Consider the following 72,089-nt stretch of genomic DNA (forward strand, 5'->3'; position numbering starts at 1 on the left):
CTCTTTGGCTCCGGAGTTACCAAGTACGGAACCAACCGGGACATCGTGTTGAAGCTCGTGAGGTAAGCTTGACAGTCAAGGTTCGTCATAACCAATGACAGGAAATCAGTCTCTATCTTTTCAACCTCATGTTGAGGGCAGTAATTCTCCTTGATGAGAGAAATGAATTCCTCCCATGTCATGCTGTATAGAACAGCCTTTCCCGAGGCCTGAACCAAAGACCTCCACCAAGCCAGGGCCTCGCCCTTGAATGATTGTGAAACAAACTTTACCACATCTTTCTCTGCGCACCCACTGATGTCCACCACGGTGTCCATATCGTCTACCCACGTCATACAATCGACCGCGCCCTTCTCCCCGGTGAAATCTCGGGGTTTACAAGATACAAAATACTTGTAGGTACAGCCCCTGGCGCGAGACGCGTCAGTATACACTCTTTCTGGACGGACACTGTTTTCATTGGATGAGTGATTGTCATCGTCCTTTTTGGGCTTAGATGGTGGTTTGCTGTGAGATTTTGAGTGGGTTTTCGGCTTTGAGTGTGGTTTGGATATGGTCCTGCTCCGGGATTCAGTATACTCCTCGTATTGTCGGTCCAGGGCTGCCTTAACAGCATTGTCGACAAGAGTTTTTAATTCAGCGCCCGTCAAATGAACCTGGGCGTTATCGTATTCGTCTTCTTTCGAATGACTATTCTCCCCACTAGGATCAGCCATGGTAACTTGAATCTGTTACAGAAGATAATGAAAAATTTTTATTTAGGAGATTATTATGGAATTGTCTTTTATGGCAATTCATTAACCATGGTAAACAGAGACCATATCTGGTTAATTTGTTACTCACTTTTATTTAGGATTTGAACATACTTATCCTAATTACACACAATATTGTTAGTGGCATAAAAGCCTAGTCACGAGGACGTTTTATAATATAAGTCGGGATTACAGAGAATCAAGGTATGAAGGTTTGAACCATAGTCCTTTCACCTTTTCTGACAGGGAGTCATAGACTACCACTGCCTTTTGTCTTATATGACAATAATTATGGCCCGTAGGCACTACATCACTAATGGATGTTTAATAAGTTTGGCCCGTAGGCACTACATCACTAATGGATGTTTAATAAGTTTGGCCTGTAGGCACTACATCGCTAATGGATGTTTAATAAGTTTGGCCTGTAGGCATTACATCACTAATGGATGTTTAATAATTGATCATCTTCATTGACGATTTAACCCATGATTTATAAATCATTAATTTGGGCTTTGGAATCCTTTAAAGGGTTCTTATATAAGAATGACGCATGCGATTTTAACGAATCACATCTACCATGAACGTTAACATGATTACAGAGGTTAACTTGGAATCTGAATCTTTTAATCAGGTCTTACCATCTTGGCCGGATCTTATAAAGACACCTGGCTAGGTTTCACTCTTAAGATTCTTTATCTAGGCAGATTTAAATTTAAAAGGAATGATTTTTGATTTATTTCATATATAATAATAACAAAAATGAAATTTATAACATAACATTCCATAAATTTTAAATATGATTACACGCTGCCCTAAACGGGACTTTTTAAATACATAAATACCTACGCAGAGGTTTATAGAAAAAACAAGTCCACGCAGGGACCAATACAAGATAGATGTCCGCGCAGGGACTAAAAGATAAGTCCACGTAGGGACTGAAATACGATAAATGTCCACGCAGGGACTAAATTGTAAATACAACAATACATAAGGAGACTAATGATCTCGTTTCTTCCTCCCTTTTAGCAGGTTTGCTAGGCCTTTGAGAAATCCGCGATTACTCTTACGTTCTTGTTCGAAGTCTCGTTCCACACGGTTTAAATGGTGGAGTATTTCTTCTTGCTCCAGTGGAGAAAAACGTGGCTGCTGCGACGGTTGCTGAACCGGAGGTCTAGGAGGTATTGGATACCCATGAGCTGAGTAATCTGGTCTCCAAGAGGTTCCATGGAGGGCATTATAATTTGCCGCTACCACATACGGATCGGCATCATAGTTATAGTTGTAGTGCGTGTGAGTCGGCTGCTCAAACGGATTGTACGCGGTGGAACCGCCGTACGCTGGTATTGGATTGTCATATCCGAAAGGTGGCGGAGGTGGTGCAACCAGTGCAGAATTCACCTCTGCAGGGTGACCAAAAGGTTCCCCTAATTGTGGTTCTTCTTCAGGCACCGACGGAAAGTGACTCGCACTCGAGTGGCGAGGGGTGCTGAAATGGAATTCCCCTCCTCGGGTAGACATCCGTGCGCCTAATCTTCTACGCCTTGGCGGATCTGGAATTACTGGTTGAACCGGTGGCGGTGGTGGTGGCGTAACTACCACGAACCACGAATCCTCAGAAGGATCCTGTTGTTGCTGTTGGTCGTGAGGCGAGAAATGATGTGAAGGTGTAAAGTACCAATTACATTTGTTAAACCTCGCCTGGTAACTGTCGGGACCTTGATAGGGTGTTCCATGAAAGGATGACCCATCTGAGATCTCGATTGGATGGTTGGGAGTACCCCTTGCAGGCTCGACGAGATCTGTATCCTCGTCCATATCCACTGCATTATCTTCAGAAAAGTGATCCTCTGGTCCTAAAGGGTTATACCCTATTGGCTCTTGGACATAATCCGCCGGGTTAAACTGTCCCACGAAGAAAGGTGAAGGATCGCCATAAGAACGGTGCGAAGCAGATCGCTGAAGAGGTATAAAGGATGGTTGAGGGTTATTGGGATTGTTTTCCGAATCTGGTCCAAATGAATGACGGTATGAGGGTGTTGAGCTATGCGAGGTAGAATGTCTCGCAGGTTCAAAGAGATTTCTTCTTCGTCTCTGTGGTTCTTCACTCCTTGTACTAGAAGGAGCTCGCATGTTCGAAGGTCCAGCCTCGTGATCATTGTGAGTAATGATCGTTCCTCTGCCTCTTCCTCCTCTTCCTCGTCTGATTGCAGGTGGCATATTCCTGCTTTCAAAACTTTAAATAACAATAAACAATAAAAAGACAATTGGAATAACAATTCGAATTTAACCTATGTTCTTGTCTAGACTCAAGTATGTGCAATTGTGTAACTGAGATGAAACACAAAGGCTAGTGTTTAATTCACTCAGTGTTGGCTCTGATACCAACCTATCACACCCCGATTTCCACGTGTCTCACCGGTGGGCCCGGTGGGGGATTATCGTGACGTAGTTGGCAACAATATAGTCAAACCGCACAATATATGAATGCACAGCGGAAGCATAAAGGTAAATATATTTCAACTTTATTTGTAATATCAAAGTATCACCATTGTTGAAATAAAATCCACAGGGGATCAGTAATAATAATAAAAGTATTGTTCAACAGACGAAGGCATCCTTAAGCTTGCGAGACTCTTTAAGATGCTAAGGAGACATAGCCAGCCAATTACGTTTAGTACCTGCATTTAATCTTTTTGGGAAAATACGTCAGTTTACACTGGTAAATACATTCAACCGACACTTTGGTAAAATGTTTAATAAAATTGATTTGAATGCACAAGGCACAAACTCTTTATATCTTGGGATAATTTATAATTAAATCTTGTAAAGAATTACATGTTTACTATGCGTTTGGTCGCCCGGGTCGTGCCGAGTTAAAGTTTAATAGACACACCACATAGTATAAAACCGTGGCGGGAAAACCAACGGCTATACCTTTATAGTCATGGACATAATGCCGGGTGTACGCCTACACCCGGATGTCAGGGTCGTGGCCATTTCGTAAAATGCTGCCAAGGATATCCGGGACATGGTCATTAAGCCCCCAAAGCCGTAAAGCCAACAAAACAAATTTTTAAACGGGTCACATTGATAATACCCAACTACTAACGAGTTGGGGTCAATTGTCCGACCAAGCGGTATTTTAAATACCGTAACCCAAGCCCGTATAACGGAAAATAAGTTAAAAGTATTTACCTTTGCAAGTATAAATCCTTAATCGAAATAAATTGTAGATAGCTTTTACTGGTCTCCTAATCTGGAACGAAGGTTTAAATTAACCTATTAGAATCCTAACGGGTCTTTAATTAAGCTTAAGCTTAGACCGGCTAGTTTCAAAGATACGGTTCGTACGCACGATTAAGCGAAGACCGGATAGAATGTGATTTAGACCCGACAAGTTTGAAGACTTGTTCAATACGGGTTTATTATTCACATTCTGGATTTTGAGATAAAACCGTTAAAGTTTGACCCGTCTCGGCTAATTTATGTAAACTTGTTACATAACCCGAATCGTACGCGTAATAAGCGTGACGGGTATTCATGAGAGCTATAGACAGGTCTCCTAAGTTAATTATGCCTCAAATTTGTTGTGCCATCAATAAGATGCCTTTCATTATGCCCGAAACGTGTTTAAACACCAACTAGGCCCCGTAGGGGTATTTTGGTAATTTCACATAAGTCGAAAAGCTCAAAACTGGAGTCTGAGTTTATCAACCTTTGCTTACTGTTAAAATATTATAATTTGCTTCTTATATCAGTAGGTATCAACCCGGGTATGTCCAATATAATTTTGTCACATACTTTGCGTTAAAAACGCTTAATAAGGCGATTAAAGGCCATTTCCGGGTTCTATACTTAAATCTTATATTTTTATATTTCCAGAAGGCTTAAAATAATCTATTTATCATATGTGATTAGTAGCAAAAGGTTTGAAGTTGTTTAGATATGTAAAACTCATTTTATGGTCCGTAAGGGCAAAACCGACAATTACCGGATTAAGCCTACGACTACTAGTTATGCTCAGTCTAAAATTAATTAAAAATATTTAAAAATCCCAAAATAATATATTACATCAGTGGGTATTAAGTTTGATACCAAAAAGTAGGCTTAACTAGGCTATACGCTAATTACGCCATTTTATTAACATAAAGCATTCATTTTGCGATAATGAGCATAACTCTTAATCTACAATTCAAATTGATGTCAAACTTTGCATACACATTTATATATCAGTAATTAAAGTTTCTACTCTTTTATATTTCCAAAAATCACGTTTTAAGGCAATAAGGGCATAATGGTCAACATATGGGTAATTAACGGAATCATGCATATTAATTGGATAACTAATGATCCGAGGTGTATAATCACGGAGGGTTATACTAGCATGTAACCTGGTCCAAATAAGGCTCTACGGTATTTTTGAAACATACCATAACGGGTCAGAACTGAAAGTCCAAGTGAAAGTCAAACTATGTGACTTTCGGTTCCGAACCGGGTCCTTATAGTAAATTGTCGAGCTGAACATGTTTAGACATGTCCTTATACTAATTACCAAGTTATATTAATGATAAAATAGGTTATAAGTGTTCTACATTGTTAATCTTACATAAATCGCATTTTAAACTTTCTGTTGACTTTTTAAGTACACGTTTGACTCGACTTTTAACCTAGTTAGAGTGGTGATCAGGGGGAACCCTTTTAAGGGTTTATTACCCACATAAATACCAACTTATAACTACTTTAGTTCGAGATATGACTGAGCCATTGTTGACTAATCTCGAAGTCAAACCGTAATTACGACGGTTTGATTTTTAGCTAAATAACTAAGCTAAACTCAATTTAGAAAGGATTAGAACACTTACTGAAGTCCTAAGCTTGATTAGGGAACACTTGAGAGGAAGTTGAGCTCCAGAAGTGGTCCTCAAATGTAGATGAAGGTGTGAGGAAACTTGTTGCACAATGTGGCCTTTTATAGGCAATGAAGATCATTAAGATCATCACAACGAGGTCTACAAGGGCTCCTTGATGATCAACAACTGTCCCTTAGAGCTAGGAGATGATTAGGGGTCGCCCATATCTTTGGAAAATCTTTACATTAATGTTTTACCGCTTAAAACAGCCAACAGCCAACTTTCTGTCGCTGGGCGTCGCTTACGGACCGTATGGCATGGCCCTTGCGGTCCGTAAGCCTATGGCGGAAACATTTTTACCCCTTCACCACCTTACGGTCCGTAAAGCTGAATCCTTACGGTCCGTAAGCCATTGTCAGAGGCAAAAAAATAACGTTTCATGATTTGAATGGACAACTTGCATTGCATGATTTCTGGTTAAAATTCTCAGCACAATGCCTTTAACCCATGCTTGTACAGTTATCACAATGTATCATGGGTTTGCACAAGGATGGGGTTTATGAACAATCATTTGAATTGTATTATTTTTTTTCTTAGGATTTAGATTAGTGACTTGGATCCTTTTGATTATTAGTAATTACCGGATTAAGATATATTAGATGCTTATTAATTATGCTTAGGGTCTTGGGATTTATAATGAAGAAGTCGCTCAGAGGTAAAAATTAACATGTCGACATGTTCAAAAATCCTACCGTACATTTTAATTACACCCGGGTTTACAATACTTTTGTCGTATGCGACATGTGTCATTTATTTATTGGACACAAAATTTCGAGGTGTTACAGTTCTTCTCTTGGATCTTGAGCTGACGAGATGCGTAGGCTATAACCTTGTCTAGCTGCATGAGGACACAGCCGAGACCAAGGTTAGAAGCATCACAGTAGACAATGAAGTTGTCGCTTCCGTCGGGCAGCGTAAGAATCGGAGCGTTGCACAGCATATACTTGAGGGTTTGAAAAGCGGTCTCTTGTGCGTTTCCCCACACAAAAGGCTTGTCTTTATGAGTAAGAGCGGTAAGTGGCACCGCGATCTTGGAGAATCCTTCAATGAATCGTCGATAATAGCCCGCTAGTCCGAGAAAAGAACGAACTTCTGACGGGTTCTTAGGCGTAATCCAGCTTTTGACGGCTTCAATCTTCGCGGGGTCGACATGGATGCCCTGACTATTCACGATGTGACCCAGAAACTGAACCTCCTCCAACCAGAATTCGCACTTGGAGAATTTAGCGTAGAGTCGGTTCCCCTGGAGTAACTCGAGAACCAAACGTAGATGTTGCGCGTGTTCGGCTTTCGTTCTGGAATATATCAAGACATCGTCGATGAACACGATGACGAAACGGTCAAGATAAGGCTTACACGCGCGATTCATCAGGTCCATAAAAACCGCGGGTGCGTTGGTTAGACCAAAGGGCATAACAACAAATTCGTAATGGCCATAACGGGTTCGAAAAGCGGTTTTGGGGATGTCTTCCTCTTGAATCCGCAATTGATGGTATCTTGAACGCAGATCGATCTTAGAGAAACATGATGCACCTTGTAGCTGATCAAACAAATCGTCGATTCAGGGCAAGGGGTATCGGTTCTTGATGGTTAGCTTATTCAATTCCCGATAGTCGATGCATATCTAGAACGATCCATCCTTCTTTTTGACGAAGAGGACTGGCGCGCCCTAAGGAGAGGTGCTTGGGCGAATAAAGCCTTTTTCGAGTAATTCCTGGAGTTGATTCGAGAGTTCCCTCATTTCGGATGGTGCGAGTCGGTAAGGGGCTTTGGCAACGGGGTTAGCTCCAGGAACGAGGTCGATGCGGAAGTCGATATCACGACTTGGTGGTAGTCTGGGAAGATCATCAGGGAACACCTGAGGAAATTCACGAACCACTGGGACGTCTTTGACTTCAACTTTCTTTTTCTTTTCCTTCTCCGCTACTACAATGTTGGCCAAGAAGGCTCGGTATTCCTTGCGGAGATACTTGTTGGCTTGGACGCATAACATAAGCTTGAGACCTTTCGACGCTGTTTCACCGTACACACACAATAGATCACCATTCGCGAGCGAGAATCGAATCATCTTTTCAAAGCACACAACTTCAGCATGGTTTTCGCGAAGAAAGTCCATGCCTATTATGACATCAAAGCTTCCGAGTTGCATTGGAATAAGGTCGATTGGAAAGATGTGATTGTTGAGTTCGAGAGTACAATCACGGAGTATAGAATTAACGGCAATAGTCCTTCCCGTAGCGACTTCGACTTCGAATGACGAGGACAGATAAGAGCGCTTACGACTAAGGAGCTTCTCGAATTCAAACGACACAAAGCAGTTATCGGCTCCAGTATCAAACAAACATGATGCATAAATACCACTCACAAGGAATGTACCATTAACCACGTTGTTATCCGCCTGAGCCTGACGGGCATTGATGTTGAAGGTTCGGGCATGGGCTGCTTGCTGCTGTTGCTGAGGCTGCTGTTGTTGCTGTTGGGGCTCTTGCTTAACCACCCTGTTCGGGCACCTGTTTCCAAAGTGGTTTGGGTCACCACATGCAAAGCAGACTCGAGCATTGGCTGCTGGTGCTTGAGCTGCTTGTTGGCGTTGGGGGGCAGGGAGTAGAGCTTGGTTGGCAATGGCTTGAACTAGGGCTTGACGGGGACCATAGCGACAGTTCGCAGTGAAATGACTGTATAGGTTGCAGTGAGCACAAAAACGACAGGCTAGACCCACTGGGTGATGATACGAACACGTTGGGCAGAGTGGGTGAGGGCCTGTGTATGCACGCTTTGCTGGCGGTGCATTGATCACTGGAGCTGAGCGGTGCTGTTGCTGCTGTTGAGCTGGTACAACTTGTAGAGGAGCAGCAGTGGTCGTCACAGCACAGTTCTTGTTGCTGGAGCTGTTGTTGTTGTTGTTGTTGTTGTGCTTCTTCTTCCTTCTCGATGACTTGGAGGATTTACCAGATGAGTCGGTGGGTGTTGCGGTGGCTTGGTGCAGAGACTTGGTTTGCTTATCCCAAAAACCAGACTTTACTCGCTTGTCATTGATCTCAGTGGCGAGTAGGTAGGTTTCCTCGATCGTTGCTAGCTTGGCGACGTGAACAAAGTCGGCTACACAGTCGGGCAGGGCTCGAATGTACTTCTTGATAGCTTGATCTGAGGTCTTGACTTGATCGGGACATATGATACTAAGCTGCTTGAAGCGAGCAGTGAGAGCAACGTTGTCTCCGTCCTTCTGCTTGATGGTCCAAAACTCGTCCTCCAGCTTTTGGCGCTCATGAGGAGGGCAGAATTCGTCGATCATAATTGCCTTCATCTCCTCCCATGTTAGCTCGTAAGCTGCATCATTTCTGCGCTTGTTTCGTTCGGCCGTCCACCAGTCTAGAGCACGGGACTGGAAGACGCCTGTAGCATTGAGAGTGCGGAGATGTTTAGGACATCCGCTCTGGCACAGAGTGACTTCGACTGAGTCGAACCAGTGAAACATGGCTGTAGGACCATCTTCGCCAGTGAACTCATTTGGTCCGCATGCTTTGAACTGCTTGAAGCTGAAAGCAGCCTTGCTTGAATCCTTAGGGTTTTCAGCTCGGGATTCCTCAGACGTTTTGCTGGCATTTTCATACACCTCACTCACGGCCTTCGCCACTTGCTTGGAGATGATAGCAGCGAGGCATCGGTCTCTCTTTTCTTGACGGGTCAGGTGGTGTCGGGATCCAGACGACGACATGGTCTGCATTAGACATCGTCACAGGACTCAACACAACGTAGTCGAATCTCACCTCACACGTCTAGACTATTAAAGCTTAGAATCACGTCGAATCACGTAACATATAAACACAGATTCACAGATATACCTAATCATGGAGCACAGAAGCACAAAGAGCACATAGGTCACAAAAGCACATAAGCACATAGAGCACAAAACACAGAAGCATATAGGTACCTAGATATTTAATCACAGAAGCAGTCAGAAAATAGAAACCTATCCTTCAAAGCTCGCGTGTCGTTCGAATAGCATATCGAATAGCATCGTATTAGCCTAACTTAGTCGTATAGCATAACATAGTATGATATCGTCTAGATTTGCGACAACTGGATGTTGAATTGAGATAGAACAGCAAATGCGAGTCGTGTGTGTCGATTGAAATGGTAGCAAAATCGAATAATGTCCAAAATATAAACACGTAAACAGATAAAGCACACAGAACACATAAAATCAACGAGTCATCAGAGTACACGGCTGCGGTTCTCAGAATCGAAACTCATAAAAATCGAGAGGTAGATTGTCTGCGGCTACTAGACATCGACTACCCAAAGCGATTCGACTATTCGCAACGGACTTGTTGTCACTTTCAACGTTCGGGCTCGTGTCCTTGCCTCGATTCCTGGGCATTGAACACGTATTCCCTAGGTCATACTTCGTGAGTTCAGGTCGTTGGAGTCCATCGAGGCCTTGGTGAGATAAATAAAGTCCAGAACAAACTGCCAAGGTTAGGGTTTCACCCCTTGGCTTAGCAATTTCTTCCTTGTTTTAAGAAAATTTAAGGAGAATTTTCATCAAAATGGGGATTTCACTCCTGATTTGGTATAATTCTCCTCGTATGTTATTGAAAACATCAGGATAAGCATGAGTAATGGATAAAATCATCATAAGTCAGTCAATTTAGTCGGGAGTTTGCGGTTTTCACACCTATTCCTGACTGAATCGCCTGACTTTAATTGAAAATTTCGAGTGTAGTGATAGTGAAGAATTGCAGAATAAGGCACATAAACTGGGTCTGTTGGTTCCTAACTATAGTCTAGGTCTCTAAGACAGCAACCCGGACTAGGTCGTGTCTAACCTAATTCCCTATAGTTATGGCTCTGATACCAATCTGTCACACCCCAACCGATGGCGGAATCATCGGGGCGCGGCACTGAGCGAAACAGATTGTTCAGAAGTTTCCATAACAACTATTTATATAATCCAGTTAAAGATACGTCCCATACCGTATCCCGAATAAACAAACATGTCATTACAGATAATCATCCAAACAAGAAATTCCGTTCCGACAACTCAGATTCAAATATTATTACAGCAATTGTTTATCTGCTTCTAGACCCCTATTCTGTTGACTTTCTGGCTGTAATGCCAGAGGACAAGATCTACAGACAACTATGCCCCAGACACTTGTTCTTGGCAGATAACCATTTGTTGGGGGCTTCTAGAAACTTATTCTAGCCTCGCTTTCCTAGCAAATAAGCATCTTAAATACCTGTCACATACGTTAAAATAAAGTCAATACATATAATGTAAAGGTGAGCATACAAGTTTGATAATAGCATATAGAGTTTGAATAGTTTACGCATAACCAGCACGTACACAGAGGAAAACGAAGCATGTTAATTATCGACATGGACCTATCGATACCAATGACTGCGGGTTGACCGTCCGAGACGGTTCGCAATACATGATTACCACCGTAATCCACGCAAGTAATTGTCCTTAACAACCCCCGTGTGAACGGTGCTGAGTCCAAACTATAGTACTATGTCGTTAAGGCAGGTAGACAGGATTCCACGTGTAAACACAATCAACAAGCATTCATTAAGTCACGTAATACATGCATATTGGTTAGCGTTCAAATAGTTTGAGTAGTGTGATCGTTTGTGTTTTGATATAAGCAACGTATGTATCACCCAAAAGTGCTAAAAGCAAGAAGGGATCGAGTATACTCACAGTGATTGATTATGGATTGAAGGGAGCGTTGAGAGTAGGGTTAGCCTGAATAGTTCGATAGCACAACAATGAGTAACGTGGAAAAACAGACAAGTGTGAATGGATCAAATAGGCTGGTCGATCGAACGCGAGGTTCGATCGAACGGGCTGTTTGATCGGCTGGTAGGTCCGTTTGGACAGCCCTGTTCGATCGGCCGGTAGGCTCGATCGGCTAGGCCATTCGAGTGGATTGTTTCTTCCTCTGGTGTGTTTGTGTTTGAGGATTTGAACTTTTGAAGTTTTCGTTGTAGTATATGAGAACACTAAGGTGTTCTTACCTTTCAGGTCGATCGATCGAACGGTCCGTTCGATCGGCCGGATTAACCGATCGGCTGGGAACTTTTGAAGTGGTTCTCAACAGGATGTCGCTCGATCGAACAGACTGTTCGATCGGCTGGCATTCTTTACTACGAACGAGTTGTAAAATCAATCAAGTGTTAAAGCATAGTATCTCATGATCCGAAGAGTAATGTTTACCAATCGAGTAGCATACTCGATCGAACATCACTTCGTCAATACCATACCTCAGGAAGTTTGAAAAGTGAGACGCCATGTGCTAGCCGATCGGCTGGCCCGGTTGATCGGCTGGCATGTCCGATCGGCTGGGCTGTTCGAACAGCCTAGCCGTTCGGCCAGCAAGTCTGACCTGGTCGGCCTTTCGTCTAACTCTTGGCTGTTTAATTACTTGTTGTCATATCGAGGTAGTTTGATAACGAGTTGAACTATGATATCCTCTGTTCCTACTCGTTTCTTCGGCTCGGACAGGAATCACCCAAGTCCGGCCGGTGAACGGTTCGGAACGTCGGTTTAGAGTTTAACCCATCGTCGGTGAACCTTGTATATAGAATCCGAATCTTGAACCTCTTAACTGTTAGAATGATTAGTTAGCCGGTTCAAGCTCCGTTTCTACCGGTTTTAAGGTTTTGAGTGTAAAAGGTTGAAGAAAGTTGGAAATTATTCATAAAAATGTTAAGATTCTTACAAATCTTAGTTTGTTTATGTGGAAACCGGTCAGATCTAAGCTATTCACGGTTGAATGAGGCCAAAGTTTGGTGTTCTTCAAGAACACCATGATGACATCACCCAAGAACACTTAGATCTTTGTGATTTCATGGTTAGAAATCAAGTTTTGAAAGATAGAGAGGTGTAGAATCATGCAATGATCAAAATCGTACAAGAATTTGAGTGAAAACTTACCGGAGTTGAGAGAAATCTGAGAAAAGGTGGAGAAGAAGGCTGGTTCGGTCAGAGCTTTCCAAAAATAGAAAGTGTGACAATGACAGCCCTATTTATAGGCTCCAAAAGAGGAAAGTGGCAGCCGATCGGCCAGGAGCTCCGATCGAATGGGCTGCTCGATCGGCTAGGAAGATGCTAGCCGATCGGCTGGCCTGTTCGACCAGGATGCCTCCTGTTCGATCCGCGACCCACTTTGAGCGTTTCGCGACGATTTTCGATGTTTCGATTTTGATGGACGATGATATGAATACGATAGAGTTCCTAGTCAAATTACTTTCAGTCCCAATCACTATATCTACATACAAGCATCTACATTTCATGTTTCGATGTCGGTTTCGATTGAGTTTGATTGCTTTTCGAGTTTCGATTCGATTTTCGATTGATTTGCTTGAATACCACACCAAACATATAAGTAAACACGCACAAGTAACACATAAGGCACACACACACGTATAACACTACCAGAGTTCACATAATTCGAGTCTCGAGCTTGATTGATGAATCGATTAGCTTGTTTATTGATTGATTAACTTTATCGCATTGTTACTTCCTACTATTCACAGTCGTAAATCGGTCGCATTGATTAAACATTCGATTACTTCGATTCTTTCTGATTACAACACTTACTCCACAGAATACAACCAAAACATAATATAGACTATCTATAGTCAAAGAAAGTCAAAGTTGTCTTGGACTTTGACTTTGACTTTGACATTCGAAAACACGGGGTGTTACACTAAGCACCCAATTGTTGAAGATAGTTTGCCAAAACCAGGCGGTTGTTGAAAGCTTAATTTCACTCACCATGGTGTTCATCACACACTAAACTTTAGTTAACGATAGGATCATGTTGAGTCCAACCTTGAAACAGAGAATCATGGACTGAATTGTGCATAAATATATCATATGTGATTTTTTATTTCATTGTTAAGTTATTATGTTTCCGCAATCCATTAAAGTTTTGCGTCGGAAGTCATTTGAATTTTTTTGCTAATCTGAAGTGTAAATACTGAATGTAGTTTTATTGTTAATTTACTTGACTATAGTTAAAATTGTTCATGATTCTTGATTCATGTTGTGAATGTGCATAAGTATGTTATGGGGTTTGATCTTTTAATTTCTTAATTGTGTTTGTTGACCAAATTGGTTATAAGTTGACTTTTAGGTCAAAAGTCAAAAACAAATTGTTTTTTTATAGGATTAAACTTAGGTGAGACTTATTTTTAATTAATTATATTTGTTATATATTCTTCTGGTGCACTACTGTAGTGAACCAAGGTAAGTTAGTTTTTTTCTAAATTTTTTTCCCATTATTATTTACTTTTGACATGTTACATTAGATGGTTGTTAACAACGAGCAAGGGGGCAAGTCTAACCACTTTACTATAGAGGTAAACGATGTTGATACAAGTACACCTAGCCCATGATGCGCAAGTGATGCAGCATGTGAACAACATGGATCAAGCTATAAGTCAAGACTTAGAAGGAATGTGAAAAAAAGTCCAAACGAGATATTACATTCGTGTTTGTTATTGTGAATCAACAATCTGTGTTGACATTTGTTAATTTTCATGTTATTTATATTTCTTATGTGAATCAACAAAAACTTCATTTTATCATTTATTTATATTTTTGTTTTACTTATATCCATAGCATGTGCTTTGTTTATATCAATAGTAAGTTGGTTGTTTTATTTACTTTATGAACCCAAGAGTTCCATAATAATATCTTTCAAAGAATTTTGTTATGATCGTAAACGCATAATGTTCTTTGTCAATACCTCGAACACATATTATTTGATAAAACCGTGAAGTTCGATGGTATAGCACTAGTATACAGTGGGTGTTTGGGGTTCCTTATTTTGCACCAACTTTTAACTTATTGACTTCTTAAAAGTTAAAAGGAATCACAAACACTCCAACATATTAATAACAAAACGAAATGAACAGTACTGAACAGTAGAAGAGTTTTTTTTTTTTTTTTTTTTTTTTTTGTAAATTACATACATATTTGTGCCCACCATATAAAACCCTCAACCCTGCCCTACACCCACCATTGAGAGACAGATGCCGTGAGGTGGTTACCGGCGGTCACACATGTCGTCGCCCTAGGTATACAAAGAGCCGTAGAAAAGGTAACTCCGGGGAAGTTCCGCCGACTGTGTTGGCGATTCAACCCTTTCAATCGAAAGCCTAGATCACTGCGAAGCTCATGGTGACGAACGTTTATCTGATTACAAGGCGGTGGTGGTTCAATTGAGACCTCAGATAGTCGGCGGCTAGGGGTCATGACTCGAAGGTGATGATGGAGACGATGTAGGTTAAGTTTCAGGCGATCAATGGTGTCAAACGATGGTCGTTCAGAACAAATGGATGGTCGGCGACGGTCAAAACAACGGAACACAATGACGATTAGGAAGGCGATATGTTTGGTAAGATTTAATCCTTCAATTTTGTTTTGCATGTTTGCTTTAATCCTTTGATTTCGTTTTTGCAATTGAGTCCTGAGTTTTTCTGTTTGGGATGATGTTTTACATCCAGATCGAAGGATATGGGAATGATTATGTAAATTGATATGTGGTTTGTATGACTAATAAAGATTGTTCAACAAATATGCCAGTTCTTAAGATACATTTTTGGTAAAGTATCTATGTCTTTTGAATTACATGTGATTGTTGAAAGTAGTGGTGGTGATTTAGAAGTACCATTGTAACTGAAAAGTTCATTGATGTGTTAAACAATTTAAGTGCATCGTTGTTATTTTAGACCTACTACTTATAATCATAGTGTCTTGATATATAGGTGACATCTTATATGGGTTTTTTTTAAAGTTGAATGGAACACATCTTATAAAAATACTGAAATGTTCAATGCAGCAAACACCAAAAATCCTAAATGAAAGGGGGAGAAGAGATCGAGGTGGTTGTCACGTTGCCAGAAGAACGATGAGGAAGACGATGGCATTTGCAGCCAATGAGTTCATCTAGGGATCCGACGAAGTTCTGGTCAAGCCCCGGTAAGTCGATCCGTCGTAAATTAAAATGCTTTTGTTTGTATTTCTGCAGTTTTCATACAATTTCTTTTTTTTAACTTTGGTTACGGACAGGGTTTTAATTCTGAGTATGTTGGTGTCTCTGAAAAGTTTCATGTTCTCTGCTTGCCACGCATGTCCTCTGCTCCGTCCTCCAAATCTCCACATCCTACCTCCACTGCCACTTTGGTTGGTTTAGGTGGTGCACAACTGATTCCACTTACTTCTTCATTTTGTTTCGCCATCACAGAGATCGACCGGTTGTGACGGCTTCACACATCAGTCCACACTGAATGATAGCGGCTAGGAGGTGTTCCGGTTACCGGAACGTCTACGGGAGGCGGAGGTGTTCCGGCAGAGGGGATTTCGTTCAACACGGTGACGATGACAGCGAGATTTAGGATTCCGACAACCCCTTGATACTCTGATGAAAAGCTCCAGCCTTGAATGTCACTTTTTCAGTTAGAACGGAGTCAACCTGAGATCCGGCTTGAATGTCACTTTTCCAGTTAGTGAGCCTGGGTTTCGACTTTAGGTGACGGTCACCCTTTCGACGAAGAACCAGCGAAGTTTAGGTAAGCACTTTTTACCTGCAAAATGTGATGATAATGAAGATGGTCGATTCCTGGTTTAATTTTTCTTTCGTTAAGCATCCGAAACGTATTCTTTGAAATCTTTGCTTCAAAATTGGAATATTCTTGATACAAGTTGATTTAGATCTCAAACTTGGAATTTATTGTGAGTTAGATGAAATTTATTGCACTTATTTATTGAATTTTGATTTAATCTCATGGTGTCTGTTTCTTTTAAATTGTAAATTTCATTGGTAATATAATTGGGATTATAGGGGTTGATGATTTATGCTGTGAATCGAGTTAAATCAATCACTTGTTTGCTTAGGGTGAGAGGGCACTCCCCTCTTAGACCATCCGTAGTGAGGCGTTATTTTTAAAAAAAAAATTGAAAAAAAAAACGCCCAGAAACGCCCCCACTACCATTACATGGGGCGTTATTTAAAAAAAATCAAAAAAATGAACTTTGGCGTTTTAATAATAACGCTGATATGAACTTTGGCACATGTTTGTTTAACCAATCAATTTTGAGCATTTGTCCGACAACTTTGGAGAACCCCATGCAAGTTTGACTAGCCAATCACCATCCATCTGTTTGCTTTTTTTTTTTTGTTTAATGATTGGAAGGGGCATTATCAGACATTATTCCCACTACGCCACTTTTGCAATAACGCCCCATGTTGACCGGGATGACACGTGTCGGATAATGCCCCATGGTGGGGGCATTATTTTTCTAAACCACTACGGGTGGTCTTAGGGAAGTCCCCTCTCTTACACACACCCAATCAGGTTATGCCACGTCAACTCCCCTCTTAAACTCCCCCCACACCCTCAATTTGATGGCGGCACTCTACTCACACACTTATTTTTTTATAAAAAAAAAGAAGAAAAAAATATGATTGGTGAAAAAAGAGTGGACCCACATTAACAACCAATCACCCCCTCTCTCTCTCTCTCCTCTCTCTCATGCGGTAACTACACCCCGATCTTGGTCACCGAATTCACTCACCGCGGGGATGGCGGCGGTGTTCCCGCTCAGGGAATGGGGTCACCGCTTGCCTCCCCGCATGGTGCCCCGTACCCCCTTACATTTATTATTTATTTGTCACTTGGCTACTTGGAATGTGATTATCTGTTTAAAACATAAAAAGTTAAAATGGTCCTTTGGCTACGACAAGAGCATTTTCACCGTGTATGTATGTGTATTTTGGTTGTTTTGAAAGGGGTGAGCAAAAGTCGGGTCAACCCGAAAAAACCCGATAACCAGACCGAGAATTTCCTGAAACCAAACCGATATTATATATAATACATGGTCCTCGGTTCTTAATTTAACAAGAAATCAGGTTCGGTTCGGTCTCGGTTTTTGACCGAAGGTAACCGAATTGTCTAAAAGTGGAACAATATAGAATGCATTTTAGTTGGGACGCCTACCAATTTTGACTACTTCTACACATTCAGTAACCGACTTAAAATTACAATAATGACTTATCTAATAAAGCAATTAATTAGTCCAATATTGAATCATGATCAGCACATCTACCCAAAAAACATATAACCGACATGTTGACGTAAAATAATACAAGCAGCGATTAATCAATACCATCACTTTATAAACATTCGAAATATGCCATATAATCAATTAATCGATGAAAGTAGGAGCAAAATGGGAAGAATTGGGTATAGTTAACATGCCTTGAAATCTGGATGATGATAGCAATAACAGGGAATTCTCTGGAACAAATTTTGAAGTAATATGGAATGTATTTGCAGGTTTAACATACCTTGAAAGTCGGTCTCGGGTATTAGACGACCCGATTGAGTAAAGGACCGATACCATAGGGTCCAATCTTCGGTTCTTCATATTTAATAAAATCGGTTATCGGATCGGGTCGGGTATTGTGCGGGTCGGGTATTATGCGGGTCGGGTCGGGTATTGTGCGGGTCAGGTCGGTTAGTGTAGTATGCTCACCCTTAACCACCTTAAGATTTCATATGTTGCTTTGCATTTTTTATTCAAAAACCCAAAGTGCTATTTTTTAACAGGTGGAAATGGATTGAAAAAAGAGTGAGAAATTAAAGGCGCGGGTCGAATGGGTCATAACTGGCATGGGAAATCTTGCCCTACCCATTACAACTCATATCCCAAAAACCATTGGAAGGTTATTAGGCCATGGGGTATGGGGCGGGGGTTTGGGCGTGGGTTCGGGGAAAACGCCCAAGGCACCACCCCGGGTGGGCTTGGGTTGGGGCGTGGCCCTTGGGGCTTGGCTTTCAAGCCGGGCGGGGGGACATGCTAGCTGGCTTGCTCTTTTTGTATTATTTTTTTTAACAATCTGCCACACCCAACCCACGCCCCGCCATACCCCGGGGACACGTAACCGGGCGGTGGGGGACCTCTCATTCCACATGTCAACAAATGCCCCAACCCAAACCCAAACCCAAACCTAAACCCAACCCAAGCCCCACCATACCCCATGGTCTTAAAGCAATTTCATTATGTAGTTTCATTGATTTTCCTCAAATGGCCAAATGAGAAGGTAGAGTTAAATGCTTGGTTGGTCCCTGTGGTTTTCAAAAATTTCACACTTGGTCCTAGTGGTTTACTAATTACACTCGTGGTCCCAAAACTTGTCAAAAGTGCACTCTCTTGGTCCCCAACCCTAACTTCAGTTAACTTTCTCTGTTAAGTCCATGTTAAATGACCTGAATACCCTTGCTTATTAATCCCAACCATCTCACCCACCCTGATTCCCTCGGCTCTTCTTCGATGACAGCCACACACCCATCTTCAGGTCTCTCTCTTCTCAAACAAGAAGCATAGCCGCCACCATCTCACCTCCGCCACCATCTCACCCACCACCACCATCTCACCTTCGCCACTTCTCACCTCCATCCCCACATTGTCAGACTCTGCACCGGAAATCCGCCACCACCTCACCTCCGCCGTGCACAAAAATGATGCCTCAAAGCCTAGGTATCGGTTTCTGTTTACGAATAGTCAGCGTTTCTTCGTTTTTGTTGAATTTACGGTTCGGAATTGCTAGTTTTTGGTCGATTTATGTGAGTTTTTATGAAAAATGTTGCAAAAAGAACGCATAACCGGTGAAATTTGACGTTTCTGAGCTAGATTTAGATCGAAGTTGCAGATTGTTGCTTTTTGTTAGATCTTAATTGCTAATTTCAGCTCGATTTTGTGTATTTGCAATGTATATTTTCTGTATTTATGAAAAATGTTACAAAAATGAGCTCAAATCTTGTGAAATTTGACATTTCAGAGCTGAGATGGTGGTGGTGGGTGAGATGGTACCTTGAAGAAGGTTAGCTGCATTTTTTTAGGGATTTAAGGGACCGATTGACACCCAAACAGGGCAGATGGTCCGATCGACGCTGTGAATCCGACAAGCACACACCCATCTCCTCTCTCTCGATCTCTCCTGGGTCCGATCGACGCTGGTCGTCTTTCTGGCGACCCGCCGCTGACGAAATGACGATGATGATGATTAACGCGATGAGGAAGATGATGGACACTGATTTTGATGTTTTTGTTGTTGATTAACGCGGTGACGAAATGGTGGCGGAGGTGGGTGAGATGGTGATGGGTTAAACATAGCAGTAAGAAGATGAAGATGATGATGGTGATGAAGATAATTATAAAATATAAAGTCAGAAAGGTGTTGAAATCCTTTTGTTAATGAGAAGGGTATTTTGGTCATTTAACATGGACTTAACTGAGATATTTAACTGATGTTAGGGCTGGGGACCAACCGAGTGCATTTTTGACAACTTTTGGGACCAAGCGTGTAATTAGTAAACCACTAGGACGAAGTCTACAATTTTTGAAAACCACAGGGACCAACCAAGCATTTAACTCTGAGAAGGTATTTTGATATGTAATAAAAAAATGGTCAATCGAGAGCATTTTGGTGTTTTTTCAATTGCAAGTCTTGCTGAGTAATCTTGATAGTGGAAAGTTGATGAATATTAATTTACTTTTTCAAATAAAAAAAAACCTTTTTAAGCCAACTCAAGGCATAAGTCGTTGCGACCCGGACCCGCTTTGACTTGAACTCATTCTGACCCAAACTTGAAAGTTGTGATTTAAGGTATTGCATGGTGGATTCGAGACTATGGTGGTGTTTGGTAATGGTAGTTCTTTGTCATCGTTTAAACTTTAAAGCTTCGTCATTGAAAGATCTTGTATTCAAGAGTTGAGTAGCTTTAGTAATAATTCCTCCCCGGGTGAGTGGATTCTTTGTTGAGCAAGATCAAACCCCAACAGTACATTTTACTTAACTTATCTACATCATATGGACTCTTCATGGCATCATTCAGTAACTCTGCATTGAAGGTGTATATATTTCTTTGACGTTTTGATAAACGCCTTCATCACTGAATCGTGTGTGAGTTTGTATATATATTGTTTGCAATAACATGAACTCGAGGTTACATCGCCTCGGTCATTTAGGTTTTAGTTATTTCCTGCTATATTAGCTTTATTGATGTGTATATTTTCCCAGTGATGGGGTTGTTCGTGTAGAGGTGATAGAGGGTGTCACGCCGCTGAATCCTTTTGAATGTTACCCATCTTTACTTGCTCAAATGTCTTTTCTCAAACGTCTCGTATATGAAGTAGGCAGGACAGGTTTCCTACTTTATAAAGTGCTAAGGAACTTGTCTAGGTATTGTTCTACCAGATGAAGGTGTGAACACCTATAGATTATTTTTGGAGGGATGGTGATCTTCAACTTGGCCCGCAGAGTCCACCAGGATTTCCATGCACTACAAGTCGTTATTACGTGGGCCCCCGTAATAATAAATTGTCTTGCACAGTTACCCCAATTTCCTTTCGTCCAAGCAGATGATCATTCAAGGAGGGGACACTACTGCCCTTATACCTCTGTCAGGGAATGGACCATTGCGGTGGTCCACGCGCTAACACTCGTTATCGTTACGCGCGAATATGCACGATGATTAAATGAAGTAGGAATAAAGAGAATTCCTGATAGTTGGAGGGGCACCTTCAAGATGAATACTTTATCTCCCCTGTCTAGTCAAGTATGTCGTCATTCTTGCTTTACATAAGCCACAGGGATCTCGTCCCGTTGATTAAGAATTCATTCAAGGTTGCCACCTCGGCCTCGTCATCATCACCGTAGTCAGGCACCTTCACAATCGAGAGGGAAGAGCAGCCATCTTCTACGGAAGCAAGCTCAGAATCTTCTTTGGTAATCACTCCAGCCATGAGCTTTGTAATGAACGCGAGGTCGACAGCTTCATCGTGCGAGTCAAGTATAGTAATAGGAGTCGGAGTCGAAAGTATCTTGTTCACGTCAATAATTACTCTGTACGCTTATTAGTGTGTATTCACGTCAATATTTATTCCGTAGACCTATTCGTATGTATATATTGATAAACAAATATATTACTTAGTATAAACAGGCATTTTGATTATATCACGTATAACTCTCGTTTTGGGGGAGGGGACATTTCTCTAGTTGTCGATTCACGACAGAATTCACGACAGAAACACTACTTGGTACTCGTTCTCACCAAGAGTGTATTTTAATTTTGGCAAGTCTAACTCGTGTAGACTATGCCTTAGTTGGCACCCTATTCTTGAGGGTATTCCCTACTAATGTCCTTGCCTTGTCTCTTTTTGAAAAATGTTTGACTCGTGGATCTTGACGCTTACGTGAATGCAATGAAAACCTTTTTGTAAAACGTTTTCGTGAGAGAACTCTAGTGATTGTAGTCTAGACTCGAGAAGGAATCCTAGTTCACTACAATCGAAGCTCTGATACCAAACTGTCACACCCTGTCTTTTGCGGAAGCGTATGATGTGTGACTGGTTTAATATCATTGCATTCAATCGTAATAAACAACTACATGATCAAAACGATGTTCATCCATTCATAAAATTTATGTATTACGAACATTGTTCATTCAAGTTTTTAAAACACAACCTTCGACTAGGTTACAAACCAACAAAAGTGGATGACATCTAAACTTCTAGTTACGACACCTGCGTCCAAGATCCATCCTGGTACCTGAAATACATGTAATTTTGGAAAACATCAACAAAAAGTTGAGCGAGTTCATGCGTCTAGTTTGAGTGCCGTAATTGTTGTAAATCTTTGAGAGACTCTTTTGTAAACAGATATGAAAAACGTGTATGAACATGAATGTTTTACAAGAATTTTAAGGCATGTGAGGACATGGGGAGTACTTGTTATGACTCCTTGTCGGAATACTTGTTCTGATTCCTTGTCGGAGTACTCGTTCTGACTCCTTGACTGTGTCTATTACCCTCGACTGTGTCGATTTCCCTCGACTGTGTCGATTAACCTCGACTGGGACTCCGAAGCACTACTAGGTACTAGTTTTGACCATGAGTGGGGTTCGGCCGTACCCGTTAGATCTAACCCTCGTCCCTAATTAATGAATGTTTTTAATGGCTTGGTACTAGTTTTCACCAAGACTTTATGGCATTTTTAGTATTTAGTCTATGCTCACATGATCTAGTATTTCATAGGCATTTCATACCGTTTAAGTATTTGTACATGTATTTTACCCCCGAGAGTTATAAAACCAAAAACAGTTAGAGAAAAGGGGGAGCATGAACTCACAGTTTTGCGTCTTCAGTACTCGTAACTCAAATCTCGTCAGCAAATGCGACTACCTACAATGTGCTAGGGTCTATTAGACGAGCGGGTCGTGCCTTGCCTTAGTATTCATCTTTTGAGTTACGTTTTCTTTATGTCTTTACGTCATCCGGAGTTATAATACTTTTCAAGTATTTGTTTTCGTGTTTTCTTCCCATGGATGGGAGTTTTTAATACATGTATTCTTGTATTCTTGTATTTGTAATTTCCAAAATAATATATTTTCACTTAGAAAATATACGTAGATTTGTTTTGTCCAAAATAATGTATCGTCAAGAAAATATATATGTTTCTTCAAAAATCATACATCTTCTAAATATTCTAAGAAAATATATTTTTACTTCCAAAAGTAATATATTTCCTCTTTGTCGAAAATATGATATACTTTGTAATAATAAAAGTCATACTTTCGTTTCTTTTGTCTTCAAAATAATATTTACCAAAAATATGTTGTAGCGGTACTTCTCGGAATATTTTGTAAGTTACGTTATTGCGTATGGTTTTACAATATCAAGTGTGTAACTTATATATTTCATTCCATGTAATTTTTGGTATTATTTTGGTGTTGTAAATTCTTGGTATTTGTAAGTTATATTATTTTCCCTTAAATAATATAACTATTTCACATAATCACACACAATGTCTTTAATGTAAATACATATTCTAAATACATATTTACCCATTTTTATTTCTAAAAACCAACCTCCAATGTTTGTATTTTTGTTACAAAAGTCCATGGCAAAGTTTATATGGAAAATCATAGTTAAAAATACACTTGTAAACACTTGTTTTAGAAAATATTTTTCTAAGTGTTGGTATTTTTAGAAAATTTTGTCATAGTTTCCCCTAAAAATGGAGGTTTCCATGCTTTCAAGCATATCATTTTCTTTTGTAAAATCATCACCAATCAACAACAAATTATTCAACACTTACCATATGTCAAAAATATGAAATTTACTCTATGTCATGAACTTGAAACTTTGTAAAAATTTGTAGTAACTTACTAGTGTACTTAGTAAGTTTAGTTACCCCCTTTAAAGTGTGATTGATTCCTTAAAAACATCGTTTTTAAAGAAAACAGATCTTCACAACTTGTAGTCACATTTTCTAAAAATATTTCTTTTGAATTTTTCTTGTTACACCCATGTTTCTACACCTTATTAATCACCAAAAATAAGGTTCATTCATTTAAAATCCAAGATTAAGTAAAACTTGTATTTTTAACTTGGTTTCTTGGTAAATCACTCTTGAAGTTTTAGGTCTACAAGACTTTAAACTTACTTTGTTCATCACTTATCAAGAAAACAATTTATTCATTCAAGTTCATGACTTTTGTGAGGATGATTCATTAATCTTTAACACTTTCATCCCCTCATCTTGCTAGATTATGTTTTTAATCATGATCTAGCAAGATCATATGATGATCAGCATCAAATACATGAGTAAACAACAATCAACAAGTATAACAACACCTAAACATTAAGATTTCTTATGTATCCAAGCTTATGTTCATGTTTCAAGTTCAAGTTTCTTAGTGTTCTTTAAGATTATCTTTATGTATCTTCTTTTAACCACTTGAAATAGATGCAAAATAGAGAGATTAGTGTTCTTACTACTAGCTCAAGGCTAGGGATGATCAAGAGAAGAAATGAGGTGGATAAAAGCAAATGGCGAAGGTCCTTCAAGTTCCGTTGCTTGAAACCTTCCTAGATAGGCTCCATACATCTTAGAATATGCTTAGAATGGATGGAGATGGATTGAAAATGGAGAGTGTATGGTGGTGGTGTTGGGCCGTAGCCATGGAGGAAAGAAGAGGGAGTGTTGGGTGTTGGAAGATGATGAAGATGTAATGCTATAATCTTGTGGGTTTTTATAAAAATTCTCTAATCTTTAGGATGGAATATTGGCATATTGTTAAGCATATTCCAAACACAATCTAATAAAATATAGAAATCAAATCTTGTGTGGGACCCATGTCCCCTAACCGGCCATCAAGAATGGGGGGGGGGGTAAAGTGTAACTTTTAATGGTTAGTTACTTGATTTAGTTGGAAAGTAATGGTGCTAGTTAGGTATTTTATGTATTTAATGTTTATTAGATGTAATATGATGTTCGGTGACCGTAACTAGCTTTGTAACACTAAAACAATGCTTCTAGTAATATTTTAGTGTTCCGGGTAATCTTCGGTTGGTTACCGGTTCGTTAATGTGCTAAATAGCGCAGTTTAGTGTGCTTTATGTTATATTTTATGATAGTTTCGATTCCCGACACTTAGGAAAGTATTCTGGACCATTAAACCATCTTTCTGCATTATAATTAGATGTTTAAATGCTGAAGATAGCTGAATTTTAGTTATTTTCTGCAGAATTCTGCACTTTTAGTGTGTTTTAGGCACTTTCCGGCACTTTGTCTGTCACTTAGGCATGCAGTTTTGTGGTCCTTATTTCTCTACACACTATACTAGTGTAATACACCGTCTCTGGCTCAGACTGGGCCTCAAAATATTGTCTGCCTATGTACTGAACGTCGTCAGTATTTTTTTTGTTTGTCTAATAATGGTGCAAATTCTGTTCTGTGCATTATTAGCACTATATCGTGTTGCATGTTGCAACGAATAAATTCTTGTATCATGAAATGCCATTATATGTATATATGACAGTAATCAAAATTTCTTTTGTCTTGTAAACTAGATCATGCACAATTATTTAAGCACAGATTATTGTTCAATTAGTGTACGGAATGTACGGAAAAGTGACGGTTGTCACATTTTTAACAGAAAATTCTGATAGTTTAGTGGTTTTTCTTAGTAGCTATAAACAGAAAGTGTTTGTGCTGATTTTGTATAAAAAAGCTAAACAAATTTGGAGTTGAAAAAGTCATATGTTGACCTAAAAGTCAAACTTAATGTTGGGATTTACTGGTTTTTAATCTTTCAGGACCTGAACACGAAAGGGGCCATATATGCTGACATTTGATGAACCACCTAGCAACATTGATGTAAGTACGATGCTCTACTTTCAATTAAGGGTGTGAATTTTACCTCAATGGGTTAGTCTAAATGGTCCGGGTCCATGGACACATTTACCCAAAAGGGAAGTGTTCATGTCAACTTGATAGGTTCACTAGTAGACCCGCTGAAGCCGTCTATTATTTTTCTAGACTGTGTTTATGTAATAAATTAAACTATTGAGGTATTTTATATACCAATTCCCAAGTTTAATAGTTTCAAGGGGGAAATGGATTTTATCACCCTAAACTAAACAAAATTGGCCAATGCCACTCCCAACTTTCATTTTGACTCCCACCACCCTCTACTTAACATTTAGGTGGCAGTGTCACCCCTTGGTTAAATAATCACTAACTCAATTAGGTTTTTAATCCTACGTGGCAAGGGACTTGTGAGGTGGACAACCTACATGGACTCACCCTTTATCATCTCTGTAAACATAATAAAAACCCTAATTCAACATAATAAACAGCTTAATCGGTTAAATTCAGTTTGGTTAAACACAATTTAATTCGGTACGGCTCGGTTTTTAGTCAAGGCCAAAAGAAATTCAAAAACCGAATCGAATAAAGCGATTAACACCCAATGTTTGTATGTTTGAGAAGAGAATTTAGAAACTTACTTCATGAAATACTCTGATCACCGAATCGAATAAAGCAATACAAACAATATCCAAAAATCAACCGTCTTCAACGCCTCAACCACCGTATGTTCTTCTCCGATCACTGGCGGCACCTTCTCCACCACATCCTCCGTCACAATAACCGCCTCAGTTACCGTATCTTCCGCAACAAGCAACGGTTCCATCACTTCCGTAACGGTTTTCGCGGTTGCTTCAACATCCAGGGTTTTCAGATCTGACCGAATTAGGTTTTAGACGGCGATATAAGCCGGAAAAGCGATCGGAGAAGCTAATAACATGAGTAATACGATGCAGAAGATTCGAGAAAGTGTGGTGCCGTGTTCGCCGGTGATGTCAAAGATTAAGAGGTAAACGAAGATGACGATGGCGACGGCGCTGAAAATGTTGAAATATCGAGATTCGGTTTTTTCTTCGGCGGCGGTGGAGAACGAAGGAACTTCACAGAGGAAGACGATGGCGGTGAGGCAGACGATGAACGGGACGATGGTTAGCATGAGGAGGAAAAGTGTTGGATCGTTGTTGAATAGTGTTGTGCAGATGGCGGAGCTTAAGCCGAGATAGCCTTTGAGGATTCCGGTAACCGGTCCTCTACAATTTGGAGAATATGTGTTTGTGTTGAATTAGGGTTTTTATTATGTTTAGGGTGAGTCCGCTGTCCACCTCACAAGTCCCTTGCCACGTAGGATTAGAAACCTCAGTGAGTTAGTGATTATTTAATGAAGGGGTGACACTACCACCTAAATGTTAAGTAGAGGGTGGTGAGAGCCAAAATTAAGTTGGGGGTGACATTGGCCAATTTTGCTTACTTTAGGGTGATAAAATCCATTTCCCCTAGTTTCAAACTAATTGGCATATCTTAAATTAAAGATAATCGCCTCAAAAAGATGAAATTAACATGTAATTTTAGAATTTTAAAGTATTCACATGCAAAAAAACAGCATGTGTCTGTGGCAACTTGAAAATATATGTGCGCGGCATGACGTTCGGGTTTGTGTCAGGTCCAGGGGCGGTTCTTAGTAGGCATATGGCAGGGTCACGGCCCGGACAAGTTTTTCGGCCGTAGTGCTAATTTTCCGCATTTCGATCGAAATTTTTTATATATACTATGTTTGGCCCGGGCTTGCCCGGGCTTTTTTAGTGCCCGTGTCTTTCGGCCCTGGTACGTGCAACGGGCAAGATCCGCCACTGGTCAGGTCCACCATCTTAACCCTCGATTATGACCCATTTTGCAGTGCTATTCAATCATCGACAGAATGATTAAGCTTCTGAGCAAATATTTATGTTGTGCAGATTAATTTGAAGAAAAAAGCCGCAAGGATGAACTAAAACCGTGGGGTATGGTGGGGCTTAGGTTGGGCATTGGTTGACACGTGGAATGGGAAAAAAAACCCACGCCCATGGGGTATGGTGGGGCTTGGGTTAGGGGCATGAGTTGACACATGGCCATTGAGAGCCCACCATGTCACCTTGCTAGCCCGCCCCACGCCCGGCTTCAAACCCACGCCAAAGGGGGCCACACCCAAACTCAAGCCCCAACCCAAGCCCCTGGGGTGGTGGCTTGGGCGTTTTCCCCCAACCCAAGCCCCATACCCCATGGCCTAAATTTCTAAATTGAAAACACGCACTGTTGATACTCGCGACGAATACTGCTAGTTTCTTTTTAAATTTCAATTGAGAGCCCTTTTTTCATTTTCGTTCTCTCTCCCTCAAACCAAGATCCAAATGAAATTTTCGTTCTCTCTCTCTAGGCGATTTTATAGATCTAGGGTTTTTGGCAATCTTCAAGGTGGGTTTATGGCATCTTCAGGGTGTAAGGGGTGCTCACCTAAGAGGTGAGTCCCCTCTCTTACGCCCAACCAATCCTCGTGTGCCACGTCAACTCCCCTCTTAAACTCCCCTAACACCCTAAATTGATGGCGGCACTCCCCTCTTAGGTGAATTGGTTTTTTTTTTTTTTTTTTTTTTTTAAAAAAAAAAAGGAAAATCATTGATTGGACCGCCCCTCTCTCTCTCCTCCCTCTCTCTTCGGTGAGCCGCCACCGGTTTCACCTCCCCTCTCTTGGTCACCGCAGTGATGGCGGTGTCTTACCGATCGGGATTTTGGGTCACCGATGGGGGTTGCCGAAGGCACCCCGTATACCCTCAGGTGGGTTTCATGCTTTGATTTTAAGAAATCTGGTCACCAATAGTCTCTTTTGTGCGTTTTCTTTTTCTGTAGTGGATCCATCGGAGGTTGCATACCTAGACCCCAACATGAGCTGGTTGATGCTCTCTTTTTCGTGATGTTTTACGAAACCCTAGGAGCGCCTTTCAGGTTTGTGCTGTTCTTTATGTTGTTTTTTAGGATTATATACTTTTATTAGGTTTTTCTGATTTGTATATATGTTAGATATTTTGGTGATTGTTTTAGATAGGGATAGATTGAATTAGGGCTTATAAAAGGAGAAGAATGACATGATTTTGAGGTGTTAGGGTCTAAAGATTGTTCTAAATGCTCCACTCACGCGGTGTTTGTAATTTGATGTGTTTTTAAAAGTTTGTTGTCATTTATGTTGCATTATAGTATCATATGACTATATTTACAATATGCTGGATTATGAATGGTTCATCATTAAAATACCAAGAACTACACTTTTATGTTGAAGTTTTAAGAAGCATTATTTTTGTAGCAGTCGGGAACCTTAGGCTAGTGGGTATGGTGATGGTCTATCCTTGAAGGATGATCCGTCACGTAGGTGCCACGTCATAGTCCTCCCAAAGATGATCCATCCTCCAAAACTAGAGGGCATGGGAGGATGGTCCTAGTCATAGTCCTCCACCACTTTTATGTTTTTTTTTATTTTTTTTAGTCTTCTATTTTTTTTTTAACATTTAACAAATATACTAACAAAATATTTTCATTAATATTAAAACCACATTACATAAACATAAAAAAAACATAAACTTAATAAAAAAAACATAAACTTAACAAAAAAAACCAAACACTTAAAAAAACATAGACTTAAATAATATTATGCTTCTTCATGATGTCGGTTTGAAGCTTTTTCAACATCGAACATTTCGGCTCGGGATATTGATCGACATCCATCGTTATCATTTCCCATTCCTTTAGCCGAATTTTTTCATCCGAAATTCTTATTTTCTCATTCGACAATCGGACCTTCTCGCGTAACTTTTCTTCCGCTACACGAGTGTAAGGTTTATAAAAGTGGAAGAAGATTTATAAAAATTATGTGAGAGAGAGATTAAATTTTAGGGTTAATTTTGTGAATGAAAGTGAAAATGGAATGGAAATATATATATTTTATAAATATGACCTTTTGTTTGTTTGTAAAAAATGGATTTTTTTTTATAAAGGTAACTTTCTGGATTGGGCCCCACACTTTTGGACCGTCGCAATCGGCGAGAAAGGGACGTTGAGGACGGGACCGGGGGGGGGGCACGGTGTATACACCGGCGACGGACCACGACGGTATAGGGACGACCCCATACCGTGTAGCCTTATAGTTTGGTAGCAATCAAGAACCCTGCAGTTTCACCATTCAGATTCTAGAAATAGTCAAAACCTTTAAGTTTGACAACATGTTAGAGGTTTTGGTTCTTGTTTTTGATTTGATTAGAGAAAAAAAATTATAATTTTGAGATAACTACATGTTTCAATAGGACTCAATGATATTGTGTAATAATGTTTTGTAGAGGTTCTAAATCAACATGTCTTGTTAGTGTGCTTTTTATTCCCAGATGTTAGGGTGCCCTTTGGGTTGTTTAATCGGGTTTCTTGGGTCAGGTTTTTGGATGGGAAATATTAAACTCATATATAATCCTTTTTAAATTCGGGTTAACCGATTTTGCATATTGATTTGTTTTCAATCAGGTGTGAGAAATACTGCACATGAAGTTTTTAGATGGGCTCGACATCTCTACTGAAGATGTTTTGTTGATCAGTTTACTTCTTTGGGTCGCATGCTCTACAAGGCTCCATCTAATGGAAAGTGGGGAGGACATCATGGTAATTATCTTTCTTACCAATAAGTCAAATAGATCTTTATATATTTGTTTACTACTTTTGTATGTGCCAAACTACGGGTTGCCCGACCACCCATCTAATTATTGTGTCAAAGAACATCAACATTAACCTGTGTACATTTAAAACTGAGTAACCCGAATACGATCTGTTTAGACCAGTTATCTAAACAAGTCAAAGGTGTTGTAATCAAGTCTATACTCGTTTAGATATTACTCACATTGCAACACACTAGATATGTCTAGATTAATGTGAAGTATTTAATAAAGTATTATAATATCTTTAAAAAAAACGAGAGGCTATGCTTTGAAGAAGAAGTGAGAACTCAAACCGGTTTATTACTTTAACTTTGTAATGTTCAAAGATGACAAAATGTTATTTCGGGTATATCTTGATGTCAACAGACAAAACCTATCTCATGTAGGAGTCATAATGGACTGATATCAACAACCTAAGTTATAACTAAATGTTGTTGGAAATTTATCAGTGAACTCATAAGTTTATTAACTCCATATAATTAATTTTTTGAAGACTTAGTGTGATAAAGTCAGCTACCATGACTCCTTAAAGAGTAACAGTTCGAGAGGTGCTGCATTAAATTTCGATACACAATTAATTATTGTTTATGAAGGAATTGAGGAAACTAAGTCTTTGTATCGAAAACATTCATGATATGCTTAAGGATCCTATAACTAAAGGGATATTACCCATAAGTCTTATCAAGAGAGCTCATAGACGGGTATTAATTAATGGCAGTGCGCAATTGCATATCGTACTTTGAATGACTAACTATTAGTTAATTTTCCTCATCAGTTTGATTTTGTATGTCTCTAAGAATATGTCAAGCCGGCATAATGGCATATAGACAAATAAAGTTACAAATCAAACAAAGGGCTTATGCGTATTTTGATCATAACGATTAGGTTTTTAATTAAGGCTATAGTATGACTAATGGGGGTCCTGAGTCGCATAATGATTCAACGGCTGTATTTCTCTGCTATAGTTCTTGTTTAAGGCTAAAATGAGTCTTAACACCTGAGTTGCCTTATCTAATATTCATAGTAAATGATTACTCAGCTAAGTGGAAGAATGTAAGATTAAATATATTACGATTTAATATTTAATCTAGTAGCCATTATAATCATTTACGTAATATACATCAAAATAGATAACAACCTATTAAATAATTAGTTGGTAATTGTTGATGGGCCTTATTACCCTTATTAACTAATTAAGGTTTCCTCTTGGGTGCATATATAAGGAGACTTATGTAGAGATTCTAAGGTTAGACACATAACCTAATTACTCTCATAACATCAATCGACCTCATCTCCTCAACCGATTACCCTTAGTCAGTTTTCTCATCACCATCATTAGATTGCACCCTAAGGAGGAACCAGATCACTCTGACAATCATGTCAAACTCTATTGTTGCGGCTCCATCTGGATTCACTGCTGGCCTGTGTTTTGCAATCAGGTATGTTTTCATGTTTTCCATTATGTCTAAAACAGAACTGATCAACATGTGGTATCAAAACATATGTTGATTAATCGGTTCTGTTTTCATATCCATTAATTCTGGGATAGAAATCTGGAAAACGGAATTTTGAAAGCCTAATAAAATTAACAGCCATGTTTCGGGTCATTGTTCTCGAAATTACTGCTTCGAGAAAAAGAAAAGAAAAGAATGGTTTATCATGTGACTCGAAATCAAAACGGGTAAAATTATGTCCGAAATCTGTTTAGAAAAGCCTTAAAATTCAGGTTTCGGGTTCCAGAATTATGTTTTATTTTTTTAGGGTTCATCATGTGTTCTTAGGAAAATTCGAAATTCCTTTATGTTTTGGAATATGATTTGGATTATTGAGTGTTTTTGCATGTTTTGATCTGTTTTAACTCTTAGAAATTTTTGAAAAACTGTTATTCGATCAACAAATAAAATTTTCGAAATATTTGATGAAATTAGATCATCACTAAAACAGGAAACCATATTTCAAAATCCCTAAGAATTCGAATTTTCAGTTACGCTTTTACATTAACAGCTGTTAATAGGAGTTTCGAGATCACTTTTAATGACACGAGACCAAGATCTCGACTCGAGACCACAAGGTCTCGATTCGAAATCATAAGGGTTCTCAAATCTTTACAACTCGAGACAACGATCTTGACTCGAGACCATAAGGTTTCGCCTCGAGACCACTGAGGTTTCGACTAAGGGCTTCAATCTTCACAACTCGAGACCGTGGTTGCGACTCGAGACCTCATCAAGGAGTCGGGATCTCATAAAACACAGTAGTCGAGACCATGATTACGACTCGAGACACTGAGCAGACCATGATTACGGCTCGAGACCTTAATGAGTCGAGACCTCATAATATTACAAGATGAGTCGAGACTTGACTCGACTCGAGATCTCACTCGAGACCTCATAACTGAGTTGCTGGTGCATCCGTCTGTCGCCTACGTCTTGTATCGAGTCTTTCGTTGTATAGGATAGAACAGGGCACGAAATTCAAGAAACTGGATTAGCATGTGATTTCGCCCGACTGTGCTTAAGACCTGATTTCGCTCATAGGTGTAGGTGTGATTCCACTCTTAATGTTTGTGTGTCTTTGGAGCGAAATCAAAAGCACTATAAATAGGATTCATTTGGGGCGAAATCAGGGGTAGTGTTCTAGGTGTTTTCTTCCGGTAAGCCACGAAGTGCTGCCGAAGTGTTTTCAGAGCTTGTAATTGTTGCAGTAATCAATAATGCAACAGTTTATAGTGAATATGGCTGAGATTGCACCAAAGCATTAGTTTCCGCCTCTTGTTTTGGATAGGAATTCTTCTGATCGACTCATTCAGGGCCGAGTACGATCCTACAAGTGCTATCAGAGCTGAGGAGGAAGAGTTCTTGCCATTTCAGCTGTGTTTCATCTGATTTTCTACACCTTCTTCAATTTTGAAAAATTTTTATTGGTAAAATCGGCTCAATTTCACACACAGCACTCGTAATCATGTATTAATAAATCCTTGAAAGTTTCAAAGCTAAAATCAAAGTAAAACCTAGGATTTTGAGGTTTTCGCTTGAAACTGTTCGTGCAAATAGTGACGCCATGGTAATTTCGCTCATAATTGACACTTGATTTCGCTCAGAACGTGATTCCGCTCCATGGCTCAGGATTAATTCACTCCTACAGTCATCTAGTTTAATTTCGCTCCAAGCATTAGTCTGATTTCGCTCCAGCTGATAAGAACTTAATTTCGCTCGATTGGGTTATTGGGATTTCGCTTCAAAAGCTGATCTCGCCTGAAACTGCATTATTGCTATTCCGCTCCAAGAACCTTAATATTGCTTGAAAATTGAAATTTCGTGAATTTTTGGACAATTAAACATGGACAACAAATTTTACAATGCCTTTGCTAGTCCGATTACGATCACTCAGAATGCATTACTTGAAAATGAAACCGGGACATCTCAGAAACCGCCTAAGCTCATGGATATTGATGATTACAATGCATGGTCCGAACGGTTTGGAAATTGGGTTGAAGCTTATCATTTGGACGCGTGGGAACACACTGAAGAACCATATGTTAGACCCACAGCAAATGGTGTGCAGCAAGCAATTAGAGAAATGAGTACTAAAGAGAAAAAGAAATATAGAGATGAAAAATTGATGGTGAGTCTGCTTCAGCAAGCAATCAAGGAGGACATTTGATATTGCTTCAACATGACGGAACTGATTTTTCGATCTGGACGGAATTGGAAGCAAAGTTTGTAGGAAGTGATGATATGCTTAAAAACAAAATGTCACTCATGAAGAAAGAATTTGATTTATTCCGTGGTTTGAAATCTGAAAACACCAAGCAAATAATTGAAAGATATTGTAACTTGGAGAGAAATATGTCAAAACTTGGAATTAAAAAGGATACTGATGAATTAATTGAAAAACTTGTAGATGCGCTACCACATGAAACTTGGGGAACTTTTTTGATGATGCTGAGATCCAACAGAAAAGATTATAAAAAGATGACACTGGGAGATTTCATTAAACACCTGGAAGCTCAAGAGATGGATCAGAGGAAGATCGCCAGGATGAAGAATTATGATGGAGAACAGGACATCAGTTTGTATTACAAGAGTGGTGTTACTGGAACGACAAATCTTTCTCCAAAAGTTGAAACCGCTTTCAGTACGAAAGACTCTTCTGAAAAGAAATCCCAGGGATCAAGCAGCACAAGATTTTCATCATTTGATCCAAATATTTCTGCAACAAAGAATGGAAGAAAACTTCAATGCAATATTGTATTAAATCTTGAGAATGATTTATTCTGAGGAAGTTGCTAAAAATCAAATGTCATTGTTGGGAATGGTGTTGGAATCCTATAGTAGTTTTGTGGCCGGAAAGATCGGTAATCCAATGCTCACGAAAGAGGATTACAATCAAATCGATGCCGAGGAAATGGAATTGATGGATATTAAATGGTGCATGGCTAGTGTGTTGTCATGGCCCTCGGCCCCGGTTTGACCCGGTCTAGAGCCGTGAGGCAGGAAATCCCGTGGTATTTAATTTAGGCGACAGCGGAAGTATTTAATACAGGATCTTTTAATATTAAAAATGCCCGTTTACATAATTTAGGGATAAAACCCCGTAATTTACATTAACATGATTTCACTGGGAAATCTTTGTTTCTCAAAACATGTTTCTCTTATTTATCTATATTGAGCCACTCCTTTAAGCTGGTAGTGCTTCACGGCACTTTTTCTGGTTTATAACAGATCACCTGAAACATGTTTGAAAAAGGTTTGTCAGCGGGAAATACTGAGTGAATCATTCATTTTACTGAAAATGACACATTTGTTATAATTCACAGTATTAAGGGTGATTACAATGTTTCTGATATCAACCAACTATCCACAGTATTTGTCACTCGACTACCCATTAGCTATCTCGTTGTCCAAATGGTGTCTGTAACTGTGGTCAGATCACCCCTTGGCTAACACGTTGTCCAATGGTGACAGGAAATAAGTAATGTATACAAAACCCCACATACTGGCTGTAATTTGGTGATTAGATAGACTTAATCCCTGTAATTATAACTTTGGAAAATAACTTGAAGTTTTGTAAAACAGTTGATAAAAAGAGAATGACTCACATTGCAGATTTAACGAGCAGTGTATAAGCCTACTGATTAGCCTTGATTAACCTAATTTAATTAACAATGCACACAAACGGGGTTAGTAACTAATACAGCATTTACGACAATTCACGTGATTAAACCCTCACAATGATTGACAAAGTGCAATACTTAAATATTCAGCGGATTCACAACGAATGACAGAGTATAGCCCGAGTTTGGACAACACTCAAACATTCAAGTCGAAATCACGATGAATAACAAAGTATAAACCCAATTTGAGCAGCACTCAAACAATCGTTGGATAGTTTAAATCGATCGGACGTTAATTCGTAATGGCGATCGAGTTATTACCCTGTTTGTTGCAGCAGCGTTCCGTGCAGTGTGTGTTTAGGACTGTTTCTGCTATAACTCAACGTACGCTTGGAATTTTTACGTCGAATCAGTGTCAGAATTCAAGTCCCAAGGCCCCCTATTTATACCCAAAATTTGTCCCCCCCGCGTGTCGCGACAGGGACACATGCGCCTGTCGCGTGGCGCGAGAGATGCCAATCTGCCCTAGGGTAGCCTTGTGTCCCAGTAGGCTTGCTGAGTTGAAAGTTCGTGCAATTTCAATTCAGACAACGAATTATAGTGATAATTATCATTTAGGGTTTAACCCCCCTTGAGTTTTAAGGGCCCTGATCCTAATTCCGATTGTTTTGAAAATTATAGGGTTTATGCAGAATTACTTGGGTTTCTCAATTAGGTTTCCTTAATAGATAATTAACATACTAAGTATTAATTTTTGTGAGAGTTGTTACATGTGTTGAGACGGGCTGAAAAGTTCAAACAAATTACAGGCAGAGATGATTTTCGCGAGGCTCATGTGTCAACTTTAGGTTTTGATAAGTCTAAAGTTACGTGTTTTCATTGCAGGGAAAAGGGACATTTCAAGAGAGAGTGCACAAATCGAGAAGCAAGTGGAGCTCAGAACCCTTTTGGAAACAACGATTATCACAAAAAGGCGATTTATCATCAAATCACACCACAAGCACAGCATCAGGCACAAACTGCACATGGGAGAGGTGTGATTGAAGATTCAAAAAGAGCGTGTCTAGTTAATCAGGGCAAGTATGATAAGTGTAGCTGGGATAAATATCTTCCAACAAACAGCAAAGTGTGTTTGGCAGAACAAGATGATGAAAAATTGGCTGAAGGTTTCTGTTGGGACAATTTTTGCCCAGATCAAGAATACATGACCAAAGAGATGTCCAAAGACACTTCAAATGTTAAAGCTTTCATTGCAAATGCCTACGATCTGAAATGGGCAGAAAAGTGCATAAAATTCATGGAAGCTGTAGAAGAAAGACAGAGACAGATTGAAGAAGAGGAAGAAGAAGAGGAAAGGTTAAAAGCTGAAGCAGAAGCCGAGAGAAAGAGAAGAAATGAGTTTTTTCAATCAAACAGAACAGTCAAAGATGTTCCAGAGTTTAAAATTAAAGTTGATACTGAAGCAATTAAAGTTCCTGAAAAGTGTCAGAATTATGATTCTTTGATCAAGCAAAACAATGAGTTGTTGCACAACATAAACAGATTGAAAGAATCATATGATACAATGAACAGAGAGATCAACAAGTACACTGATTCAAACTGCGAACAAGCTGTAGCAATGAATACACTCAAAGGAGCATATATCAGACAGCTTGATAATGTCAATTTTTACACAAAGAAGTGTGCTGATCTAGAGTTGAAGCTTGCAACACAAAGAATAGAAACTGAGAGAATTAAAAATTTATTGGAGAGTTACTCATGTTCTACTTTTGTTGTTGACAGGATTTATCCGATTGTGGAGGAATTGAAGACATTTGAAGAAGTAAAGACTTCAGAAGAAAAGAAATCTGTGGCAGAAGACAAAGATGAAGTAAAAATTTCTGGTAAGAAACCAAGTGTGGTCTACAATAGATGTCCGCCCCCGGTCGAAAATGAATATTCACCTCGAAATCCAAATTCCGAAAGAGTAAAAAAGGCAATTAACTTGCAATGGGAGTCTGGGCCATCAGATAACTTGCCGGAAAATATTGATGTCACGTATACGTCGTCCGACACTGATCATGAGTCCAAATTGATAAAAAGTGTGGTCGATCAGGTGTTAGAAAAACATGACAGTGAGGAGTCAGAAATGGAGTCCAAATCCAAGTCAAAGTCTGAGTCCGATGCGTCAAAGCCAACAATTAAAAAGGACAAACGGGTTTATGATACAAAATTTTTGCTATCAAAATCTAATTTGGATGATGAACCGGTCAAAGTAGCATATACTTTGAAAGATTCTGACAAATTATATTCTGATGAGATTTTTCCAATAAGAAGTGTTAGAATTGAAATGATTAACAAGGTTTTCAAAATCACAGAAATTAATATTTCTGAAATAAAAGATTTAAATCTTTCCGGAAAACCTAAACAATACACTTCAAGAGAACAACAAAAAATTAACAAGAAAATGGGTTACAATTGTGGTTATAGTTTCCAAAAGAAATCAAACCATAATCGTAATTTTAAAAAGAAAGGATTAGAATTTAATCAGCCGAAAAATTATAAAAATGAAAAAGTTTATAAACCAAAAACTGTGTTTGTTTCAGGAAAAATGACAGAGGCTGAGAAAGAACAAGCATTCAGAAAGCAGACGAATCAAGAATTCCTTGCCAAAAAGCAAGAAGAGTTGAAGAAGAATGTTGTTCAAAAAAAGATTGAAAAGAGAACCTGTTTTCAGTGTAAAACTGTTGGTCATGTTCCTAGCAACTGTCCGAAAACATTCAAACCAAAACAGGAAGTCTCTGGTAATTGAAAGAGAAAGTTGTTGAGAAAACTGAACATTCAACCCGAAGATTTACAGGCTTTGAAAATTCAACCTTTGAGAAGGGAGAATGTTCAAAGAGTGCTTTGAAAGGAAAAGAAAATGTAAAAAATCAAAAATGGGTTGTGAAAGGTTCAGGTAACAATTCTGGTGATGAATCTGATTCCACAAAATCAGAGGAGCCACGTGTTGAAAGAAAGGTTGAAAGATCAGTTCCAACTATGAATGATGAAAATTTTCCACCTTTGCGTGCTGAAAATTTTATGAAGAAAGTTGGAAAAGTAGAAATTTCAAATCAATTTTATTCTGACAAAAAGAAATTTGATGTTGAAAAGACTTTCAACGGAAATGTGAAACACATTTTTGGCAAAATGGTCAATGGTAAGGCCAAAAGTGTCAAAGAGTTTTATGCTGCCAAAAGAAATGTTCACAAGTTTGTTGAAAGTAATGTTGAAAAAGAGATTGTTACACCCAAGGCTGGTCAGGCTTGGGTGGATATATTTTTCAAAGAATAGAAACCTGACTTGCCGGAGCTGCCAAGTTGGTAATCGCGGAGCATGAATCGGCATCATTCTTTAACATGTTTGTAAAATTTGTTTTGAAAAGCAGGAATTGCCGGAACTCCCAGGTTTGTAATTGTGGAGTAGGAATCGGCACTTTGAGAATTCAACCAACAGATGGTAATTGGTTGAAAAACAGGTTTGAAATGTTTGGTTTTTGATCCTTCAAATGGTCCAATCATTGATTCTACGAAGTGGTTAATCAAGGTCATTAAGTTAAACTTGATTTAACTATCATTCATAAGATTGGTAAACAATGTGATGAAATGACCCCAAAACCTACAAATGGTTGATAAACGAACTTATTTTCCGGAAAAACCATTCTGATTAAAACAAACTTAAGTGTTTTGAAATCTCAATGGGAAAATAGTTTGTTGTGAGGGGGAGTTCTGATTGTTTATGTCAAGTGGATGGAGAATTGAGGTAATTCGATATCAGTTGTCATGTTCTATATAGTTTGTTTTCAATTTAGTTAAATGTTTTTTGAATTTTAGGGGGAGTAAGAAATTTTCAGAAAATCCAAAAACAATAGAAAATTTGAAAAAAAATAAAAAACATGATAAAATCTAAAATGAGTATTTGTTGCTTATAAAAGAGGAAATGATAGTACATCAGTGGACTATCACAACATGCTAAAGAAATGTAATGTCAAAATGTGATAAACAATCTCACGGTGGATGTGTCAGTAGGTTTTTACACATTTAGTAAACTTTAATGAGATATAAACCTAAGCAAGTTTGAATGAAGCTTATTCTGTGGGTAATAACTTCTTGGATATATAGGTAACCCCTGAAATCTTGTTTGAAAGGTCCCGTATTCTGAGATACTAGGTCTTTATGCTCAGTGATATCTGGGGTATTATTCCGGGACTTCTGCTGTATGGAAATACTGACCTAGTCCCCGAATAATACTTTCTACAAATGCTTGAAACGCAGCACCGCCCTCAGCAAGTTGATAAAACAATAAAATTGATAGTCACTGTTGTTGTATCAAAAAGATCCTCTAAAGGGGACACACCTGAAAGTCGAAGCCGTCATCTCTTTGCGTATACGGAAGTATCGACCTGAGCTCTCACGGCTCTCGCAATTTACCCCTTTACAGATATCATCTGTGGTATACTCACCTGTAAGACTGAATATTGGGATCTGGATACGGAAGTATATTCAAGTGGTGGGACACTCGAATAAGTTTAAGTAATTAAGACGCTAATTGCGTATCTCGAAACTGTTGAACTTTGTGTGAAAATTTAAGTGGACAAACATACTGACAATCTAGGTGAATTGTTTAGAACTTAAATGAAATCTAGCTTAACGGTGTTGGTGATATGTCTCAAAAACTGATTTGATCCTCTTGCACGAACTCACAAAAATATTGTCTGTAAATATTTCGTTTCTACATTTACTTTCTTTCAGAAAATCCAAAAAGATTTTAGTGTGTTTTAGCATAAACTTTGAAAAATTCAAAAAGATTTTCGACAGCTGATGTTGAAAAGCTGATTTTTGAAATTCCAAGTGCTAAACATGAAGAACAGGTTTGGGAGAGAGTGAATGAAAGTGTTGTATTTACAAGTAGTGTTTAAAGAACAAATCATGGTGTATATTCTCTGACACAGTTTCTAAATTTAAAAAAAAAAATTTAATTTTTGAGAAACTTATGTGTTGGGTAGAGATTGTGCAGATAACCTGAGCTGGAAGAGAGCCAGGTAACGATCTTGGAATGAATCTTGAAGCTGTGAATTCCAGACTACGATCTCAGCAGATTGAGAGGGGGAGTCTGAAGACAATGTTGATAAAGTAGTAAGAGCCAGTATTGATCCTGGAACTACATTAGAGAGAGATAGAGAATGAGGATTCTTGCAATGACAAATACTTCAGAGGGAGATCAAAGACTGATAAAGACTGAAGGTTGACAACCGAAGACTCGACACTGAAGACTCTGTCAACATCCGAGGGGGAGTTTGTTGGTGCATCCGTCTGTCGCCTACGTCTTGTATCGAGTCTTTCGTTGTATAGGATAGAACAGGGCACGAAATTCAAGAAACTGGATTAGCATGTGATTTCGCCCTAAATGACATGTTGTTATTTGGAGCGAAATCCCAATCATTCTGATTTCGCCCGACTGTGCTTAAGACCTGATTTCGCTCATAGGTGTAGGTGTGATTTCGCTCTTAATGTTTGTGTGTCTTTGGAGCGAAATCAAAAGCACTATAAATAGGATTCATTTGTAATTGTTGCAGTAATCAATAATACAACAGTTTATAGTGAATACGACTGAGATTGCACCAAAGCATTAGTTCCGCCTCTTGTTTTGGATAGGAATTCTTCTGATCGACTCACTCAGGGCCGAGTATGATCCTACATGAGTCGAGATCTCACTCGAAACCTCATTATTTTAGGCTGTTTAATGTGAACTAAAATTTAGTCGATCTACGCTAATAGGTGGTTTGCTATTAAATAATTGGTTTTTGTAAATACTTAGTTAATTAATCAGAATCATATAATGTTTTATAAAACCAAAATGGCTTAACTTAAATGAGCTTCTGATGTATCATTTCTGGCCAAAGCTGACCTGATACATCTATTTATCGTTCAAATATTACGAAAGCTATGTTAAGTGTGCATTACAAAACGTGAATGTCTTAATATCTGGCCAAAGCTGATTTAATTCTTTGATGTCTAGCATACTTAACAAGTGCATATTTTAAAGTGATTGTCTCATTTCTGGCCAAAGCTGATTTGTTACAATCACTTGGCACACATGCTTAAGTGATTACACTTCTGGACAAAGCTGATTTGTCTTCGTTTAAGTAGAATTTTAACTAAGTCTATTATTTTGATGTTAGTAATAGACATATCACAACCTCTTCACATAATGATCCTCATATTAATGATCCTTCATTAATTTTATGATCATTTCGTCTGCATTATTTTAAGTACCCATAACTTTTTCTCACTATAATTCTCTTCCTAAAAATCTATATCTCATCCACTCTAATTCCTAAACCTAAAATGTTTAGCTTTATTTGAAGTTTCTATAAGGTTAGCTCTTAAATTAAATCCTTGATTATCTCTTAAGACACGATAATCCTATTGCTCTCTTCTGATAAAGCACTACAGAAGAAAAGCAGAGTATGATGATTAGGATAAATCGAACATGATGCCTCTTATGATAATCAAGAACTCTGTAACATAAATGCTATCACTAAAGTTATTCCATATTAAGTTTTCCTAAGACTAATCTATTATCTGTGGAATAATTACAAGAATTCCTAAGATGCATGCCTTCATTTAAAAACTCTAAACTATAAAGCTAAGTGGTATATGTGAATACATAATAATGTACAACACCATGACCCATAAAGTTAAGGGCTTACGCATGGAAATAAATACATTTTTCCAGTACATTACATACTAAGGTTTTCACTTGTACAATTTGATGTCTTATAAATCAACTATAACACTCAAAAGTACCAAAGTATAATGAGTGTGTTGATAAGCAACATATGTACAAAGAAATAAATGTTTGAAGCTAGAAAATAAGTTGTTACTCACCTTACAATCACTTAAACTTTAAAAGAGGATTGTTCTAAGGTCCATAGACAAATTACAAGTGCTAATTCCACCTCTAAGGTTCTTCAAGGGAAAATCTCACTGCATAATTATGCTATTAGACTAGGCATAAGCAACGAGACTATCCATTATTCAAAGGAACGGTTGGATAAATTAATTAAATAGTCACTTACTAATGATATTTATGTCTGGTAATTTTAATATTCCAATTAACACATGATTAGTTGACTCAAGTTCCATACGTTTCCTTTCCAGAACTCTCGACAAATAACTAACATGATAGTTAGTGACAAAATTAATTATTAAGGCTATAAGAACCATAATAAGCAGTCTTCTAACAAGGTTTTTCGATACCTTATATATATTCTGAAGATTAGTCAGAATATAGTATCATAAGTAAGCAATGTTATGAAGGTTGTGAGGTTTGCATGGTCAACATAAAGTCACACTTACCTTAAACTCTCATCTTATTTGTTCTAAATATCTAGATTGAAACATTACTAAGATAAAACTAGATGATACCTTACACTTTCATAACTTTTTGTCATCATGAAAAAGATGAATTTAACAAAAGGAAAATGAGACTTATAAATTTCATCCATTATAACCGAAATTCATGAGAAATCATGACATGGTTAATGAGGATGATTCTCTTTCATCTAATCTCATTCTAAGTGATTTTAAATCATGACGTTAAAGGTGTTGTAGTCAAGTCTATACTCGTTTAGATATTACTCACATTGCAACACACTAGATATGTCTAGATTAACGTGAAGCATTTAATAGAGTATTATAATATCTTTAAAAGAAACGAGAGGCTATGATTTGAAGAAGAAGTGAGAACTCAAACCGGTTTATTACTTTAACTTTGTAATGTTCAAAGATGACAAAATGTTATTTCGGGTATATCTTGATGTCAACAGACAAAACCTATCTCATGGAGGGGTCATAATGGACTGATATCAACAACCTAAGTTATAACTAAATGTTGTTGGAAATTTATCAGTGAACTCATAAGTTTATTAACTCCATATAATTAATATTTTGAAGACTTAGTGTGATAAAGTCAGCTACCATGACTCCTTAAACAATAACAGTTCGAGAGGTGCTGCATTAAATTTCGATACACAATTCATTATTGTTTATGAAGGAATTGAGGAAACTAAGTCTTTGTATCGAAAACATTCATGATATGCTTAAGGATCCTATAACTAAAGGGATATTACCCCTAAGTCTTATCAAGAGAGCTCATAGACGGGTATTAATTAATGGCAGTGCGCAATTGCATATCGTACTTTGAATGACTAACTATTAGTTAATTTTCCTCATCAGTTTGATTTTGTATGTCTCTAAGAATATGTCAAGCCGGCATAATGGCATATAGACAAATAAAGTTACAAATCAAACAAAGGGCTTATGCGTATTTTGATCATAACGATTAGGTTTTTAATTAAGGCTATAGTATGACTAATGGGGGTCCTGAGTCGCATAATGATTCAACAGCTGTATTTCTCTGCTATAGTTCTTGTTTAAGGCTAAAATGAGTGTTAACTCCTAAGCTGGCTTATCTAGTATTCATAGTAAATGATTACTCAGCTAAGTGGGAAAATGTAAGATTAAATATATTACGATTTAATATTTAATCTAGTAGCCATTATAATCATTTACGTAATATAGATCAAAATAGATAACAACCTATTAAATAATTAGTTGGTAATTGTTGATGGGCCTTATTACCATTATTAACTAATTAGGGTTTCCTCTTGGGTGCATATATAAGGAGACTTATGTAGAGATTCTAAGGTTAAACACATAACCTAATTACTCTCATAACATCAATCGACCTCATCTTCTCAATCGATTACCCTTTATAGGTTTTCTCATCACCGTCATTAGATTGCACCATAAGGAGGAACCAGATTACTCTGACAATCATGTTAAACTCTATTGTTGCGGCTCCATCTGGATTCTCTACTGGCCTGTCTTTTGCAATCAGGTATGTTTTCATGTTTTCCATTATGTCTAAAACAGAACTGATCAACATCAAGACCTGTCATTAACTACAAATATGCATAGGCTTTAGTTTTCCGACAACTGTAGATATAAAGTCGGTTGGTTTGGAATCTATACATAGTTATAGGTTGAAGTTGTGCCAAGTTGGAACATGATAAGTAACTTATTTATGGTAGATGTTATTTGTTCGATTTCTAATCTGACTATCTATTGGACTGTTGATTTGAAGCTCCCTTTTGTGAGTCAGAATATGCGCTGTTTTTAGTTATCAAGTTATGTGGAACTGTTTTAAACTTGGAACAATGTTGTTTAAGTTATGGTTGTTTTATTTCTAACAGGATGTTTGTATTGGAAATTATGGTTTATAAAACAAATGTATGGATGAACATATTTTATTATTTAAATATGTTGTTAACTCGATTGATTGTAACGATTGCCGCTCTGGCCACACCTCGCCATACGCTTCCGCATAAACCGAAAATCGGGGTGTGACATGTTTGATCTGGTGGATCTTCGGTAAGATGTGATAACAGGGATTTTGATTTTCCGCCTATGGCGACCTGGATCATTCGAGTCCATAGCGCGTAGTTTTGACTGTTGAGTTTGAGGTTGATTTGGAGGTTATCGGATAGTTTGGGATTTTGGGGCTGTTGGTTGACACTATTTTTCAACAGGTTTGCAAGTTGTACCGACAAATCGGAATCTGGGTTACCATCTCTGGACATGGCAGCTCAGATTGATTTTCGATTTGGGAGGGAAAGAAAGGTTGGGATTAAAAGGTATATGATGGGCTATCCTACTCTGATACCAAGTTTCCGAAAGGTTTTTTATAGATTGAATACTTGATTGAATACTTGATTGAATTTCATTGCAATGAGGAAGGAATACATTGACGTTTACAATTACGGAAAGAGAAATCATTGGCTGTAAATTAGCTGTCAGTTTCTGTAGAGATTTGGTATCAAAGAATAGAGGGATATGATGCAATTAGATCACTGATCTCGCTGATCCCCAATTTAACCTTTCCTTTTTAACAGTTTTGAGGCACTTGTGGAAATGGAAGACAAACAATGTGATTCAGGAGATAGAATTTGGTATATCTATTTAACAAGTCCTCAAACCCTGTTATTAGACCAAAGGCTGGTCAAAACATCCACAACCCACTAAATAGACCGAAAATAAAAGGCCTTCCAAAAAAAGAAATGATTGATGGATTGAAGTGCAAATTTGGGAACTACGAGCTGCTACTACAATCAACATGGATCTTAAGTTTGAACTTTGTGACGAGAAGAAGTTTAGTGGGCTTATTATTGAAGGCATTGGGTTTAGACCCATATAAAATTTCCTTTTTTTATGATGGAAAAAATTAATTATAAATACAAAAATTGTTTTCTTTTTTTTTCTATTTCAATGACAGTACATTTTGATTCCTATTTCCTTGAAATAAGTCTTTAGTGAAGTTACGCTTTACCGAACTACAAAAGTACATATGATCACACAAAAAATAAAAAAATATTATACAGGTAAACAACCGAGAGGTTTGTAAATACAACAATATAATGCCTTTTTAGTGTTCTAAGACTATACACTATGGTGACCCATTGAGCCAACCGGTTGCCACATCAAGGAAAAGACAAAATGAAAAGTACAAATTTTAATTAAATAAGTGAATATCTTGCACGACCAGGTTGTCTGCACAACCAAGTTTGCAACCAATTGTGAAAATATTATTTAATCCTTTTTTGTCTTTTCTCTATTAATTGTTTTTATTTCTAATAGCTTATATAATAAATAATAATTACAAATCATATTTATATAATAAAATATTAGTTTAGGTTGGGTTGTGAATGTGGGTGAAAAATTGAATTGGGTTGGGTTGTGTAGGTGGAAGAAAGAGAAATTAGTATTTTATTGAAAGATTGGGTTGGGTTGGGTTGTGATAGTGGATAGTCTAATATTGTTTCTTTTAACTAAATTCGTTCACTTTACCAGAACCTTTTGGATACTAGTTATCATAAGCAGTGGCGGATCTAGAAGAAAAGTAAAGGAAATAAAGCCAACAAACCAGCAGAAATGAATAAGGGTTCAACCCATGTGGTTAGATGTCGAGCCAAACTCAAACACTTTAATGTTCATGTGGTAAGACTACCTTCTTATTGTATAGACATATTGATGTTCAAGTATAAAAAATGTGTAAGGAGATGGCTAGTTAAATGGAAATGGAGGAAACAATTAAATTGGATTCATGATGCATCACAGAAGGACAATGACATCTTATTAAATAAAAATGAGTACGGAGAAGTTTTAACTATATTAACTGGGTGCACTGGTGCACTAGTTTGGTTTGTTCATTTGAAGCAATTTCATTACCAGGCAACTAATGCGAATTTGGGTGAAAGTTTATCAACTCATCTTGGGAATACGGTAAATGAGTTTTAGGCATTTTTTTGTGATTCTTGAGGTCAACAATCTTTGATGGGGGTAGTATTGTTATGGTCATAATAGGTAGCGACTTGAAATGTAATTGATGAATATAATAGGGGGGTCTTTGTCATTGTTGATAATTAGTTTATGCATTCACTCTCAGTAATGAAGAATCTGCTGCAAACTTTGTTTCATGAGGATCACTGTGTGTTGGTTGAAGATCCAATGATCCCCAACGGTTTAATCAGGTATGTGGATCAGATGCTTTAGGCGGTCCGCGAGAGCAAAGAAGGGACGGGTATTGGGTGTTTGCTGGGTCAGGCCGGCTTGACCCAGTTCATCGGTTTACAACTCAGCTTCAGTTTCTTAACGATCTCTTTTTTTTAATTATTCAATAACTTCTAAAATTATTCTACTTAATTTATATTTATTAAGCTTAGACAACTTCTTACAACTTTAATGGTTAGTGAATGATAACATTATTATTCATTTATTTTATCATCAATTGGGTTTAATTATCATCAGGGAGGGAGGGAGGGAGGATGTGTTTAGAATCAGCCTTATTGTATCATCGATTGGGTTTAATTATTGTTTGAAATATGGCAAAAAGTCATGTTTAACCTATTTGAGTAAGTCACAAATGGCTGCCAAAATTGTATGCAAGAATTTGAGTTTTAACCTCTAAAGTCAGTCAACTACAGAGACATAACAACTACTACCATTAAATCATCTAGACTATAACAGCTGGTAATGACGTGTATAATATGGACCCCCCCACGTTATCTACACTAAAACAACTGGTTGGCTAACATACACCCACCGAGTTGACTTTGGGTCAACTAAACCACCATTGTAATATATCTTTTTTTTTTTTTTTAATAAAAATCATGTCGCTTAGTACGGCTCTACTATTTTTTTAATTAACATTATTGAGCAAATTAATCATCTGTGTTCTTCATTCTTAACCATCTTTCAATTCCATTACAGAAATTACAAACACCGTTTGTGTTGGTTCTTTACACATAACCTGTCAAGCTGTGCACTTCCAATTGCTTGGAACCCTTTATTTGAATCTAATAATTATTATTTGATCCACAAATATGGAGCATTACATGCAGACATTCTTGCAGAAGTTTCGACATCTTAAAATCCAACTAGAAGATATAACATCAGCCACCAACAACTTCAACGATAACCCTATTGGAGTTGGTGGTTTTGGGAATGTTTATAAAGGAGAAGTGTCTCACCCTGATGGGCGTAGCGTGGTCGCTATTAAACGTCTTGATAGTACACGTGGACAAGGGGCACCTGAATTCTTGAAAGAGTTAACGATGCTTTCTGAGTACAAGCATGAAAATGTTATTTCTCTTTTGGGATTTTGTTGCGAAAAGAGTGAGATGATCCTGGTGTACGAGCATGCATCACGTGGAAGCCTTGATCGCTATTTAAATTCCCCTTATCTCACGTGGTCACAACGTATCAAGATATGCCTTGATGCCGCGAAGGGACTACACTACCTACATGATCCAAGGGAGACACACCGGAGACTTATCCATTGTGATGTAAAAAGTGGCAACATCCTTCTCGATGAGGAATGGAACGCTAAAGTTTCTGACCTTGGGCTATCAGTAATTGGGTCAGCTAATGAGCAGCACTCACTTATTGTCACCCTGGCAGCAGGTACCCCGGGATACATTGACCCGCTGTATCGGATGACACACACTTTAACAAAAGAATCAGACGTATACTCCTTTGGTGTGGTCCTGTTTGAAGTTTTATGTGGGCGATTATCCTGTACATATAGCAACAATCGTGTTCAGCAGAATTTATTACCCACGTGGATTGAAAGCTATGAACAGAAGCAGTTAAGTGAAATCGTTTTTAAAAGTCCGACTATTAAACCAATGCATCAGGGTTCTCTAAAAACATTTTCAGACATTGTATATCAATGTTTGAAGATATCTCGTGAAGATCGGCCAAAGATGACTGAGGTTGTGACAGAACTTGAGACTGCACTCATCATTCAAGAGCTTAGTGAAGGGAAGTTGCCGTGTTTTATCAACGATGAGACTTCTCCTCAGAATTTCAGTTCCAAAGTTAAATTGTGGGAACTTCTGTGTGAAGGGGTCCTCATTAACGACGGCAAAACGGTAATTAGCTGCTATGTTTGTATCATAGATTGTCACACTCTCGTTACCTTCACAAGTAACACTTATAAACAACTGAGTCATTAAACTTGTTATGTTCAAATATAGCATATTAGTTAGTAGTTTGACACGAACGAGTAACTTGAACTTGTTTAATGGACATACAGTGGCTTTCATTAAATAAGAAGGGAGAACTTTGTGAGATGATATCTATTGCAGAATGTTTGGGTTCGGATGTCAAGAGTTACGACTTCTCGTCTCGATATAATTCAAGGTGACATTTCCTGTTTAAAGCTTTTGAGAATATTGATAACTCAGTACTAAACAAACGTGTAAAAGTATTTAATTCTTGTCACCTGGAATCACATACAATGTATCAATCACTCTTTGCTACTATTCGCACAGATTTGCTGTGGGCACCTGCCTTTATTTTCCTTGTGATGGGATATTGAAAACCAGGGGCGGACCCAAGCCCACCTTAAGGTGGGCGGGCGCACCCCCGGGAAAAAAAAAATTAGTGCTAATTTCCGTAGAAAATCCCGTCCGCACCCCTTGGAATTTTTCGTCCGCACCCCTTGGAATTTTTCGACCGCACCCTTGAAATTTTTCGTCCGCACCCCTTAGGTAAAAAGTGTTATCAATTTATATTTTATATTTTTTTAGTAAACTTCTATTTAAAAAAAATACTACCTAAATTATATAACTTTTAATACCTAACTAACTAAACCCAAATACCCATACCTTTACCCACTTATAATTCCTAACTAGTTAGCCCACTAAGTTTTAGCCCATTAACCAAACCCAACAATATTTCAAACTATAATAAAATAATTAAAGCCCAAAACCTTTAGAAATTCTCTCCCGCTCTCTCCTTCTCTTGCATCCCTGCGTGGTAGATTGAAAAAATGAAAACTCGTAGGGCGTTGATTTAATTATGTTTGTAAGGCTTGTCGGGGCGGTCACGTTATACAAAAGTATAACGCGTGGTAGATTGAAAATTCCCGCCGCCGCCATATAATTAACGCGTGATGGCATTTTCTAAAGTATAACGCGTGGAAAAATTAACGCCGTGATGGTTTGGTTTTGTGAGTGGAATTGTTGCTTGGGGGGAAATTGTTGGGTGTGGTGATAAGTGATGACCACCCCCACTAAAAAAGGTTGTGAGTGATGGAAAAATGGTTGCTGACATGGCGGAACTTGATTGGTGCTTGTGAGTGATAAATTCTATCACTAGTGAACCACCCCCCTCCCCTAACAAGGTTTGACATGTTTTTGATGATTATATAAATTTAGTTTGATGTTCGTTTGTTTTACATGATCCGACCCGACCCGATACGAACCGGTTTTTTTTACTTATATACCTAGGGGCCTAAAATTTTTAAAAATATTCCGCACCCCCATGAAAAAATTCCTGGGTCCGCCACTGTTGAAAACACATGTAAAATCCCAATTCTTGTCACCAGGAATCACATACACGGTGAACATTGTTTTCAAGTTTGAGAACCCAAAGGTGAGAAAAGGTTATGAACTAATATCCCTCAGATACAAATTACAAGGGGAGACAGAGAGTTCAATATCACACCTGGCGTATGAGAGAGAAGATGGATGGTGGATGTGTGAATTGTATCACTTTACTTGTGACCGCAGAACAGTTGAGCTTCAAATTTTGTTTGAAGACTTCCTTACTTCTCCTTATAGTTATAGCATAAAAGTAGAAGGCATCGAATTTCAGCCCTTGGAGAAAGTAAGATTACAAAAAAATAATAATAGTTTGATTATTTATGTACATCTTTAATTAATAAACTTTAATTTGTTTGAGTGTCAACCACCATAGCAATATTTTCAATGTAAGAAAACTCGAATTAGCGATTAGATCAAAGTCTAATATGGTTATGTTGTTCTATAGGTGGAACATATAGGTGAGAAGCAACCCATATCAGATTCGGATGCAAATTGGGAAGAAAAATTGCCAGCTGATTATGAGGACATAATGAAAAGGTCAGAAAATAGTGTGCAATGGACAACCAAGGAGGAAGCATATGCAATTATTCGCAAAGGCTTCTTAATCAGTGACGACAAAATGAAATGCATTGTAAGTCCTTTTGTTTCTCTCACATCTAGTTGTTGTGGTAAGAACATGGTTCCACCAGCGGGGAGCACGATATATTAAATTGCAAATATATTAATTTTCGACACCTGACATGTTAACACCATACGAAACGATAGAGTTCAGGTTTCATGTTTCACTTTAATAGGTTTCGTAACTTAGACAGGTCGACCGTTTAATAACCTGTTTAAATTTGCGTTTAAACACTTTAAATACATGTTAGCGACCTGTTTAAACCTATTTATCTTTTAATTATTTTTAAGTAAAATATTTGACATATGCTTTACTAATTAAGACTTTTATGAATTTTTGTTTCAAATATGTTAAGAACTATTATGTTGAGGATTATGTATATATGTATTAATTAAGACTTTTATAAACTTTTGGCAATTTTTGTTTCACTATACTAGATATGAGATATGTCCCCGAACACATCCCTAAATAGGTCGAGTCGTGTTAACATGTCAACCTGGTTGAAACAGGTTTGTATTCGCCTTTGTAAAAAATGACACGATTTGTTATCATGTCGTGTTCGTGTCTAGCCCTCAGGTTATTGTGTCTTATCGTGTTGTGTCTAACCTGTTATACCAGCTGTATAGTTTGGAAGATGAAAGTTTGGAAGAAATTGTCGTAACGTCACTAAAAAAAAGCTACCGATAACCAAGTAGGAAGCATGCCCAAGTATTCACAAAGAGTTCTTAATCACTGATATCAGGGGCGGCCCAGGGGGTGCGGGGTGGGCGACGACTCAGAACCCAAACCTTTCGAGGGCCCAAAAATTTATTTATTTTTTAGTAAAGTTACGTTGTAGAATATAGAATATATATAAGTACTGAATTGGAAAATGAAAAGATGAGGCGCATAGTCTGGTGGTTCACATAACACTTTATATATAAGCAAGCAGCATTGAGTTCTAATCTTGATAGCTTCATTTTACCTATGCATTAAATACAAATGACATTATTTGAATTTTATATCACATTTAATCAAAATGGTAATTATAGTTATTTCTCAAATCTAGTTTAAAAATAATTATTTATTTAATTTCTTAAAATATTATTAAATCTACAATTAGTTTTGTATGTTCCATTTTTTTGTGTAAAAAGTCTTATTTTGTTCTTTTTTCCCTTTCAACTTTGTATATTTTCTAAATAAATTTGGATATGTTACGATGGTTTTACATGATCGTAAATAACAAATTTTAAAGTTACGACGTAACTATTCCGTATTTTCTTAATTTATCCTTACAACGTGTTTTGTTTCTGCATTTCGTTGTCCAAATACGCGTGTGATGTGCTTTTTGTCTAGGTTTCCACGCAAAAAGCAGACCGCCGCAACATGCGGATGATTCCACAAATTTTTAATTCATTTTCATATATTTATAACTTTTTTGTATATTTTTTAAGAATTTTATATTTTAGGAGCCCGTATTTTTTTTTGGATCTGGCCCCAGACATTTTCAAATATTTTCGAAGACGACCGATATTGTAAGTATATTTGTTTTTTCTCTGAGATGTAGTTGTTGTGGAGCTTATGAGCATGCTTCAAAGATAAGGAAGCATTACTAAATTGCTAAACATATCTATATTATTTTTGATAGTGGTTTTCTCTTGACAACAATGGAAAAAAATGTCATATGATATCATCAACAAAGATTGACATACGGAGCTCACACAGGAAAATAAGGCAATTACCCGAATCAAGGTTCGTTTATGTAGTCCCATCAATTTTCTTGTAGAGAATACTATCATTTCAAATCTTTGCAAGTTACAAAATTTTAAAGTTTTTTACACGTAAGATGATTCTCTAAGATTTTTCAGATTTGGAGAAGCTGTTCAGTTGTTGGATTCTGACTATATGTTTATCGAGACTGAAGTCCAGTCCCAACTAGTATCATCTGAAACAACATATGCATGTTACCTTGTCTACAAAACACCAAAAGACCAATCTAGATTTGTGGCTCCTATGGAAGTGAAAGATAGAAAATGTGATTCTTGGTATATCTATTTAGCAAGTCCTCAAACCCCAATTATTCGAACAAAAGCTGGTCAAAACACCCACAACCCAGTCAATAGGCCGAAAATAAAAGGCATTCCACAACAAAGAAATGATGGATGGATTGAAGTGCAAATCTGGGAATTGCGAGCTGCTAATACAATGAACATGGAACTTATGATGGGTGTTTCCGGCACGAAGAAGATTAGTAGACTTATTATTGAAGGCATTGAGTTTAGACCTATATAAACTTTCATTTTTTTATATAATGGACAAGAATTAGTTGTAAACATAAAATTTGTTATCTTTTTTATTTATTTATTTATTTATTGCCTAGTGGACTTAACATACATTGAATAACAATCATCAAGGCTTGAGAATAGCACGTCCTTTCTGGGCTTTAATTCTTCACTGACGTCAGGAATGATAAATGGTAATCCAGTTTTGGGGCAATGCCTTTGACTCGAGGAAGAGACTTCGCCTGAGAAAACACAGGGAAGAACAGAAAAATCAGAAAAACAGAGTGATGTCTCGTAATAACATTATACATTAAAACGCCATTAATTGAATAATAAACACATAATTTAAAAATGACATCATAAAAAAGCCATGAGATGAATAATTAAAAACACTTAACAACATAAATAATTAACAAAATATAATATCATAACGAAAACGCCAAAATTAACAAAACTAATGTTTACACAAATTAACAAAATAGTAATAACTGATATTCACAAATACTACTAAATAAAATTCAAAACCAGTCAAATAGACGAAAAACGCCAATATCGTAAAAACATAAGAAATACACTAGAACGTAAACGACAATTAAAATGAATATCGAAAACTCCAATTGCAGTTCTTCATAACAAATTACATATCAATTAAAACGCGATTAAATTGCATAATTGAATAACGCTATTGAAAATCATACAACACATTATAAAAATAATAATACAAAAAAAAAAAACGCCATAGAACAATGATAAAAGAACAAAACGCCATCTCTGTTGCATGATTTGCTGGAAAGAAAAATAGAAAACGCCAACGAATTTTACTTTGTCGAACAGAATCCACGTTAAACGCCATAGATCTCAGAAAGCTTGCAAAGGAGGTAACATCTAACAATAAATCTTTGGAGTTTTAATTTGAAAGAGATTTATAACGCGAATAAGGAGGGAACGTATAAAAGGACAATCGTACCCCCGCATAACAATTAGGGCCCCCTGCCACATGTTGGGCCAGGATCCGTTCTCACCATTCTCACACTTTTCACTGTTCTCTCCTGAACCTCTTTCTATATATATAGGACAAAGATCCGTTAGGAACCACCCCTTATTGCGAGAACCGCGAGAACCAGTGTGAACACAAACAGTAATTCCTAAAAAAAATCTAAAAAACACCCAAAATTTTTTTTTTATTTTTTTACTATTTTTTTTTGAAAAAATCGCTATATTTTGTTAATAAAAAAATAAAAAAAAAATTTCAAAAAAAAAAAAAATTTCGAGTAACAGTTATCTATGCACATGTGCATATGTGTCGTTTCTTTGTCAAATTCCGTAATTCATTACAAATAATAGTCAATTGCACTTTCATTTACACTACTACGTGTAATACACTATCTTTTACATTACCAATGTTAGAAATACACATGTGCATCTATATGTATCAACAGGAAATAAGGTGTTTTGGTACACTACTTTCTCTTTCATCTATCATTCCATCCATAATACACAAGCATGCACATGTGCATTTCTATCATTTCTTTGACAAATTCCGTAATTCATTACATATATTAGACAATTGCACTTTCATTTACATTACCATATGTAATACACTACTTTTTACATTACCAATATTAGAAATGCACATGTGCATTATATTTATCAACATGAAATAAGGTGTTTTGGTACACCACTTTGAATACACTTTCCCTTTCATCTATCATACCATCCATAATACACTACCATTACCTCCTACCATCCATAATACAATACCATTACCTCCTACCATCCATAATACAATACCATTAACAATATTTTCACTTTATTACATGTATGTAAACACCATTTATACCATCCAATCAACATATTACATAAAAAATTGACAACTATAACCAAACCATCAACCACTAGATATAACTAACCAAAAAACATGTATATGGGTCTACTTCTCCATTCAAAATCACAAACTTTTTGTACCAAAACACGTTATATCATGGTTATACCTAATTATGCACATGTGCATTTTGAATATTGGTAATGTAAAAAGTAGTGTATTACTAATGTATTACCGAATTTGTTGAAGTAATGATACATATGCACATGTGCATGGATAACTGTTACTCGAAAAAAAAAAGTTTTTTTTTTTTTTTTTTATGGAACGAAATATAGCGATTTTTTGTTAAAAAATATTAAAAAAATAAAAAAAATTTTTTGAGTGCTTTTTTGATTTTTTTTAGATTTTATTTTGTGTTCACATTGGTTCTCGCGGTTCTCGCAATAAGGGTGGTTCTCGCATGAACCTTACCCTATATATATATATATATATATATATATATATAGAAAGTGTACTGTACAATATTCCTTATCGTACATTACGTACGCTACAATCTCAGCTGTCAGATCATCTTCCCGCATTGAAATCGCATGTTGTTTTTTTGTAACAATTTCGCATGTGATAATTTTTGATGAAATCGCATGTTGTTTTTTTTAACAATTTCGCATGTGATAATTTTTGATGAAATAGCATGTTGTTTTTTTGTAACAATTTCGCATGTGATAATTTTGATGAAATCGCATGTTAAAAACCAACATGCGGAATTGTTACAAAAAAACAACATGCGATTTTCAATGCGGGTAGATGATCTGACGGCTGAGATTGTAGCGTACGTGATGTACGATAAGGGCATTTGTACGTTAACCTAAGCCGATATTGTGATAACCCTCACAAATCCAGGTATCCGTACAAATTAATTAATATTTAATTAGTGCTTAATTACTGTGTTTGATTTCAATTATGAATAAGCTGCTTTCTGTTTTCTGATACATACATACTCATGCATCACCTTTTATACTGTCACTCTATTATTTACACACAAACAATAGTGACAAACAACCTGATGTACAAAGCACAGTTAGCACAGTGAGCGGATAACCCAGTAAACATGCAGACATTGCCAACACCTAGACAGACATTGTCTTTGAGGCCAGTATGAGCCAGGAATAGAATACTACACTAGTAGGGAGTGTAGGGAGGTGAGGACCATAAAATTGCGTCACTAGGTGATAGTTATAGTGCCCGGAAGTGCCTAAAACATACTTTAAGTGCAAAATTTTACACTGAATACCAAAATTCAGCATTTAACCAAGCTAGTAAAGTGCAAAAACTTGGCAAAATAATCCTAGACACTTTCCAAAGTGTTGGGAATTTAATGTGTCGCTAAAAACAATATACATGACACTTTAAAGCTTTATTTAGCACTTTAACGGATCAACATCCAACCGAACAACCGGACTTTACCCGAAACATAAAAATATTGCCAAACACATTGTTTTTACTTTTCTGAGCCAGTTAGGGTCCCCGAACACCCTAACACACCTTATATTACATAACACACTTATACACTAACTAAACACCTTAAAGCCTAACTAGTTCCTAACCAAACATGTAACCAAAGATTACAACCCAACCCCCTACCCCCCTCCCCCCCCCCCCCACACACTCGACGGTCACCACAAGGGTGACCCACCCTTGCCTTTCTTTGATTATTTTAATTAGCAATGTTGGAGGATAAGAAGCATGTTACATGATGGATAATAAGGAACTTGGTTTATAAATAAGTTTAGTAGGTAATCACCTTCTCACTTCCAAACTCAACTTCAACAAACCACTCTCTTTCCCTTCTTCCTCCCTCACGGCCGAACACCATCACCACCATACACCCACCATCCAACTTCCATACAAGTGTTCTACATACATACAAAGGTGCAAGAGGTTCAACAAACAAGCTTGGTGCACTCGGAAGCTCAAGGACCACTCTTGTTTTCTTTTCTCCACCACTTTTATGCCTCGTTTCTTCCCTAGCCTTGTGCTAGTAGTAAGTTTTCTAAAACTTCATCTTGTTCTTGATTTTAGTGGTTAATAGATGATAGAATGATTAAATATTAAGAACACTAATGAACATAATCTAAGTCTTGAACATAAAGGGTAAAGAGTGGATAAAGAGAAAATATATGGGTAAATCATGTAGATCATGTGTAGTCATGATTATTGGATGTTGTTTGTTAGTAGAAGTAGGATGGATCATCATCTAGACTTGCTAGATCATGTTCAAGAACATGAACTAGTGAGATGTAAATGTTAGAAATATGAAGGATGATGAAGCCATCCATACATGAACCTTGAACTTGAATAAATACAAGTTTTCTTGCAAAATAAAGACGTAAACATGTAGATCTAAAGATCTACAAGTGGTTTTTCGAAAGAACCAAGTGAAAGATACAAGTCTTGTTAAAACCCGGATCTTGCATGAACTAAATATATTTTTAGAAGGTAAACAAGTGTATGAACACTTGTGTAACAAGAAATTTTCACAAAGAAATATTTTCGGAAATCATAACTAGAAGTTGTGAAAATGTATATTCTTTAAAAATAAAGTTTTTAATAAACTAATCTTATTTTTAAAGATAACAAGACCCACTAAACATGTTAGTAACTTACTATATATTTTTATAAACTTTCAAGTTCATGAGTTTATGGTTCATGTTTATTTTTGTCAAAGTTAGTGATCAAAAATTGTATATTGTTGGTTGTTAAATTGTTTGATTGATTTTACAAAAGAAAATGATATGCTGAAAGCATGGACACCTCCATTTACAGAGGAAACTCTGGCGAAATTTTTCTAGCAATATAACACTTAGAAATATTTTTCTATCAAGCGTTTACAAATATATTTTTAACTTGGTTTTCAAAATAAATTTCGCCATGATTTTATTTCAAAAATTACCAAGTACCGGAGGTCGATTTTCGTAAATAAAATTTGTTAAATATATATTTAGAATATATATTCTATAATAAAACGCTTGTGTGATTGCTTGTTTATTACGTGAACTAGATATATTATTTTTAGGGTAAAAGTAATATAACTTGGAAATACCGTGGAATTACGACTCCAAAATAATACCAACGCTCTCACAAAATAATTATTTAAGTTACACAAGTATTGTTATTACTACGCGACACGTTAAAACGTAACTTATGCATATTTTAGAAAAATACTCTTATACGTATATTTTTGGTGAAATATTATTTTGGAAAAATCTATAAAGTAAAATATAATATTTTTGGGAAAAATATATATATTTTGAAAATTTAAAACATGTTAGACTAATAATTAAAATATATTTTTCAAGTGAGACTTAAAAATATATTTTCAGAATTATAAAGCATACATGTATTATTACCCCCATCCTTGGGAAGAAAATATACTTGTAAAATAATTAAGAAGTGTGAATACGAAATAATTGTCTAACTATTTCCCAAAAACGTTAAACCTTAAGCCAAGGCACGGCCGTCCGTCTAATAGGAATTAGTACGTGTAGGTCGTCAAGCAGCAGATTGAGTTGGAGTTTGGCGTTTCTGGATACACACTTCTGTGAGTTCATGTCACCCTTTTCTCTTTACTGTTTTCAGTTTTATACTTCGGGGGTGAAATACATGCGACAATTATTACAAACTTTTATTACATGGTATGGTTAGCATAGGGAGGGTTTATACTACTAGATCATGTGAGGGGTGGGCAATAACACTTGAGGCCATTAATCCTCTTTGTTAGGACCGAGGGACACAAGAGTGATAGATCTATTTGGGTGTAGCGAGCCCACACCCGTGAGGACGGGGCGGCCCATAGTGGTGACTGTGTCTTCCAGCCGAAGCCCGGTAACAAATTTGCTAGGTTTGAGTTTGTGACACCCCAGGATAACCGGGAAAACCATACAACGTAACTAGCTTCCTCAGTGAGTGCCCTCAAATTTCGGGACGAAATTTCTTTCAACTTGGGGATGATGTGACAACTCGAAATTTAGAACCTTTCGTTGTGTTTTGATGTAACATACTTGTACGTTATGTGACTAGTTAACTGATTGAACTTAATGATAAACGTGAACCTTTTATGTGATAGGTGCTTTGTTATGTGTGCATTTGTATGTATATATGTACGTGTTATATGTGAGCCGAGAACCCGACCGAGAACAAGGGACCCGACTCGAGACCATGAGGTCTCGAGTGTATAGTAACCGGCTTGGGCCTTTGGGCCGTAAACCCCTTCTATCGACTTCTAAGCCCACTAGGGTGCACCAAGAGGACTATATAAATCACACTCATGGCAAACCTTGCAATCTTCTTGAAACAACACACACACACACTCTCCTATCTTCTCTCCTACAAGACCCTAAGCAACATAAACACACCCCAAGTAACCGGCTCACACTTGACCTTTGGATTCAAGCTTGGAATCAACATTAGAGTTCACCTTTCCCATCTCTCAACCGGTTAGTAATCTTTGTTGTGTTTTGTGCTTGAATTGATGATTTTGACACTTTGTTTGCTTGCTAATTGTTATGATAAGTGTTGGTTTGATAGAAAATTGTATTTGTTGACAAAAAGATGATATTACATGTATGATAATAATGAACCGGTTAACATGCTTGATTTCGGATTTATGGCATGTAGAGTTAGGATATTTGTGTCTAAATGAAGCTTAAACCATTAGATGTAAATGTTCATGAAACCGGTTTACATGTGTCATAGAATCGGCTTAGTATAGAACCGAGTTTGTAGTATTCGGTTAAATGTGTTGATTTATTATTCATGACCATGTTGGTGATTGATGCAAAATGTGTTAGAATAAGGGTTGCTTGTGATTTGAATATTTGAAGAACTTGTTGAATGTTTGAAGAACATGAAGAACTACTTGAATATGCTTTGAATGTGGTTTGAATATTTGAAACCTGCATTGTTTGATCCATTTTGGGTAAATATTAGACAACAAAACATGTTTAGTGGCTGGTACATATTTCTGCATGAATTCTATTGGATAGTACGATCTGCGCAGAATCAGCAACTGTTGGGGAGTCAGAACCCCTGGTTGCGACTCGAAACCTCCACGTTGCGACACCAGTTGCGAGTCGAGAACACCTGGTTACGACTCGCAACCATAACAGGACAAGCCGAGACCACAGATTGCGAGTCCCGTTGCGACTCGAGACCTCAGCATGATCAGCCGAAACCATGGTTGCGACATAGGTTGCGACTCGCAACCATCCATGATCAACACCAACAGCATGACTCGAGACCATGCTTGCGAGTCCGGTTGCGACTCGAGACCACGCTTATTGGACTTGCTAAATTAATGGGCCGGACTTATGGACTTCTGTGTTACTGTTGACGTGTTGTTTGGGCCTGTTATCATGAGCCCAACTGTTAGGGCCTCACACTTAGACTTTGGGTTGTGTTTGACTGTTAGCTGCGAACTGTTAATGTTAAACGTGTTGCCATGATTATTACCTGAGTACAATACATGTTGAACATTCGTGCACTGCTTGGCTTGAATCTGATACGAATAATATCTGTGATAGGACCTAATTGACTACCTGCAATTTGATTAACTTAACTGTATTACTGCCGAGCAAACCAAGGTGAGTTCACACCCTTTACAAAGCATGGGATTCCCGGGGTTGGGAACGGGGTTAAGGAACGTGGGTTCCTCGTCCTCCTTGGGTAGGACGACTATGGTTCAGGAATGTGATTCCTCGTCCGGATGGACGGATAACTCGTACTAGACTAAAACTCTATCACGAAGTCCCTCCTTTTTGTATCGACTTAATCGCCGGGCCAATGGCGAGCGGGTCATTAGTTAGATAGCGCTATTTAGGTCTGACAAACCTCACACCGTGCCGCAGAGGATGGGCGTGAACTAATGGATCTGGGGCACGTCAATGATGATAGACATTGATGTTTTCAGGGCACATAAACATGACTACAGTCAGCAGTCGATATGGTAACGAGTCTAGTGTACGCATGGGGTAGCCCCCACGGCCGAAATGCCTGATAACTAACATGGGGTAGCCCCCACGGCTGGAGTGCCGGAGTAACTGGGAATGAACATGTCACGTTTTTAAACTATGGGGTAACCCCCACGGCAGGATGCTAGTAAAGGAAACTGTTTTCGAAACAACTAAAACAAACACCCAACCGTGAACTCACTCAACTAGTTGTTGACTCGTTACTACATGCTTTGCAGGACCATAGGTACTCAGCTGGAGCTTGCATGGAGGAGAGTCGTTGTGGGACACGGATTGCTGCGTGCCATGTTCTATTTGAAAACATTCGAACTTATGTTTTAACTTTAAACTTATGCTTCCGCTTGCAACTTAAATTTGGTTTTGTTTGAAACACCAATCGTATTGGTTAAACTTTTATAACTGTTTATATGCTTGTTCAGTATGATTGGTGGCTGGATCCTGGTCAGTCACGCCTCCAAGCGGTAGTACTCCGCGGGTGGATTCTGGGGATGATGTGACAACTCGAAATTTAGAACCTTTCGTTGTGTTTTGATGTAACATACTTGTACGTTATGTGACTAGTTAACTGATTGAACTTAATGATAAACGTGAACCTTTTATGTGATAGGTGCTTTGTTATGTGTGCATTTGTATGTATATATGTACGTGTTATATGTGAGCCGAGAACCCGACCGAGAACAAGGGACCCGACTCGAGACCAGGAGGTCTCGAGTGTATAGTAACCGGCTTGGGCCTTTGGGCCGTAAACCCCTTATATCGACTTCTAAGCCCACTAGGGTGCACCAAGAGGACTATATAAATCACACTCATGGCAAACCTTGCAATATTCTTGAAACAACACACACACACTCTCCTATCTTCTCTCCTACAAGACCCTAAGCAACATAAACACACCCCAAGTAACCGGCTCACACTTGACCTTTGGATTCAAGCTTGGAATCAACATTAGAGTTCACCTTTCCCATCTCTCAACCGGTTAGTAATCTTTGTTGTGTTTTGTGCTTGAATTGATGATTTTGACACTTTGTTTGCTTGCTAATTGTTATGATAAGTGTTGGTTTGATAGAAAATTGTATTTGTTGACAAAAAGATGATATTACATGTATGATAATAATGAAACGGTTAACATGCTTGATTTCGGATTTATGGCATGTAGAGTTAGGATATTTGTGTCTAAATGAAGCTTAAACCATTAGATGTAAATGTTCATGAAACCGGTTTACGTGTGTCATAGAATCGGCTTAGTATAGAACCGAGTTTGTAGTATTCGGTTAAATGTGTTGATTTATTATTCATGACCATGTTGGTGATTGATGCAAAATGTGTTAGAATAAGGGTTGCTTGTGATTTGAATATTTGAAGAACTTGTTGAATGTTTGAAGAACATGAAGAACTACTTGAATATGCTTTGAATGTGGTTTGAATATTTGAAACCTGCATTGTTTGATCCATTTTGGGTAAATATTAGACAACAAAACATGTTTAGTGGCTGGTACATATTTCTGCATGAATTCTATTGGATAGTACGATCTGCGCAGAATCAGCAACTGTTGGGGAGTCGGAACCCCTGGTTGCGACTCGAAACCTCCACGTTGCGACACCAGTTGCGAGTCGAGAACACCTGGTTACGACTCGCAACCATAACAGGACAAGCCGAGACCACAGATTGCGAGTCCCGTTGCGACTCGAGACCTCAGCATGATCAGCCGAAACCATGGTTGCGACATAGGTTGCGACTCGCAACCATCCATGATCAACACCAACAGCATGACTCGAGACCATGCTTGCGAGTCCGGTTGCGACTCGAGACCACGCTTATTGGACTTGCTAAATTAATGGGCCGGACTTATGGACTTCTGTGTTACTGTTGACGTGTTGTTTGGGCCTATTATCATGAGCCCAACTGTTAGGGCCTCACACTTAGACTTTGGGTTGTGTTTGACTGTTAGCTGCGAACTGTTAATGTTAAACGTGTTGCCATGATTATTACCTGAGTACAATACATGTTGAACATTCGTGCACTGCTTGGCTTGAATCTGATACGAATAATATCTGTGATAGGACCTAATTGACTACCTGCAATTTGATTAACTTAACTGTATTACTGCCGAGCAAACCAAGGTGAGTTCACACCCTTTACAAAGCATGGGATTCCCGGGGTTGGGAACGGGGTTAAGGAACGTGGGTTCCTCGTCCTCCTTGGGTAGGACGGCTATGGTTCAGGAATGTGATTCCTCGTCCGGATGGACGGATAACTCGTACTAGACTAAAACTCTATCACGAAGTCCCTCCTTTTTGTATCGACTTAATCGCCGGGCCAATGGCGAGCGGGTCATTAGTTAGATAGCGCTATTTAGGTCTGACAAACCTCACACCGTGCCGCAGAGGACGGGCGTGAACTAATGGATCTGGGGCACGTCAATGATGATAGACATTGATGTTTTCAGGGCACATAAACATGACTACAGTCAGCAGTCGATATGGTAACGAGTCTAGTGTACGCATGGGGTAGCCCCCACGGCCGAAATGCCTGATAACTAACATGGGGTAGCCCCCACGGCTGGAGTGCCGGAGTAACTGGGAATGAACATGTCACGTTTTTAAACTATGGGGTAACCCCCACGGCAGGATGCTAGTAAAGGAAACTGTTTTCGAAACAACTAAAACAAACACCCAACCGTGAACTCACTCAACTAGTTGTTGACTCGTTACTACATGCTTTGCAGGACCATAGGTACTCAGCTGGAGCTTGCATGGAGGAGAGTCGTTGTGGGACACGGATTGCTGCGTGCCATGTTCTATTTGAAAACATTCGAACTTATGTTTTAACTTTAAACTTATGCTTCCGCTTGCAACTTAAATTTGGTTTTGTTTGAAACACCAATCGTATTGGTTAAACTTTTATAACTGTTTATATGCTTGTTCAGTATGATTGGTGGCTGGATCCTGGTCAGTCACGCCTCCAAGCGGTAGTACTCCGCGGGTGGATTCTGGGGGTGTGACAGATTGGTATCAGAGCCATTGGTTATAGTGAACTTGGTTTTAATAAAGGAGAAATGTTTTTGTTAAAACCAGACTATAACCGGTTTAGTGCTCAACGGTCCACAACGACACTTCGCTCCTCATGCAAGGCTCGACATTCTAGGTGATATGATATGTGTATATTGCCTACTTGTTAGTTACATAGTACCTTGCTCATGGTATGCTTGATTAGTATAACTACTGTTGCTTGAACACGTGCGTGCTTGCTTTATCCTACTATCGTACTTTCGCGAACCTCTCTCACTCGTATTACTCTTGATATGAAGAATCATGTCTGGACGCGTTAACATGACACAAGCCCAGTTGACGGCTTTGATCAACGAACGAGTTGCCGCAGCGCTTGCAGCTGCAAACGCAGGAGGTATATCCTGCAGTCTGAACTTATCCTAGGATCTTTAGGATCCTACTCTCGTGAACCAACCTTTGTGTTAAACTCTGTCTTTCTTTCACCTACCTTAGGTCAATATGCTCAGGCACCGGTGTGCACTTTTAAGACCTTTATGGACTGTCGACCCACTACTTTTAGCGGAACTGAAGGAGAAGTAGGTCTCCTACACTGGTTTGAGAAACTAGAGTCTGTGTTCGAGATGTGTGAATGCCCTGAAGCGCGCAGGGTAAAGTATGCTACTGGTACTCTCGAGGGTTTGGCCCTCACGTGGTGGAATGCGCAAGTGCAAATGCTGGGGTTGGTTGCTGCCAACGCCACCCCGTGGGAAAATTTCAAGGAAATGATCAGGGAGGAATACTGCAGCCGTGATGACATTCACAAGCTGGAAGATGAGTTCTACAATCTCAAGATGACGGGGTCAGAGATTGAGGCGTATACTAAGAGATCGCATGAGCTTGCCTTGTTGTGTCCTACTATGGTGGACCCTCCGTATAAGCGAATTGAACTCTATCTCAAGGGCTTGGTGCCAGAGATCCAAAGTCATGTGACTTCAGCAAACTTGACCACTATCCAGCAGGTTGTTCAGTTGGCTCACCGTCTTACTGATCAGGCGGTGGAGCAGAACAAGTTACCAAAGCGCATAGGTGCTGCAACTACTTCTGGTACCTCTAGTGAGAACAAACGGAAATGGGATGGAACTTCAAGCAAGGGTTCAACTTCTGTGCAATCTCAGTCTCAGCAGAGAAAGACTGACGACCACAAGAGCCCCAGTCAGCAATCGTCTGGTGGTCAAAGTCATGGTGGGTACAAGGGGAATCACCCCAAATGCAATCGTTGCAACCTACACCACAGTGGGCCATGCACCAGGGGCAACTGTCATCGGTGCAACAAGCCTGGCCATGTTGCAAAGGATTGCAGGAGCGCATACCCCGCCAATCAGAATCGTCAGCAACCTCAACAGAACCAGCGACAGCAACAGGGTAACAACAAAGGGTGCTTTCAGTGTGGAGCTGAAGGCCACTTCAAGAAAGATTGTCCCCAACTGAACCAGAACAACAACAACAACAACAACAATGGTGCTAGGGGACGAGTGTTCGTGATTGGTCAAGGTGAAGCAAGGAATGATCCCAACGTGGTGACGGGTAAGTTCCTTCTCGACGACTTTTATGTTACAGTCTTATTTGATTCGGGTGCCGATACTAGCTATGTGTCACTAGAAGTTAGTAAAATGCTTAAGCGTATTCCAACACCCCTGAGTGACAAGCACACCGTAGAGCTAGCTAATGGTAAGAGCTTGGAAGCCTCGCATGTAGTCAAAGGTTGCCAACTTATCCTCGCAAACCAGACCTTCTCTATTGACCTCATTCCTATCGTCTTGGGTAGCTTCGACGTTGTCATTGGGATGGATTGGTTATCCCAACACCGAGCAGAGATTCTTTGCAACGAGAAGATCGTTCGTATTCCTGGTTTAAGTAGTGAACCTCTCATGATTCGTGGCGACAAGAGAAGTGCTGTTGAGAACATCATCTCTCTTCTTAAGGCCCAGAAGTGCTTAGGAAAGGGCCACACTGCGATTTTGGCTCTTGTTACTGATACCACAGAGAAAGAGAAGAAGCTAGAAGATTTTCCAGTTGTACGTGACTATCCTGAGGTATTCCCTGAGGAATTACCTGGTCTTCCGCCCCATCGCCAAGTTGAGTTTCAGATTGAACTAGCTCCTGGAGCTGCGCCTATAGCACGTGCACCTTATCATTTGGCTCCATCAGAGTTGGAAGAACTCTCCACGCAACTACAAGAACTCCTGGATAAAGGTTTTATTCGTCCTAGCTCATCGCCTTGGGGAGCCCCAGTACTATTTGTGAAGAAGAAGGACGGTACCTTCAGAATGTGTATCGACTATCGTGAACTCAACAAGGTGACGGTGAAGAACCGTTATCCTCTACCGCGCATTGACGACTTGTTCGACCAGTTGCAGGGGTCGAGCTACTATTCAAAGATCGATCTGAGATCGGGATATCACCAGCTGAGAGTTCGAGAAGAGGATGTCTCTAAGACAGCCTTTAGAACTCGATATGGGCACTATGAGTTTTTGGTCATGCCGTTTGGACTGACGAACGCACCCGCAGTCTTCATGGATTTGATGAATCGAGTGTGCAAGCCTTACCTGGACAAGTTTGTTATAGTCTTCATCGACGACATCCTGATCTATTCTAAGAGTCAGGAGGAGCACGGACAGCATCTACGACTTATTTTGGAACTCCTTCGGAAGGAACAGCTTTACGCAAAGTTCTCGAAATGCGACTTCTGGCTTCGTGAAGTCCATTTCCTGGGGCATGTAGTGAACAAGGATGGGATTCACGTTGATCCGTCCAAAGTGGATTCTATTAAGAACTGGCCTACGCCTCGCACACCAAAGGAAATTCGCCAATTCTTGGGATTGGCAGGTTACTACAGGAGATTCATTAAGGATTTTTCTAAGATCGCGCAGCCTCTCACCCTACTAACGCAGAAAGGCGTGGTCTATCATTGGGGAAATGCACAAGAGTTAGCTTTTCAGCATCTAAAGGATAGACTTTGTAGTGCACCTATCCTTTCATTGCCAGAGGGCACAGACGATTTTGTAGTTTACTGTGATGCATCAATTCAAGGTCTTGGTTGTGTATTGATGCAACGAGATAAAGTCATAGCCTACGCCTCCCGACAACTCAAAGTTCACGAGAAGAACTACACTACACACGATTTGGAGCTGGGAGCTGTTGTTTTCGCACTTAAGTTATGGCGGCATTACCTATACGGAACCAAGTGCGCCATCTACACCGACCACAGAAGTCTAGAGCACATATTCAAGCAGAAGGAACTGAATATGCGGCAACGACGATGGGTCGAGCTGCTGAATGACTACGAGTGCTCTATCAGGTATCACCCGGGCAAGGCCAATGTAGTGGCTGACGCCCTCAGTCGAAAGGACACTGCGCCTAAGCGCGTAAGAGCTCTACAACTCACGATCCATTCTAGTCTACCTTCGCAAATACGAGCTGCTCAGATAGAAGCACTGAAACCAGAAAACGTTAGAGCTGAAGCCCTACGCGGGTCAAGGCAACGCTTAGAACAGAAGGAAGACGGTGCTTACTACGTAACAGGACGCATTTGGGTCCCGCTCTATGGCGACTTACGAGAACTTGTGATGGACGAAGCGCACAAATCTCGCTACTCGGTACACCCTGGTTCGGACAAGATGTACCACGATATTAAAACTACGTATTGGTGGCCTAGCATGAAGGCCCACATAGCAACTTACGTCAGCAAGTGTTTGACTTGTGCGCGAGTCAAGACGGAATATCAGAAACCCTCAGGCCTACTCCAACAACCAGAGATACCACAATGGAAATGGGAGCAAATTTCCATGGATTTCGTTACTGGCCTACCAAGATCTCAGCGCGGAAATGATACTATCTGGGTGATCGTGGATCGACTCACAAAATCCGCACACTTTTTGGCAATTAAGGAGACGGATAAATTCTCCACTTTAGCGGAAATATACCTCAAGGAAGTTGTTTCGAGGCACGGGGTGCCCACCTCTATCATCTCTGATCGAGATGCACGTTTTACTTCAGAGCTGTGGCAAGCAATGCACAAGTCTTTTGGCTCACGTCTAGATATGAGCACAGCGTATCACCCACAGACGGACGGGCAGTCCGAGCGCACTATCCAGACATTAGAGGACATGCTTCGTGCTTGTGTAATCGACTTTGGCAACAGCTGGGAAAGGCATCTGCCACTTGTGGAATTCTCGTATAATAACAGCTACCACACCAGCATTAAAGCTGCTCCGTTTGAGGCATTGTACGGACGTAAATGCCGGTCACCTCTTTGTTGGGCAGAGGTGGGGGATAGTCAAATCACTGGTCCAGAACATGTGGTAGACACTACTGAGCGGATTGCTCAAATACGACAACGCATGGCGGCCGCTCGAGACCGTCAGAAGGCCTACGCCGATAAGGGCAGGAAACCACTTGAGCTCCAAGTTGGGGAGCGGGTATTACTCAAAGTTTCACCCTGGAAGGGTGTGGTTCGTTTTGGTAAACGAGGCAAACTCAACCCACGATACGTTGGACCTTTCGAAATCATTGAGAAAATAGGCAAGGTGGCCTACAGACTGAACTTACCAGCAGAACTCGGTGCAGTTCACAACGTTTTCCATGTGTCGAATCTGAAGAAGTGTCTGTCAGATGAGACCCACGTAGTTCCTCTGAAGGAACTCACGATCGACGAACAGTTGAAATTCGTCGAAGAACCAGTCGAAATCACGGACCGGGATGTTAAGGTCCTCAAGAGCACTAGAATACCTCTCGTTCGAGTTCGTTGGAACTCACGTCGCGGCCCAGAGTTCACCTGGGAGCGCGAAGATCGGATGAAACAAAAGTATCCCCAACTGTTTGAGAACAGTACAACCGCTACTGAGGCTGAAGCTACGGAATTTCGGGACGAAATTCCAGATCAACGGGGGGTGGATGTGACACCCTAGGATAACCGGGAAAACCATACAACTTAACTAGCTTCCTCAGTGAGTGCCATCAAATTTCGGGACGAAATTTCTTTCAACTTGGGGATGATGTGACAACTCGAAATTTAGAACCTTTCGTTGTGTTTTGATGTAACATACTTGTACGTTATGTGACTAGTTAACTGATTGAACTTAATGATAAACGTGAACCTTTTATGTGATAGGTGCTTTGTTATGTGTGCATTTGTATGTATATATGTACGTGTTATATGTGAGCCGAGAACCCGACCGAGAACAAGGGACCCGACTCGAGACCATGAGGTCTCGAGTGTATAGTAACCGGCTTGGGCCTTTGGGCCGTAAACCCCTTCTATCGACTTCTAAGCCCACTAGGGTGCACCAAGAGGACTATATAAATCACACTCATGGCAACCCTTGCAATCTTCTTGAAACAACACACACACACACACTCTCCTATCTTCTCTCCTACAAGACCCTAAGCAACATAAACACACCCCAAGTAACCGGCTCACACTTGACCTTTGGATTCAAGCTTGGAATCAACATTAGAGTTCACCTTTCCCATCTCTCAACCGGTTAGTAATCTTTGTTGTGTTTTGTGCTTGAATTGATGATTTTGACACTTTGTTTGCTTGCTAATTGTTATGATAAGTGTTGGTTTGATAGAAAATTGTATTTATTGACAAAAAGATGATATTACATGTATGATAATAATGAACTGGTTAACATGCTTGATTTCGGATTTATGGCATGTAGAGTTAGGATATTTGTGTCTAAATGAAGCTTAAACCATTAGATGTAAATGTTCATGAAACCGGTTTACATGTGTCATAGAATCGGCTTAGTATAGAACCGAGTTTGTAGTATTCGGTTAAATGTGTTGATTTATTATTCATGACCATGTTGGTGATTGATGCAAAATGTGTTAGAATAAGGGTTGCTTGTGATTTGAATATTTGAAGAACTTGTTGAATGTTTGAAGAACATGAAGAACTACTTGAATATGCTTTGAATGTGGTTTGAATATTTGAAACCTGCATTGTTTGATCCATTTTGGGTAAATATTAGACAACAAAACATGTTTAGTGGCTGGTACATATTTCTGCATGAATTCTATTGGATAGTACGATCTGCGCAGAATCAGCAACTGTTGGGGAGTCGGAACCCCTGGTTGCGACTCGAAACCTCCACGTTGCGACACCAGTTGCGAGTCGAGAACACCTGGTTACGACTCGCAACCATAACAGGACAAGCCGAGACCACAGATTGCGAGTCCCGTTGCGACTCGAGACCTCAGCATGATCAGCCGAAACCATGGTTGCGACATAGGTTGCGACTCGCAACCATCCATGATCAACACCAACAGCATGACTCGAGACCATGCTTGCGAGTCCGGTTGCGACTCGAGACCACGCTTATTGGACTTGCTAAATTAATGGGCCGGACTTATGGACTTCTGTGTTACTGTTGACGTGTTGTTTGGGCCTGTTATCATGAGCCCAACTGTTAGGGCCTCACACTTAGACTTTGGGTTGTGTTTGACTGTTAGCTGCGAACTGTTAATGTTAAACGTGTTGCCATGATTATTACCTGAGTACAATACATGTTGAACATTCGTGCACTGCTTGGCTTGAATCTGATACGAATAATATCTGTGATAGGACCTAATTGACTACCTGCAATTTGATTAACTTAACTGTATTACTGCCGAGCAAACCAAGGTGAGTTCACACCCTTTACAAAGCATGGGATTCCCGGGGTTGGGAACGGGGTTAAGGAACGTGGGTTCCTCGTCCTCCTTGGGTAGGACGGCTATGGTTCAGGAATGTGATTCCTCGTCCGGATGGACGGATAACTCGTACTAGACTAAAACTCTATCACGAAGTCCCTCCTTTTTGTATCGACTTAATCGCCGGCCAATGGCGAGCGGGTCATTAGTTAGATAGCGCTATTTAGGTCTGACAAACCTCACACCGTGCCGCAGAGGACGGGCGTGAACTAATGGATCTGGGGCACGTCAATGATGATAGACATTGATGTTTTCAGGGCACATAAACATGACTACAGTCAGCAGTCGATATGGTAACGAGTCTAGTGTACGCATGGGGTAGCCCCCACGGCCGAAATGCCTGATAACTAACATGGGGTAGCCCCCACGGCTGGAGTGCCGGAGTAACTGGGAATGAACATGTCACGTTTTTAAACTATGGGGTAACCCCCACGGCAGGATGCCAGTAAAGGAAACTGTTTTCGAAACAACTAAAACAAACACCCAACCGTGAACTCACTCAACTAGTTGTTGACTCGTTACTACCTGCTTTGCAGGACCATAGGTACTCAGCTGGAGCTTGCATGGAGGAGAGTCGTTGTGGGACACGGATTGCTGCGTGCCATGTTCTATTTGAAAACATTCGAACTTATGTTTTAACTTTAAACTTATGCTTCCGCTTGCAACTTAAATTTGGTTTTGTTTGAAACACCAATCGTATTGGTTAAACTTTTATAACATTTTATATGCTTGTTCAGTATGATTGGTGGCTGGATCCTGGTCAGTCACGCCTCCAAGCGGTAGTACTCCGCGGGTGGATTCTGGGGGTGTGACAGAGTTTCCCTGCATTTCTCACACATACCAGTGGCCTTGCAACCCATTGGTGATCTCTTTGTTTTCCTTACTGCTACATACCAGAGACTTTTAT

At 38.9% G+C, this 72,089-nt stretch overlaps 1 protein-coding gene and 1 long non-coding RNA gene across 3 annotated transcripts; both read left to right on the top strand.

Annotated features, from left to right (window-relative positions):
- Window positions 1-14,688: 14,688 nt before the first annotated feature.
- Window positions 14,689-16,433, top strand: LOC110898702. Its single transcript, XR_002569564.2, has 3 exons — window positions 14,689-15,075; window positions 15,520-15,659; window positions 15,750-16,433. It is a non-coding gene; the product is annotated as an uncharacterized LOC110898702 (long non-coding RNA).
- Window positions 16,434-47,983: 31,550 nt separating this feature from the next.
- LOC110898703 lies at window positions 47,984-53,685 on the top strand. Of its 2 annotated transcripts, XM_022145525.2 has the most exons (7): window positions 47,984-49,252; window positions 49,417-49,523; window positions 50,792-50,993; window positions 51,156-51,341; window positions 52,778-52,843; window positions 52,957-53,060; window positions 53,177-53,685. In XM_022145525.2, the coding sequence occupies exons 1-7, from the start codon at window positions 48,203-48,205 to the stop codon at window positions 53,598-53,600; spliced, it is 2,139 nt and encodes a 712-aa protein (XP_022001217.1). In that variant the 5' UTR covers window positions 47,984-48,202; the 3' UTR covers window positions 53,601-53,685. The 2 variants fall into 2 exon arrangements, with proteins under 2 accessions (XP_022001217.1, XP_022001218.1); XM_022145526.2 differs by lacking the exon at window positions 52,778-52,843.
- Window positions 53,686-72,089: the final 18,404 nt, after the last annotated feature.

Source organism: Helianthus annuus, chromosome 13, assembly GCF_002127325.2.
Source record: "Helianthus annuus cultivar XRQ/B chromosome 13, HanXRQr2.0-SUNRISE, whole genome shotgun sequence".
NCBI classification, from domain to species: Eukaryota; Viridiplantae; Streptophyta; class Magnoliopsida; order Asterales; family Asteraceae; genus Helianthus; species Helianthus annuus.

Excerpts from the sequence above, each read along its gene's own strand:
- LOC110898703 (XM_022145525.2), top strand. The coding sequence starts at position 48,203 with ATGGAGCATTACATGCAGACATTCTTGCAGAAGTTTCGACATCTTAAA. Across the intron at positions 49,253-49,416 it reads TCATTAACGACGGCAAAACG|TGGCTTTCATTAAATAAGAA; the intron begins GTAATTAGCTGC and ends ATGGACATACAG. Across the intron at positions 50,994-51,155 it reads AATTTCAGCCCTTGGAGAAA|GTGGAACATATAGGTGAGAA; the intron begins GTAAGATTACAA and ends GTTGTTCTATAG.